At 38.7% G+C, this 56,591-nt stretch overlaps 3 protein-coding genes across 6 annotated transcripts; 2 read left to right on the plus strand and 1 right to left on the minus strand.

The window, feature by feature from the left end:
* The first annotated feature begins 673 nt into the window (after positions 1 to 673).
* atp1b1b (ATPase Na+/K+ transporting subunit beta 1b) lies at positions 674 to 9,538 on the plus strand. Its single transcript, XM_051427303.1, has 6 exons — positions 674 to 881; positions 4,133 to 4,261; positions 6,261 to 6,416; positions 6,743 to 6,927; positions 7,691 to 7,774; positions 7,887 to 9,538. Exons 1-6 carry the CDS (start codon positions 791 to 793, stop codon positions 8,145 to 8,147), a joined length of 906 nt encoding a protein of 301 aa, XP_051283263.1. The 5' UTR covers positions 674 to 790; the 3' UTR covers positions 8,148 to 9,538.
* A 20,905-nt stretch (positions 9,539 to 30,443) lies between these two features.
* On the plus strand, positions 30,444 to 37,856 carry LOC127378440 (cyclic nucleotide-gated channel cone photoreceptor subunit alpha-like). Its single transcript, XM_051427269.1, has 8 exons — positions 30,444 to 30,598; positions 32,665 to 32,718; positions 32,945 to 33,040; positions 34,156 to 34,212; positions 34,742 to 34,864; positions 35,623 to 35,724; positions 35,808 to 35,914; positions 35,994 to 37,856. The coding sequence occupies exons 2-8, from the start codon at positions 32,669 to 32,671 to the stop codon at positions 37,349 to 37,351; spliced, it is 1,893 nt and encodes a 630-aa protein (XP_051283229.1). The 5' UTR covers positions 30,444 to 30,598; positions 32,665 to 32,668; the 3' UTR covers positions 37,352 to 37,856.
* A 1,397-nt stretch (positions 37,857 to 39,253) lies between these two features.
* On the minus strand, positions 39,254 to 56,266 carry LOC127378432 (ubiquitin-protein ligase E3A). Of its 4 annotated transcripts, XR_007888049.1 has the most exons (12): positions 55,964 to 56,266; positions 55,250 to 55,294; positions 53,484 to 53,788; positions 52,115 to 53,367; positions 51,793 to 51,937; positions 49,087 to 49,292; positions 48,767 to 48,931; positions 47,791 to 47,946; positions 47,432 to 47,505; positions 47,002 to 47,145; positions 44,244 to 44,987; positions 39,254 to 40,505 (listed from the first exon to the last, which is right to left on the minus strand). XR_007888049.1 is itself a non-coding variant. In XM_051427249.1 (11 exons), the coding sequence occupies exons 1-11, from the start codon at positions 56,038 to 56,040 to the stop codon at positions 44,867 to 44,869; spliced, it is 2,691 nt and encodes an 896-aa protein (XP_051283209.1). In that variant the 5' UTR covers positions 56,041 to 56,266; the 3' UTR covers positions 39,254 to 44,866. The 4 variants fall into 4 exon arrangements, 3 of the variants coding, with proteins under 3 accessions (XP_051283209.1, XP_051283210.1, XP_051283211.1); XM_051427249.1 differs by having other exon boundaries at positions 39,254 to 44,987; XM_051427250.1 differs by lacking the exon at positions 55,964 to 56,266 and adding an exon at positions 55,909 to 55,943 and having other exon boundaries at positions 39,254 to 44,987.
* Positions 56,267 to 56,591: the final 325 nt, after the last annotated feature.

Raw genomic sequence — 56,591 nt, forward strand, 5'->3', positions numbered from 1 at the left:
AGTGAAAATCCCTCACGTCACACTCCCCTTCTGGAAGATACTGTAGTGGCTGAAAAACGTGTGAAAAACTGCAGCGCCCCATCTAATGCTAGTGTTTGTTTGATTTGTCCCTTCTGGAATACTGTAGAAACCTGGTGGTTTAACATGGCGGACCTGTGGTGTCAGTAGATAAAGGCACATTCTAAGGTAACACTAATGCAAACATACCTAGGAATATTATATTAAATTTCTGCAAATAGATCCCCCTAAATGTTACATACTGGACCTTTAAACCTGAGCTTTACATCGATTGATATATATTCATTGTACTTCAGGGTCGTCTGTTGTGTGCCTTTTTACAATACCCCACCCTTTGTGTATGTATACATGTATGCATAGGCCTATGTATACAAACACCTGTGTGTACATGCACTATGTTAAGCTATATGTAGGCTGTAGCAAAATACCTGAAGAAGATAAATCATTTTCTACCTGCACAGACACATCTGCATTAAGCTCAACCAGGACATGCTACAGTGCTGAATGTCTGCATCTATAGGCTCTCTGTCCGTCTTCTGGACGTCACAGTTACGCACGGCTTGTCCGCTCCCTAATTGGCCGGCGGTGCTCCGCCCTCCTACTAGGTAACTTGTTGAGAGTTTCGGGCGGAGTCGAGGAGGAACGGTTTATATTGGGGAGCCTTCCAGTAGACAGAGCTGGGTTCCTCTGCGACGGGTTGGGACTTGGTAAGCACACGGAGGGAGTCCGCTGAAGAACGAGTAACGGAACACCTTACGGGGAATAAAGCAAAATGCCTTCAGACAAAGATGATGGTGGATGGAAGAAGTTTCTATGGGACTCCGAGAAAGGAGAGGTGCTGGGTCGTACCGGAGGCAGTTGGCGTGAGTATTTGTGCAGAACGGACCGGGTGTTCGTGGTGAATTGGTAAGCGCGCGCTCACGGTTGTAGGAGATGGGAGCGCGCGCCGGTCGCCTCGTGTTTCTTTCCACCTGTTTGATTTGACTTTGCTGCATTCAGTAACAAACCGGCAACACCAGACAATAATGCGTCATTGTAACTAATACATCTACTAATTTCCACTTGTAATGTCCCAACTTTGACCTGGAAAACTAATAGTCCAGAAAAGCCCCAAACATGCTGGTTTTAGTTTTATTAAACAGCTTCGCGATGTTTAAGTCAGGGTTATGATATGTGTGATTTTGCCAGTTGGAGTAGCGGAATTCAGGTTGTACATTCAGAGAGCGTACACGCTGCGGAGCGGCGCAGACGATGCAAAGCTCGCTATTGATTGGACCTGAGTCTTGTCCACATTGGCTTGTTGTTAGGGAAACGTCAAGTTTGTCTTTTAGCAGTTTTGGGATCGGCAATCAAAGGGTTAAAAATGCATCATGGTCCAAGGTGAGTCAAGGTGATAGGGCCTGCTCAGAAATGGAGAGAGAGGACTATCGATCCGTGTCGGGTTCCTCTGATCAGATGTCACTGTAATCTAACGAACAATACAACTGATAAAGTTGTTCGACCTTTCTTCTCCTATTTCTCTAGTGGCAGCAGTGCGCATGTCCTTGTTCCTCCTCTCAATGTCACACAGCTCCTCAGTCCTGTCTGGACTCTAACACCTGGGTGAAAGCAGTGTGTCAGTGACATGATGTCTGCTTCGCTTAGATCAGAGCTCAGCCCGACTGCTGCAGCAGCTCCACCTGAGTGGAGCTGCTGTGTGGCGCTTAGGGGCTCATGTTTGTCCTTCTGAGGTCATCCGAAAATGCTGATGCATTTAGGAAGTATGCCATGCGCAGTGCTGTGTTGAAGGTTGTGATGAAAGGACATCCGGGCTGATATGGGACCACCTTAACAACTTTAAGTTTGAAGCACAGAATATCAAATATGTTTTTACTCATGTCTTTAGGCAGAATACCGTGAGTGGAATGTAAATTGTCTTCAGGCTGTGTCTCCTGTAGATAAGGTGAAGTAGATGTCTTTACAATGCCCAGAGGACACAAGCTTTGATTGTATGTCCTTGCGTTTATAAGTGATGTGTCATGTATTAACTGCTTCATGCCATTGTGACCTTTTGACATTGTCTGCCTGCAGCAAAAGGTCTGACTGGGTGAATGTATAGCTCGCTCAGCTGCCAGGTTAATTTAAGCAATGCTTTATTCGTTGCTTCGCAGCATAGATAATAGAATTGTGACGCTTTTACTGTAATTCTACAGCCTCTTCATGGTAAAAATGTTTTAGCCAACAGTTCTTTAAGTAATTACTACCTTGTATGTACAGGCTTCACAGTTGAATTCCTGTAAATCTTTGAAGACAATGACCGCCCTGTTGGATTGTTTTATTATGAATGCTGGCTTTGTAGTTCTTTACATCCATAGTGGAGACACAAGCTCTGTTAGCATGGTGGTGTCTGACAGATGTCCTTGAAGCTAGAGCTGCTCGATGAATGACTACTTCATGTTGAAGAGATTTAAACTAACATGGATGACTTAGAATTGTTGAACTGTATGAGGTATCAAAACTGTAAAGCCTTTGCTCCGATAAAATGCTAATGAGTTAAATATAATTTGTCGTATGTCACATCCTAAAAAAAATAATAATTAGTGAAAGTTCAGTGCACAAAAATTGCTTACATAAGTAATTACCCCCTACAAATGTTAGTATTCAGTAGGGGCCTCTCAGTAGGCTGCAGTTATAACCTTGAGTCTGTATCAGCTTTGCACGTCTATTCCATTTACTGCATTTTTTCCCCCTCCTTACACAGCTAGTCGAGCTCTGTCTTCAGGTTACATTTAGGCTGTGAATGAATGGATCGCAATTTCCTGCTACAATACAGTATTAAATTTAGGTCTGGACCCTGGTCACTCCTCGAGTTAACTTTGTAGCTGTTTCTGTGTAGCTTTATGTTTGCCAATGTTATCCTGCAGACTGCTGGAGGTTCTTCTATGTATTCCTCTACCTTCACCAGCCCTCATGTCCCCACACTATGTTGTCACCACCAGCAGGTTTAATGCTGGGGATGGTGTGTCTCCCCTCATGTGTGGTGTTTAGCATAAACCAATCCTAGTTCGAGCCAAATGGGCAAAAAGCTCTGTTGAATTATTTATGGTCTCATGAGACCATTAAACCCTCTGCCACTGCATGCCTTCTGGCTGAGATGTTGTAAGGCTTTTCTTTTCAGCAGTAGCTTTCTCTTTGCCAGTCAGCTGTACAGCGGTGGTGTGTGTGGGTGGGGTTGTGTTCCACCTCAGCCATGCAGCTGCTCAACAAGTTGGATGCATACACCTGGGGGACCTCCTCACTAGTGCTCTCCACACACAGGAGGATGTCTAGTCTAACTACAGTTTATTTGTGTATATAGAATCGCTGTCACACCTTAATCACACACAGTGGTGACTACACTAAAGGGGCTGTATATTGAGGTAATTATAGGCAGCCACTAATTTGTTTTATATTTGTTTTCACATAAAAACGGTGTGTTCATTGTAAAACAGCAGAAACAATAAAACATAATAGTTAGTCCAAGCTGTCAGTTTTCTCAGTGTTGCTCAATAGTAATGTAGGTCTATTACAGAATGCATACCTCAGTCTTTGTTCTTTTGATCCATGTAGTGTAAACTTTAGAGATTGTGGCTGGAGTTAGCCCCTGTTATAAACTTAGAGCTTATTGTCTTTTTAGTGGAATGCTATCTGATGGTATCATTACTGTTAAATAATGTATTAATTCCATGCTAACTGAAAAAAAATAAAAATGAACAAAATGAGTTAGAAATCTTTTAATTTACATTTTACACAAAAGTTTTGTATTGTGGCAATTCAAAATAAATCAGAAAAATAATATACGACTGTACGTTAGCGAGATGGATAGCTTTTTCAAGTCAAACCATGTGAGGATATTCATGATGATGGTAATTCACCATGATAAACTTATTAGTGTTTCTATTGTGATGATGTATATTGTCCCAACCCTAATCTAGTCATTGCAGTGAACATCACACTGATTATTTTATGTGCTTTTTTGCATACAATTTACTATTATACTTTTTTAATTTCCTTGATGAGGACATGCATGGCAGTATAAAACCTTGCTGTTTGACCTTCTGTACTGACTCTTTCTTTCTTTTTTTCTCCTCCACAGTGAAAATTCTGCTGTTTTACACAGTTTTCTATGGCTGTCTGGCGGGGGTCTTCATCGGAACCATCCAAGCCTTGCTGCTCACCCTGAGCGACTACAAGCCCACCTGGCAAGACAGAGTCGCACCCCCTGGTAAGAAGTGACACCTCCTTCCTGTCTGTCAGGATTCCAGCTTGCAGATCTGCCTCTGAGCCTAAAGGTCGTCTTTAGACACTCAGGAAGAAAAAACAGAATATACCCACTGCTCAGTACCAGGCAAATGAATAAAGTAGCAAATAGGGTTATGTTTAGTAGAGGATCTTGTCACAATAATTCCTAAATTTTAAAATTGCAGCTAAACCTTCCTGAATGGGTCTATGAGATGAGTTTGAACTATGCTGATTCATCAGAGGCTGCCATCTCAGTGGCTTTGTTGACATGACAAAATTGTTTTGTATGACAAATGCATGTGTAAGACCTTGTGGTCAAGAGACTGGGTGAAGTGAGTATTATGTATGATGCTGAGTTACAAACAAGGTTAGATATAATGTCATATCTGTATTTGGAGACAAATATCATACATTAATGATATCATTTATTTTGCCAGCCCACCTAAATAGAGTTGCCCTTACCCAAAAAATAATTGTACATATATCTTTGTAAGTCTTTTATGACTAAGTCTGCTTGAATGATGCATTCATGTAAAGTTGTATTGATTCTTTATTCATTCCTATATCTCTTCTGTTGTTGGCTCGTGAAAGGTTATGAGCAGGAGGCTGGAGTTATCTTATTTAACATGTTAGATCTAAAGACTGGCTATTGGAAATAATACAAATTCATCATTACTTGGGGTATAAGGAAATATCAATACACTTCATAATTTTACGAGTATCAAAATATTTTATTTTGATGCTATTGTATCGATTTTTGTGTTTAAACCCCCAACTCCTAGGTAGCAGCGTATTATGCATTGTGTTCTTTATACTATGACCTTCCTGAAATTTGATTTTAAAAAGGGAAACCTGTCGTTGCATATTATATGGCAATATATTGACTCATACCCCTGTATCATGATACATATGGTATTGCAAATACACAGCCCTAATGAACACATTGTTTATCATACTTTTTACTGACAAACTACAAGGTGACTGTACAGTCAATAACTCTTTAAGACTTATTTTAAGATTTCTTAAACTACATAAACAAACATGGTTCTTCAAATCTAATAACTGCAGTAGTGAAAGTTTTCAGCCTTGGTGGCTAATTTCTTTCTAAAAGTCAACATATGTGCTCACCCTGGCCACAGGTAACTTGGCTGCAAACTGTTTTGGAAATGAACTCTCCATATATCTTCACGTCATGGTCCCAGTGCAGTGCCTGCACCGACTGCAAGCCTCCCCTGTGTATGCACAGCAGCCTTGTTTCCATGGCAGAAAGGGCCAGCTGGGGTTTATCAGGTCAAACTGAGCATGTGCAGAATACAGTCAAATGAGCAAGTGTTGAGTGGACGGGATGAAGGTAAACCAGGAGAGGTTAAACAGGATGCTCATCAGTGAGCGTTGTGTTCATTTGAGGCCATACAAACACAGCTGTGTTACAGGGAAATCTACTGTCAATGACCCGATCTCTGCTCAGCTGATTAGAATTGACAGTGTTCTAAACATGCATTAATGGATTACGTTAAAACCACACAGATTAGGAGTTGAGCCCCATTATTGTGTGATGTTACTGAGATAAAAGGCCACTCATTTGAGTCACATGAGCTCTATCCGCTTCCTGAACAGAAACACTGCAGGCCCGGACCATATTTAGCCGATTCAGCTCCTGTTAGCAGAAAGACTGTAAATAAGGGGAAACAGTATCTGTGTCCTGGATGCACAGACATGACATTGATATTGATCATCTCATCTGAATCTGCAGAAGTTGGCAAAAACTTACATTTTCTCACAGTCAGTGTTTTACATGTTTCATGTTAACTCTGAAAATTAGAAATTGGAGTTTAGATGTCTCAGGGTTTTATACCTTATCTGCTCTAATTCAAGATATGAGGTTTCTATTGACTTTTTATTCATTTATTATCTGGGATCAGGACACACTCGTGTAATATGGTATTAGTTGATGACAAACGGCTGATCTGTCGTCCCCACAGGCCTTACCCACACCCCACGATCAGACAAAGCTGAAGTGGCCTTCAACCTCAATGACGTGGAGACTTACCTACCTTACACCAAGGCCTTGAAGGACTTCCTGGCCAAGTATGACGAAGAAATGCAGAGGGACCAGATGAAGTTTGAGGACTGCGGAGGTAGGCTTTACTCATGACATCTCATTGGCTTATCCTGCTTCTCTTTTGAAAGTTAATTCCAGAGAATAGAGCAGCTTCATCTCTTCACTGGGGCTTTGTGGTGACACATGGTCGTGTGTACAATACAGTGTGAATCTTCAAATCCAAGTGGTTTCATAAACATGCAGATATTCTAGATGACCTAGACCCCTTCCTCAAAACTCCTGACAATAAGGCTAAAGATTTCTGGCTAATCTAAACTTGAGAGAGGACAGAATGTAATGTTGTATTGTCAAGTACATGAATGTTGGCCCTGACCCAAGTTAACCCTTCACTCCCCCCTCCAGAGGATCCTGCAGACTACAAGAACCGGGGTGACTTGGAGAGCGAAGTGGGCATCAGGAAGGCCTGTCGTTTCCAGAGGTCGCTGCTGGGACCCTGCTCCGGCATCGAGGACCGCGATTTTGGTTTCAAGGATGGCAAGCCCTGCCTGATTGTAAAGCTCAACAGGATCGTCAACTTCCGTCCAAGGGTAATTTTAAGTCTGTGTCATGTTTTCTTGAAGACAAATAAGTCCAAATTTGTAAAATTGTAAATTATTTGAATCAGAATCAGAAATACTTTAATAATCCCAGGGGGAAATTATTTAAATAATTGTTGCTATAGTTTGGCATAAGACTGAAAATGTAATTTGGCTGTTATTGGTTCACCATTAGTGGTGCTGGTTAAACTGTATGTCATTAATAATGCCAGACTGAGGAGTGACCTAAGGATATCTTCTCAGTCTTCCAGTGTAATCTCATGACTGAGCCTCCTTCTCCATTTCCACCTGGTATTTACCTGCTATCTCTGGATACATTATCTCAATCATGTCATCTGATCACAGACCTCAATATGCAAATTAGCTAGGCAGTGCAGGTGACATGGTGCTTCTCAGGACAGGGATAGTTATCCAGAACACCCTTAAGGTAAGGGTTAAATGACAGACACAGCTGAAGGCGACCATAGGCTACATTTTATGTGACTTATACCTTAAGCAGGTCATCTGAGCCTGTGAAGAAGCTTGATAGTGTTAATTCAGCTCCCCTTGGCAGTCACATGACCCTTATCTTGCACATTGTAGCAGTGCTTGTAGTATGGGTGCCAGACCTTCATCTGTGGTCGCTCCACTCACATTATCTACCCCTCTACTAACATGTACAGAACCAGATCTAGATATCATGCTAGTAATAGGGAGAAATGTGATCTGTGCTTGGGGGGGGAAAAAAAGGTCCAACTTTTTTTTTCTTGTTTAGCCTCCTACCTCTAATGAAAGCATCCCTGAAGAGGCTCAACCCAAGGTGCAGCCCAACGTCATCCCTCTCTACTGCACTAACAAGGTACACATTCTTCTTTTGTCAGTTAAGACTTCAGAGCGTGTGTTCAAAATTAATTTAGCCTATAACAAATCTGCTCTATAGTATTGTCACTCCATACAATTGTCTCTTCCAGAAAGAGGAGGATGCTGGTAAAATCGGAGAGATTAAGTACCATGGTATCAGTGGCGGCTTCCCCCTGCAGTATTATCCCTACTATGGCAAACTGCTGCACCCTCAGTACTTGCAGCCACTGGTGGCACTGCAGTTCACCAACCTGACCCTGAACACTGAATTGCGCATCGAGTGCAAAGTGTTTGGAGACAACATTGACTACAGTGAAAAGGACCGCTACCAGGGACGCTTTGACATCAAGCTCCAGGTTAACAGTTTATGACCGTCATCAGGACCATAGCACTTTTCCCTGACTGCCCCACCATTCCTCCCTCTACCCCCATCCCCCCTAACCCCCCCCGTCCTTAACTAAATACCAATCTGATATAGGAGATGATAGGTGAGGAGTTAGGCTGTAGCGGTTAAGTCAATCACAACTAGTCTTAAATGAATAAATGAGAAAAAAAACCTGATAGGGGACAGATGTTTAATCTGTCTGCTTTCATCACTAGCTTCTACACTACTGTCTAGCGCTAGAATGTAATTTAGAGGAAAAGTAGCAATAGGCCTAATAAAGAAATATTTATTCTGCTGTAAATGAGACTTTTCCACAAGCCATGGGACATTGTTCATTGATGACTGTAAAGTTAAATTCCATCTCTGATGCGTAGCGAGCCGTGTTCGTCCCCTCTGCATATCGCTGCCTCGTGTGGTTCCAGTAGATATTTTTGGAGTGTGCAGTAGTTGCAAAATCTGGTCCTTCCAAAACCACGCTGTTCTCATTTTCTTCTGCGAGCAAGCTTTAGCAGTTCGAGGCGTGTGTGTCAGACTGGAGCACACACTCCCACTTACTTAATGAATGAAATGGTTTGACATGGTACACTCTTCTGATCTATGTAAAGTAAAGGCTGCACTCCAGGGAACTTTATTTGTCTTTTACATCTGATCACAGGAGATTTTTTTTAAACTTTTTTTTTTCTCTTTTTGTGCTTTGTTAAATCACTTAAATGTGTGGAGGGGTTTTATTACTTGGTTTCATGCCTTTTACTTTTTGATTTTGCCTTGAATGTAGTAGATATGTGTCCAGCCTGTTAGACACTGTAAGTGCTAACTGGAGTTTTTAAGAAGGATTTCTGTTTGTTTTTTTGCTGGATTCATCACAGCATTGTGGTGTGGCTCTCTGAATGTTTTAGCCATTAAACATGGTGTAAGAATTTTATATTTATGCGGTTGTACATTTTGTTTCTTTGCAGAATATTGTAATGTATAAATGCAATACCAAAGTGAAGAGTTGAAGAGAGTGTTTATCAGAAGCAATGCAGTACTAATTTTTAGGATCTCATCATGTTAAGTGCTAAAGTCAATGTCTCGCCTTGCAACCTTTTTCAATAGTTATTCTTGATTTGTATCATGGCCATGAATGTAGTTAGAATGATCAGGTAACACGCAGTTTAATTCCACACTGACCTGATGTTCATGCATTTCAAAAAAAGATTGAGTTCTTATAAAGCTGTGGCTTTAGATGACTAATGATGTTGGCTTTAATATAACATAGTGTCTCATGTTGATGTGGAACGCTCAACTTGAACTTTAACATCAGTCAACTTTCCATCAGTTCATCCACCTTTGTCATTTAATCAAAGATAGAAACAAATAAAATCATAATTGACCTTTCTCTTGTGTTTTCTTTGTTATATTAAGACATTTTCACAAATCTACACTCCTGATAGCAACATCAGATCATAAAGTGTATGTCCAAGTCTTTTCCCAACATACACTGGGTGGAAGACCAGAAGTAGACCAGACATTTACTGTCTACATTTTGTTTGGGAAGTAGTGGCCTAAAAGTTAGAGAAATGAGCTTGTGACCAGAAAGTAATCGGCTCAATCCCCCGGAGTGGCTGGATAAATCTGGGTGGGCAAAGTTAAAGGGCAGCACTTCCCTCCCTCTCTCGTTACCACCACTGAGGTGCCCTTGGGCCCTGTAATCAGGGTGAAAAAGTGAGTGTGTAAATATATAGCACCCTCCAAAATTCCTACAGAGGAACAAAGTTGTGTCCCTGACATGTACACTTACTTTCTACTAACAATGCCACAGAATGGGAAATCTATAAATCTCAATTTATCGCTAAACTGAGGTCTGTCTATTACACAGGAATGAGTGCATGAGTGATTGAGGGACAATGTTTCTGAACACTTCTACCCAGCCTGAAAGTACTCCTTTCATTCTGGCAGCTCCAGCAGTAACTACAGTTGTTGTGGCTGACTCAATATGCAACTTGTGCTGATCATTAATCCTTTCTTGGGTCAAATGACAATCATTTTACACTCTGGAGACTTATAGCTTTTGTAGTCAGATCTAAGGTGGCCAGAAATCATAGACCCAAGACCCAGATGGGGTCAGGTCAGAGAGAAAGAGACAAAGATTCACAGCAATAACAATAGCAAAAGTTACAACTGTAGTGGTATAAAGGACTACTTATAATGATGATGATGACAACAGCTGTTGGGTTGTTTGGCTGAATGATGAATAATAATAATATTAATAATGATAATATTAGCAGTGGAGGTCAAGCAGGACCACGGCAGCAGGCACAACCAGGATCCATGACAACCTGCAAGAGGAGAAAGCACAAAAGCTATGGGGAAGAAGTGAAGTTAGTAACATGCATTATTGGGACATGAATGCATACAGATAGAAAGGGAGAGGGAGAGAGGAGCTCAGTGCATCATGCGAAGTCCCCTTTCAGTCTAGGCCTATAGCAGCCTAACTATAAGTTTTATCAAAAAGGGACGTCTTAAACCCACTCTTACATGTAGAGAGGGTGTCTGCCTCCTGAGCTGAAACTGGGAGTTGGTTCCACAGGAGAGGAGCTTGTATCTTGTGTCTGTTTGCTGTTCTAGTGACTTAGTGGTCAGGGTCATTGGAGCCTATATCAGCATGCAGGTCCGTCATTAAACATGCTACAAGTTGAAATATTGTATAGCCACTGAGACACATCAGATACTAAATATATAACATAAACACTCAACTGAATTTACTGGTAAGCTGTTTGAACCTAAAGCTTGAAGTAGGCCTGCAGTTGAAATCTGCTGTGAATCTATTTTGTATTTCAGGCAGAAATGTGTTTTAACGTATTTATCCTTGGTGCCCCCCTACACCAGGTTGGCGATCACTGATCTGGATCATCTGCTTTTGATGGAAAGGTGCAGCCATTATAACCATGAAAACATAGCATTCTGAATTTGAATATTTCACTCAGTGTAGAGCTATGATGAAGGGTTAGAACATAAGGTACGCTATATGGGGATTAGGTGTGCAAGATTATATAAAAAAATAGATTGCAATATTTTATGTGATATTGTATGGGTTCTGAAAAACTGTTAAATTTTGTTGTAAAGGGCTTTGATGTTGGATATTACAAGGACTGTGATAAATACAAATGTAGATTTCACATTCTGGTTGCATTAAAAAGTCGACTTTTTTAAATTTTATGCATATTGTCGTTGTCAGGAGGAAACCTGATATGAAATACTTCCTTACCATACTCCAAAACCCTTTCAGGAAATGAAAAACACCCTGTGTTTTAAAAAAACAACAACACTGTGTCGTCAAAGTTGGTATTATTGGTTTTATTACTTAAAATGACTAAATATTTGTAAAACCAACAGACAGATATCAGCATTGATTTATGGAAAAAAATAGACAAAATAAGGAGATACAAGGTTTCCGCCCAACAGTGATAAAATGGTAGTATGTTCTTCATTTTCCTGAAATCAGATTTTTTTTAAAACCACAATATATATTGCCTTGCTTACAGTATCACAATTTATCACAATATATTAAATCGTAACTCCTATATCACAATACGTATCATATCTCCAGATTCTTGTCAATATACAGCCCTACTGGACATTGTTATTGACAATGTGAAAGCAATAGTTTCTGTAACTTTAAAGCTACTTAATGAGGGGGTTATTTATAGATACAACTCCACAGTTTCAAAGAAGCAATGAGCTGGGAAGAATTTATGGCACTGGGAGGAGCTGTTGGGAATGTCCGAGATCAAGAGGTTCAAGAGTAAAACTCTGGTCAACACGGTCCTGTATCTGTGTCAACTATACACAGTATTTTCTCTCATGCAGCAGCAATAATCCAAATAAATATGCATATACTATTTCCAAACTTTGTCCTTCTTTTCTCTGTCTGTGTGACAGACTCTAACTCCTAAACATCTTCTTGTTTGAAAGGAATGAATGAACTGTTGTTGGCTCAGGAGGAGGAGCAGAGTGACTGGACGATTTTTGTTACCATTCAGTCATTGAGGCCTCTGTGTGCAGGCAGGAGGAGGGTGCTGGATCAGTTGCAGACACATGGCTCTGTAATTACAGGAGGTAGGCACTGTGTACTAGCTAACAGAGGGATGTTGTTTCAGGCACCACCACAGAGCAGGTATTAAGTCACTAGGAACCACCAGGGCCAACACAGCCAACCAATCAGCAGCTGCTTAATAAAATAGATTCTTTCTATGACCTTAATTCAAGATGTGGGATCTGTCTTTCATTTTAAGTTTGTTTGTTAGCAGGAAATCTCAAAACAAAATCTTTTTAGCTTTTTTTAGCTTTCTACACTCCTTGGTCTTTATCAGAAGATAGAGTTTGAATGAATGAGAATTAACTTTCATACTCAGGTTAGACCATCACTTAAGAAACAAGTGATCAGATTAAATGAGTTTCAGGACTTTTTTTAAAGGATTTGTGAGGTGGGACATTTTTGATGAACTGTTATAGACAAAACAGATAAATAATGGAAAACAAAAGAGAAAAGAAAGTTAAGTTCTCCCTTTCCATAGCAAGTGAATACATTCTGAGTTAGGCATCAATATTAAAGACTGTTTATCACTGTTTAAGGTGAGAAGATGGTTTTTGCAGCAGCTGTACTGTACGGAACTTGCTGTAGTAGACTTGTAGCCGTTATGTAATTACTGATAATAGGTTTTATGATAACTACACAGAATGCAGAATTACAATATTTTCAGAACAGTGTCTTATTATGGTTTAGAACCAAGTTAACTAGCTGATGCATACAAGGAAATCAACCACTTGTCAGTTTTGTATTGTACGGCTGAGTCAACCAGAAAATGACACAAATCTGGACACCTGATATGACCATGCCTTTTTTACCTAATTTGCACTGATGTCACAGCAGCCCCCTTACCACCAAAAAACATGTCAAATTCAGTTATTTATATAATACAAAATCAATTCAATGTCAATTCAATTCAATTTTATTTATATAGCGCCAATTCATAATTATCGTTATCTCAGGACACTTTTCAAATAGAGCAGGTCTAGACCGAACTCTTTATAACATTATTTACAGAGACCCAACAGTACCACCATGAGCAAGCACTTGGCGACAAGGGCAAGGAAAAACTGCCTGTTAAAAGGCAGAAACCTAGGACAAATCCTCCGGCTCTAGGTGGGTTGTCGTCCGTCTCGACCAGTTGGAGTGAGAGACAGAGAGAGAGAGAGAGAGAGAGAGAGAGAGAGACAGAGAGACAGAGAGAGAGAGACAGACAGAGACGGAGAGAAAGACAGACAGACAGACAGACAGACAGGTGCACAGCAACAACAGTATTGGCAATGGCAATCTAGCAGGACCATGGCAGGAGGCTCCACCAGGATCGATGAGAACCTGCAAGACGAGAAAGCACAAGAACTCCGGGGAAGAAGTGAAGTTAGTAACATGCATTAATGGGACATGAATGAGTGCAGAAAGAGAGAGGAAGAGAGGAGCTCAGCGCACCATGGGAATCACATGACATATTTGCCACAAATCACATTTGTTGTACAGCAGGCTCAAATGTACAGATCTCCCCATCACATGCTGCTATCAGGTAAAAGACAAAGGCAGCATAAAAATATGTTTATAAGACTAAATACAATACAGGATAAGACCAGCATCACACATTGCAAAACAATATAACTCAAACCTTATACTGTGATATTCTGTCCACATCCGTGGAACAGGTTGCTAAATCTGTATTTGACTCCAAATAATTTAAAATGAATCTGGCCACATGTAACAACAGTTGTTTTGAGACTGAGGCATATATGTATGGTCACATTGTAAGGGTAAAAGGCTTACAATGCCTATCAAAGTTCACAATATCAATGACAGGATGAGAAAATTGATGGGTAAATAAAGTATATGTCTGGTTTAAGGGGCAGCTGTAAAGATGAAGACAGTGTGGACAGAGACAAGCACACAAGGCTTCAGATAACAGTAATGGAGCACTGAGATAGCATCACACTGTCAGGACACAGTTTCTCCAGTTAACATGAAGCCACCTCTGACCCCCTGGGAACCTGCTGGCTCCGTCTGTTGTTATGGATGTTCATCCTATCCTACAGAACACTGTGCTGTGTGATTGATTGATTGACTTCAGAGCTGTTTAGGTCAAACAGCAGCGGATTCGGTTTAAAGTCATAGCACATGTGGACTGTCACACTGAAAATTGGAAAAACATTGTTTCACATTCTATCATCACATTATTCTCCAGTTGACGGTACTATGTTTGAGTGTCTTGTATTATTATCATGAACACAAACAGTGTAGTTTGACTCAATCCCACATACACCGTCCTGCTTCCCCTTGTTTTTGAGTAGGGTTTAATAATTACTACAGTTCCCAGCTGTTTTAGAAAATTTGTTAATCCTTTTTTATTGTAAAGTACATGTAATGATAAATTCACAGCTCCAATTACAAATAACTTTCTCCTTTTCTGTACTTAGATATTCTATGCGCTAGACTTGTCTATGACAAACAAATGATGAAGATGGTTAAAAGATAAACGTGTCAAAGGAACATCTTAAGTTAGCTAATAGGTAGGAAAACGTTAACTAACAAGTGATTTAAGTTAGTTAGCTAGATAGCTAGCATTTTGCTCAAGATGCGAAGGGGAAGGGTTCCTCTCAGCGCTGCTGCACTGTTTAGCCTCTTTAAGCTCATTTTGATTTCACAGCCCACTAACACCACTCTCATTGACAAGCCCTGGGTTTCACCAGCTATGTGTAAATTAGGTAAGTAAGTAAAGGTGTAGAGTCCACACTAGAGGCTTGGTAAATACTAGTTATTTTGCAAGTAAATCAGCTGCTAAAACTGGTTTCACCACAGCTACTTGGGGCATAACCTAACTAGTTTGGACGTAAAGTTATAGCTATGGTAAGTGGCCAATCAACAATCAAAGATACAGTTTGTCATGGTTACCATGCGCATTAACTTTCTGGCTGGCATGAGGCATTTGGCATCGTAGCACAACCTAGTAGCCTAGATTGACATGAAATATCATATCAATAAATTAGGTCTGTACTGTATTACTACAAAAGTCATAGTCAAGTAATGTCATAATTATGTGACATTTTATGATTCACACCTACGCTAGGGCATGTGTAACTGTTAAGTTGTTACTTAGAGTTAAGTTGTAACTTAACTCAGTGAAGCAACCACCTTTATTTTCATGATGCAACAAGTCACAACACATTCTATCTTATAACTAGGCTAAGTCTGAACTTACACACAGCTGGTGCAACAGGCTGCTGGTTTCCTAAAAGGCGTCAGTTTTCAGTGAAAAAGTTCACTGTACTCTATCTGCTCAGCAGAAGACAACACACAGGCATAATTGAAGGCTATCTGCTGAACATTGTGGAGCATTTATCAGCTTAAGAGCCAGATACCAGACTAGAGCTAATATTGAACTTAGATTCATCAAGTGATGTGTAAACAGAGAACTGTTTGCTAACCGATTAGTTATATAAACTTATAAGCTGATAGTATATACTTACAGTGAAGACAGCTTTAATTAAAGTTATTTGTCTTTCACTACTAGATCAATGTTTTACACTTTATATTTCAGATTCTGAATGGTGTCCCACTACGGTGCAGTGTTTTGTTTTATAATGTTAAAAGTTTTTCTTCATAGCTAAGTGAGAACCCTATACTATTGAAATAACCACAAGACAGCCTGTCATCATAGAAGACCATTCTGACAAACAGCTGAAACTCTTTAGTTCTCCTGTTTGAGACACTATACTACAGGATATGCTAAATGGTAAATGGACCTGTACTTGTATAGCGCCTTTCTAGTCTTCCGACCACTCAAAGCGCTTTTACACTACATGGCACATTCGCCCTTTCACACACATTCACTCAGTGATGGCAAAGCCCATCAAACAGAAACTAACTCATTCATACACATTCACACACCAATGCACAGCATCGGGACAAATATGTACTCTGTGTTTATACAGACCCAGTTACCTCAGTAATATGAGAATGTACAATTATTTACATAATTATAATTGTTCTTTTTGGCCTAAAGCACACATGTTGAAGAGGAAGTGAGGGAGTTGCAGTCTGCAACTACACTACTAGATGTCACTATATCATACACACTGGACCTTTAAAGCCAAAATCTAATTAGTTGTTGTTCTGTCTGTGGGCAAAGCAATGGTCTTCCTGTGTGAGTTTGGTAGCTTTCATGTGTCATATTACAGCAATCCCTGAACAGTCTCTGGCAGGTAGGCTCTGCATTAACACACTGTGAAAAATCTCCCTCAAATGACACTAAGCAGGATAGAAAGCCAGCAAGAAGACAACAAATTATTCCCAAGAAGGAACATTTTACAGGACATTATCACTAATGAACACAGCAACAGAACATGTCCATCTTGAGCCTTATTGAGGTCACAATAAATCTATAGTATGTTCTCAGAAATAAATGGCATCTGTATGGGAAGTTAAGGTAAGGAAATATCTATTTGTAGACAGGGAAATTTACTGAGTTCCCAGAAGAATAAAGCTTTTAGATTTGAATGATTCTTCTCTGGTGACCTCCTCAGGAAAAACATTCTTTTAAAAATAATACAAATATCATATGTCATTTCACAGTATATACAGCATTTACATACATTAAACGAAGTTTGTTCTCTGCATTTGACCCATCCTATATACATTACTATATACATTAGTAGCAGTGGGCAGCCGTAGGCGCATGAGGAGCAGTTTGGGGTTAGGTGCTTTGCTCAAGGGCACCTCAGCAGTGCACAGGAGGTGGAACTTGCACCTCTACAGCTGCCAGTCCACACTCCATACTGTGGTCAATTAGTCTTCTCAATGCTCTGCCTATTGCTTATTTCTCTTTTGAAATAATGAGCTAGTCAGAATCCTGTGATCCGAGTGTGTGTGCAGGAGCGTCAGTACTGAGGAGTTTCTAGTAGGTAATCATTAGCAGCTGGAAGAAAGTTCCTACGTGAAACTGCTCACACCAAGGTCTGTGGATTATCTTGTGTAACCGGGTCATGATTTCTGGAAACACCAAGTGACCCGTCTGGTTCCGTTAGGCAGACATCTCTATTGCCAATATCTTCAAAACTCAGCAACTCACACCAAAACAATGTAGATAGACAAATAGCTCTACTAGTTTGAGGAAAAATATGTATCTATGATTTTGATGTGAACCGTCCCTTTAAAAGACTTAGGATTTGGTGGCATATAGCGTGTAGTAACAGAATGCAACTGCCTCAGAAGAGCTATTTGGCTGTCAAAAATATTTAAATTGTTTTACTAATTTCGATGCTTGACCCCTGCATGCTCACCCAACACCTATTCCATTCACCAGCCCACCTCAGCTCCCATCTGTCTAGCAAACACTAACAAACAAACTCCATGGCAACAAGCCTACCACAAATGTAACAGGAATAGACTGAGCACGAGTGAGCCCATCAACCACACTGTGGGGACAGCCTGGTGATGATGTCACAGCCTTAGTGCTGGGGGAGGAAGGGGACTGGAGCAGAGAGAAGAATACACTAATAGAAATGAAAAGCACTGAAGGAACTGTACTGTGTTGTGTTGTGAGGATGTGTCTAATGTCACCAGGGTCACAGTCACACTCTATAATCTGATGAGATGGAGGCAGGGAGTAGTCTGACCCGTATCTCATTCACACACTGTCAACCCTCACAAGGTTATCCTTACTGATTACACTTTATCATGTGACACACATGTGGTTGGCTGTCAGGTGGAGATGTCCCTCTGTCATCTCAGGTCTGACAGCTTTGCTCCTATCACACATATCATGCACATTATCATCTGCAGCTTGTGGGAACACACACTGCCACAATCACACAATCACTGACATGATTATTTACATTTACATTTATTTTTAAAAAACTATTTAAAAAAGGTATTTTCTACGGAATGTATTCATACATTTCCTCCGTTTTCCCATGATAACGAGTTAATTTTCTCGAGATCTCGAGATAACGAAACTTTGTTTTCCCGTGATAACGATACAATTAATTCGAGATCTCGAGATAATGACTGTGATATGGTAACTGCGGACAAGCCAGCCGTTACTCCAATATCCGTGGTCAAATCAGCCGCACTTAAATTTACAGCGTATTCACTTCCGGTTTTAAAAATAAAGGTATTAAGAACAGTAAGCTATAATTCAAACCTACATTTAAAATAAAATATGTTACATTAAAGTGTTTCATGCACCCATGATGAATAAAAAACATTATCAAGCATTTCTACTGCACCAATTTGGAGAAATGCCAAAACAAACGTTCCATATTTGTATCTCCAAGTGGCATATTTTCATATATTTGAGGTACAGTAAAAGCAGGTACAAATATGGACTTTTATTGTTGAATTTCTCCACATTGGTGCAGTAAAAATGCTTGATATTAAGTATGTTTTTTATTCATCATCGGCATGGATCATCCTGGAAGAAATTCCAATCACGATAGAATAACTAAAGCAACTTTGTATTGATTTGCAGTGACCCTTCCCTCTAAGGGGACAAGTGGACCCAAACCATGCCAGCAAAATTCCCCCCACAGATTAACAGAGCCACAAGATCCCCTCACTGTAGGGGTCAAACATTCAGGCCTGTACCATGTGCAGACCAGTGCCTATGTTTTTTTTTAATAATATCCCTCTGACAAAATCAGCATTTTATACTTACATGCCACAGTTGGACACAATAATTAATAACACAACAAACAATTGTGTTATTGTACCATGTAGTTCACTTGTGTGAATCTGCATGTTCCAGTGATAATGTCAGTGTAATAGTCCTTATCCTGTCATTGATGTGCGGACAGTCCATTTTTCCCACTTTTCTCGACTTTGTTCCTTATGAGTCCTTATCTTATGGGTCAACTGCTCCATGACATATATTTCATTCACAATTTTCAGCCAGTCATCTCATGTTGGTGGATCTGGTTTGTACCATTTTCTCGTAATTGCTTTTTTACAAGCTGCTAACAAGATTTTCAACAAGTATCTGTCCTCTTTTAACACAACATTCCCTGTCATATTGCCAAAGTAAAGTAATACACATGACATAGGTATATCATAATCCAGAATTCTGACAATAACCAGGTGAACATCCTCCCCAAATTTTATAATTTTAGGGCCATACATTTATTCTTGACACATTAATGTTTTATTTGAGTAGTTTCTCAGACTCTAAATGTGACATTTATAGTCTTAGAAACTACTCAAATCAAAATTTGAGATAGAAAACTAATATAAAGTTTGATGAAATGAAATGTGGTGTGTCAATACATTTTCTTCATAGTTTTCCATATATACATATTCTGAACGCACCTGAACACAAGAGGGCAGCAGTACTGCATCAGTCTGCAGAAAGAATCTCCCTGTGCATCTGGAAACAGTTAATATTGTGGTATGGAACATCATATGTGTCATGTCATTTTTAATTTTAAATTAGCAACAGTTAACATTAGGTGGTAATTATTTACTCATAAATATGGTTTAAAAGTCACTGCAGGATGTGAATAATTTAAAACTCAATACTTTATTTCCATGTGAATATGGTTAAAAGGAATTTGCTTTTGTGTGTTCACATGAAACCTCAGGACATCATTTGTTTGTTTGTTTGTTTGTTTATTAAGATCACCATTAGCTTCTGTATTCTTCCTGGGGTCCACACAGTTTATATGGTGACAATACTATACAAATATATACACTCACACCATTTATCACAATACACCGTCACAACACATCGCAATACACATATACTGTAGATAAGACAATAACAAAAACAGGCTTTGATCGAATTTATCATAAATTAACAAAAATATGCTCATGATCTAACAAATAAGTATCAACACTTCACTGGATGGTCCCTAAGACCTTCTCACACCAAAGAGTATTTATTATTTACTGAGTTTCGTTTTAAATAGTGCTCTTTTAGTATTTTTTTTAAAAATATATATTATTTTGTTGAATAATATGATTCTATTCTAGCGTTGCTCTGTATATTAGTGTACGCTGAACCGATGTGGTTTTGGATTTTGGTAAAGTAAAACAAACTCCAGCAGCATGCCTTGTAAAACAACTGTGTGTATCCGTGCTAAAGGATAGTCTAGATAGTAGAACATAAATGGAGTCTTTGTTGTTATGACATTCCTAATAAAAACCATCAGTGAATACAGTAATCTATTGTTCACTTCAAGCCAAGAGAGACATTCATGCATTCTAGAAATGTTTGTTCTCATCCCACAAAAAAAGTTACACGTGCTGCTTTATTCTGAACCAACTGTAATTTTCTGATATTACCCAGTGAAGTATTGGACAAAACTATTGAGCAATAATCTAGGTTACTCAAAACCAAGGCTTGTCGTGTCATATATCTTGCACATCTTTTAATAACAGATAAAATATTTCCCATTTTAGTTACTACTTTCTTTATGAGTTTGTCCCATAATATTTACTATGATAACTCCCAAAAGTTTGGTTCCTTCCACCTGCTTTATCAGTATGTCATCAATACTGAGATCAAGCTTTGGTTTTGAACATAAAGTATAGTTTGCTCCTATTACAACACTTGTTGTTTTCGACACATTCCAAATACGTTTATTACTGTTTATCCAATCTACTACTAGCTTTAAATCCTGATCTAGATTTGTCTTGAAATCACTTATTGTTGTTCCCGCTAAGTATATTGTGGAGTCATCTGCATACATTGAAATACGTGACTTTTTTAAAACTAAAGGAAGATCATTCGTAAAAATTGTGTATAGGAGTGGCCCAAGACAACTTTCTTTGAGGCACTTCATTTTTCCCTTCTTTAACATCTGAATAACAATTAAAGTACACAATTTGCATTCTGTCACTCAAGTAGTTTTTTATCCATAATAAAGACTGAGAAAAACCATAACATTTTAGTTTTTTCAACATTAACTCATTATCAATGATATCCAAAGCAGCAGAAAAATCAAGCAAAACTACTCCTATAATTTTTCTTTCCTATTTCCACAAGCCAGTCATCAACTATTTGAGTCAAGCAGTGGCTGTCGAATGTTTTTCTCTAAAGAAATTAATGAATAAATTATTATTAGAAAAATAAGATTGGATCTGCTCATATACAATTATTTCCATTATGTTACTCAAAATTGGTAATAAACGTAGGGGACCCACTCTCCCCTACGTTAATTATTATTAAGTTGAGCCAAAGGGTAAGTTGAGCCACCCCTTGTTGCTAGGAAATGGTAAAAAAAAAATGTATCATGTGACCAAATATTTAGGAGGAAGGCATCATTTCATGGAGTCTGAGAATGTAAGAACCACATGGGTAAAGTGGTTAGATATTTATTTCCAAAAAATCATTTTTCACTCTTGAAAGTGAATTTAGTCTATCATAAGTTTCATGAGAATTGTGTTTAGACCAAAATAGATCATTTTTGAGTAGGGATACGGCTCAACTTACCCTGCTCCTATGCTCAACTTACCCCATACATGGGGTAAGTTGAGCCACAAGATCACTTTTTTTGGACATGCTATATTATCGAAACAGTTATGTTTACACTCATTCTGTTTGTTTGAAGGGATGCACAACATCCTGAAATATATGCAGATATATTAGTTAGCGACAAAACTATGATTGCCTTGATGTAGTGATCCTAAATATGAAAAATGGCTCATCTTACCCCACTCTCCCCTATAGGTCGATTATTGGATTCTAAAAACTGCAACTTCTTATTTTTTGGTATCAGCACCACTTTGGAAATCTTCCATGCTTTTGGGCATACATTTTCACTATAACATTGATTAATAATATGCGTGACCATATGACCAATCAATGAAGCTATAGGCTTTAATTTGCTATCAAGATCGTCAATCCCAGGTGGTTAATTTTTGGATGTCATCAACATTGATTCAATTTGAGCAACACTAACGTCCCTGAACTCAAAGTAAAAAAATTTGCCCTGCATAATATGATCTATTATGTGTATGTATGTATGTGTATATCTGTATTCTTAGGCTGGATGGTACTTTTTAACTTAATAATAATAATACATTTTATTTGTAAAGCACTTTTCATAAAAGAATCTCAAAGTGCTAACTTATCTATCTTGTCTATGAAATAACTGTTTAGATGATTTGCTATATCTATAGGTTTAGTGGTTTCTAAATAAGAAGGGGTGGATTTAGTGTTTCCTCTCAATAGAAAGTTAAAAATATTCCATATTTGTTTACTATCTTGTTTAATTTCATTTATCAAAATACCATTTCTTTTTCTTCTTATTTAATTTAGTTACAAAATTCTGATTTAAAACTACATGAAATTGCTGCTAATTTAGCTTGATCCCTTTCCATCATATATTCTTTTTTCATCATATATTCTTTTAATTCCTTATAGATATGGAGTAAGAGCAAAACTCTGGTGTATTTATAAAAAATATGTTCAACTACCCGCATGCCATCACTCTTTAAAAATATTCTTGTTGGTCTATTAATGACCTGTGATAATCCACAAGCTGCAGACGCACACATTAATTTTATTTTCATTGGACAACAAAGGGAATTCCAGTTTATGTTTAAATCTCCCAAAAAATGTATTTCATGACTTGTACTACTCATATGATCCAACATGTCACATATTTTGTCTAAATACCAAGTATTAGCACTTGTCTATAACAACAACCTAAGTCAATAGATGTTTCAAACTAACTTGTAGCCAGAGTACTTCAATTTCTGGTGACATTAAATCCTGCCTTTAACTTTAACAGGTATGTGACTTTGAACATAGAATGCAACCCCTCCTCCATATGCATTCCTATCTTATCTTTCCTGAAAAAATTATATCCATGAGTGATGTATCCTCAAATGTAGAGTCTAAATGTGTCTTGGATACAGCCAATAGATTATTTAATAATAGCACATCTTCTACTTTAGTTAATTTATTCCTAATACTACATATGTTTATATGGGTAATTTTAAGACCTTTCTTGGGTCTTCTTAAAAGTCACGATGAGTGTTGCTGGATGGATCAGACCATGTCTTACTTCTGCCTGATGTAATATAATTCTGAGATTCTCGCTCTTCTTTTGGATACCTCCGCTGTTAAATCCGGGAAGATTTTCAATTTCATTCCCCTGAAATGCAGTACTCTCTCTTTCTTTGCTATTTGTAAAATAACGTCTTTGGCCAAGTATCTCTGCATTCTGACGATCATCAGTCTTGAACCAGATTTCGTTACAGGCCCCACTCTGTGCGTCATGTCCACTTCAGGCTGACAAGGAAGATTTCTATCTTTGAATACTTCTTTAAATAATGATGCCATGAATTCTGTAGGACATCCCTTTTCCACATCTTGTCAAGGCAAAATACTCTGATATTACATTTACGGCTGAAATTTTCCAACCTTACAGTTTTTTCTCTCAGTTCTCTGTTTTCTTTTTGGAGCGCGTTACACACTTTCTCCATTTCATTCATCCTCTCTTGCGTGCTAGAAATGACCACAGTGAAGACATGAAGCACAACATCAAATGACCAGTTGATCAGTAAAAAGCTTTGTTAACAAATGGTTAACTAAAACAAACAAGCCATCCCCTTGAGTTGATTTTAGTTGCCAAGTTTAAGTTGGAACAACTGCACAGAATTAAGTAAATACCACTAAATGTAGGTGAAGTATATATAAAGTCAACATAACTGTTAAGTATAACACTTCAGTGTGTAATATCTAGAAAAATCTCTTGGCAGAAATTAAATATAATATTCATAGGTATGTTTTCATTAGGATAAACCAAACACTCGCTGTGAATAGGGCTTCTTTTTTTTGCATATTTCTCCTACACGCTTGGATGGCTGAGATGGATTTACTTGGTTGCACTCTGCAGCTTTACCACTAAGATGCCACTGAATTCTACACACTTATATATTATATTGTATTATTACTTATATGTGCACATCTCACCCAAAGTGTATTTGCTTGAAAATAGAAAGCCAAAGTGTTTGGTCTTTTTTTAAATCACACTCAATGAACACAGGTGCTCTTTGAACTTTTTCATCTTGATATGGTATAGTAGGTCTTGACTGATGATTTATGAAAAGAAGAGCAGTTCTCCACCTGTTGAACTCTGTTCTTGGTAGCAGCCGGAACATGTTTATCAGATAACATTACTGAAAAAAGAACTTGTCAGCTGTTTGAGGACATTGCCCTGGTGATTTTTTTCAATTTACAAGCTGATGATGAGCACCCAAATGTGCCACTATAGTTTGGTCTGTGTGAGGCTAGACAGTCTCATTTGTGTAGATGAACTGAACTGACCTGGGGCACAGAAGGTGTCTGAGGCACAGGAGGAGGGAGAGGTGGATGATGCTGGAGCCACCATGACACACTGCTCCTGTGGGGAGGCACGCTGAGCTGCCACTGAGGTGTAATGAATTTAATTGGTGCGTCGGATCAGCGTTGGCTGTCAGCAGCTTGTTAACACATCATCAGCACTGAAACTGACAACACATTGATGTCACTGTTCGATCTACTGACATGAACATCCAGCATTTAGTCCTGATCCTGGCTTTACAAGACATGCTTGTCACTCAGCTCTTCCAGACTAACAGATTTTTAAATAATTCTCCATTTTAGTTTTGGTATTTAATTCACAGTGTTACTGGTACCCACACCAATGTTTTCTGAGAGGAAGAGCTTTAAGTCTCATAGTTCAAAGTAGTGACTCATTCTCTTATAATATCCTGACAGCAGTGTGATTGAATAAGCAGTGCAACCCAGGATACACTGGAGACAACAAGCTGAATCCATAACAGCTCAGCAATTAAAAATGCACATGGGGCCAGTGATTATGTATGGAAGACCTCCAGTACCATGAAATGAGTGTTGCAGCCTAGAGACCAGCTCCAACAGATCTGATCCTTGCAGGAGAGACTCACTGAGACAAGCAATCATTACATGTGTGAGAAAATGAATGAATCAAATACATGTCTTAGCTGACATTTATTGTTCATTTTCATTTAAAGAGCAAAACTAAATCCACTTTTTTGATTTAGGAGGGCAAGTACAATCCCATTATAACACTTAGTATCTATTGATCCTGGTCCCAGTTTATAGTTTTCATTACAACACAAGTTCAATTTCTGTTCTCTAGACCCCCCAAAAATCTAAGACTCTGCCTGAGACACCCAGAATCAGAATCAGAATCAGAATTGTTTATTGCCAACTATACCCCATGTGTAAAATGGCAAATGTGGCATGTAGTGTAAAATAAGCACTTTGAGTGGTCGGAAGACTAGAAAGGTGCTATACAAGTACAGGTTCATTTACATTTATTTCACCCTGACATAAATTACTGACTATTTATTTGAGATAAAATAATATTGTAATAATAATAATAATACAAGCTAAACTTATGCAGCTTTCAGTCCAATTACAAACTCCATCTGCCAATCATGCGATCAAAGTTTTATTTGTATATCACCAAATCATAAATTAAGTTATTTCAAGACACTTTTCCTATAGAGCAGGTGTAGAATGTACTCTATAAAATGATTTACAGTTCCCACTAAGAGCAAGCACTTGGTGACAGTGGCAAGGAAAAAGTTTCTTTTAAAAGGCAGAAACCCCCGGCTCTAGGTGGGTGGCAGCCTCGATCAATTTGTATGAAATTAAGACATGCATGAATTATGTCATGTGGCTTCTAAAACAGTATCTCTTGTCAGTTTACTATTATAGCAACTGCCTCAGAGGACCAGCAGGGTTTACAACACAACCTGTCAGACAAAGCTCATCCCTGTCCCATTACGCCTGAGAATTTCTGATGTAGGCTACTTTAAATTTCATTAAGCATATATTTGCTGACTGGGCTGTAACATATTTCCCTCCACACCAACCATATTAATAGTGTTCATCAGTGTGCACTGTGATCCATCACTTCTTTCCTGTCTGTTCACCAAGAAGCATCAACAGATTAACTCTAATCTCATTTCCAGCAGCTAATCTGACTGTACTGTGTGGCTGCAGTCCAACCTCACCAGCACACACTCAACATGAAAACGTGTTACTCATTAAACACACATAAAAACTAACTTAACTATACTTAACAATTTCATGTTAAGTTTAATATATTTCCTGTTGAAAAGGCTCAGAGTGGTCATTCTGTGTAAACTATTAGCCAACAATTTAGGGCTACAGTCTGGAAATATGAAAGTAGCAGCCTACAATGCAAGAAAAACAGTAAATGAGCCAAAAAAGGGACTATGGGGGAAAAGTGGAATTACAGTTCCAGGAGACCAATCTTAGAAGAATTTAGCAACGTCTAATCCACTACAGGTTGCCTACCCTACCCAACCAATCAACAGCGGACGCCACAGCACACATCGCCCACACTGCACTGTTCCACCTGGTCAAAAACGGTGCTACATGAAATTGCGATGAGATTGTTCATTGACTACAGTTCAGAGTTTAAAGGCATACTATGCAGTTTTCCAGTTTTGTCAAACAGCTACCCCTAGAGTCGCTGCGGAGTACTTGTATTTAACGCTAACTGCCTTAAATACCACTCACCAGAGCCGTCTCTATATACGTCTCTGCGTCTCTGCACTCACGGCCTGATCCCCTGCCCCCTGTATACCAGTACATGTTCAGTAGGATGGAAGCGTCGGACATGAAGATGTCTACTGACCAAGTAATGTCTGAGTGAATGCCTGCTAGTGTCTTCCATTGAGGCTTTTTTTTTTTTTTTTTTTTTACTTTATTTAAATATTCAATTTACAAATTATGTCAAACACTAACACATAACACAATACATATGAGCTGTTTCACAGATACAAAAAAAAAAGTCAATAAATAGAATAAATAACTTTACAAAATACATTCCTGAGATCTCAGATAAGGTAGAACCTAAATAATAAAAAACAAACTAAATAATACTAATAGCTAATACAATATCATTATGTCAACACATAAATGTATTTAACAATCTCTGCAATCATAAATTTCATTAAATGCAAGAGGGCACATCAAATATCTTTTCATAGTTATCTAAAAATTGTGTATTCTTTTTATTTTTAACCAGGGCTAAGGATTTATAAAGTGAGTTAAATTCAATCAAAAAATGAGGAAAGGTTGGCTTGGAGGCTGAAAATGTTTGCTTATGAATAAAATATTTTCCCAATAAAATGAAAAAATTAACTAAATACTGAAGACACTTGTTCTTCTTATTTTCATAATAACAAATAACATCTTTTAGGGAAAAACAGTACAGCATGTTAACATGGGTGAAGACATGAGAACACAAGTCTGACCAAAATTGCATTGTGACATTACATTCAAAAAACAAATGGTTTAAAGTTTCGTCAGCATGCCCACAAAAAACACAAGAGCTGTCCACATCCATGATTTTCGAAATGAAAGAATTAACAGGATATATTTTGTGAAGAATTTTGAAATGAGTCTTTTTTACTTTGTTATGAATACAGTATTTGTGAGGTAAAAGACATGCTTTTTCCCAGTCTATGTCCTCTAAATGAGAGCGCCAATAAAATTTTCCTCGTGGAGAAAACCTCTTTTTATCTTGAAAGACTTTCCTTATATGTTTATTGTTACATTTCTTGTCTTGTATGTTGATACCATTCAAAAGTAAAACAGATGTGCCCTCTGGTCTAATTCCATCACAGAAGGATAAGTGACTTTTCATTAAATTAAGTAAGCCAGAGGGGATTGCTTTTATCACCGAGTTGTATTCTTTGAAAGGTATAGGACAATTCTGACGAGATATAAAGCTCTCATAGCTTTGACCAACTGTTCTTTGTCTTTCAGGAAGAGGGTTGTATCGTCTGCCAGTTGAGAAATTCTTATTTCTCTATTGAATATAGAGGTACCTTTGAAATCTGTATCATGTACTATATTTAATGACAATAATTCAACAACTAAAATTAATAGAAAAGGTGAAATCGGACATCCTTGCCTAACACCACGCTTTATATCAAATCTATGAGAGGTGCTGTGGTTGATAATCACTGAGCTATTAATTCCTTTATAAAACATTTCAATAGCATCTATAAATTGATTCCCAAAACCAAACAATTTAAGACATTCTGTAAGAAACTTATGTTCAATAGTGTCGAAAGCTTTGTAAAAGTCTAAAAAGAGGATGAATGCTTCTGAGTGTACTGAATCTGCATTGTCTAATAAATCCACAATAAGTCTGATGTTATTACTTATGTGTCTATCTTTAATGAAACCTGATTGTGTTTCAGCAACAATATGAGGTAGACCCATTTTTAATCTTGTTACATAAACTGATGCCAGAATCTTGTAATCAATAGTAAGGAGAGTGATAGGTCACCAATTTTTTAACAATAAGTTGTCTTTATCTGGTTTTGGAATTAGCGATATAACGCCTTGTTTCATAGTTGTACTCATCTCTCTCTGACCCACACATTCACAGTACATACAAAATAAAGGTTCTTGAATGATGTCCCAAAAATGAATATAAAATTCAACTGAAAGCCCATCTATTCCTGGGGATTTACCCTTTTTCATTGAGAAAAGAGCAGTTTTGATTTCCTCTCTGGTCAGGTTAGAGTCCTCATCAATTGTGACTTTGTGTTTTTTAATCTTACCAATAAACATTACACAAGAAGGGTTGTTGAATTCTGATTTGTACAAGTTGCTATAAAAGGAAAAAACAGAATCAGATATTAATTTTTGATCCGTACATTTACTACCATTAATATTAAGCATACTTAGTGACTTTCTTTGACCGTTTATTTTCTCCAAAGCAAAAAAATAGCTGGAGTTTGTTTCCCCCTCTTCCAGCCACTTGGCTCTAGCTGGAGTTTGTTTCCCCCTCTTCCAAATAGCTGGAGTTTGTTTCCCCCTCTTCCAGCCACTTGGCTCTAGATCTCAAAAATTTCCAGTATCCTCGTAACTTAGTCGTATTCTGTGAGCCCCCTAATTTCAGAGTGATTTTCTTATGATCTGACTCTTCCATTGAGGCTGCTTCTTATGTCGCTGATGTATGTGACATCGGGATCCAACTACAGTATAACAGCCTTTTCTACCTGCTGTGGTTGGGGAAGAAGTATTGGATACACCAAGCCAGAGATGCAGGAAGATGTTCTACCCTCACCCCCGCCACTAGATCCTAAATGAGGTCACATTAGCGTGAATTTGACACACTACAAGATATTTTTATATTCTTTGGCTCATATTAGACAAAATGAGAAGAAGACTATAGGATAGACTGTGATGTATTGTTTGCCTGTGGCAAGTTTGCACCTCTAACTGATCTCTGCTGTCACTCTCACTGCAGTGAGGGTTCTCTGAGCTCCCAGCTGTCACACACTGAGCTCAGAGTCCAGGGGGCTCAGGGAAGCAGTGGAAGCAGAGCTGAGATTAGTTGAGGCTGCTGGGGGATTGTCCTGCTCCTATCTGAGAGATGGAGGTGGAGTCTGATGTCTCACTTTAGCTTTCCACACACAAAGAGGATTTGTTCAGGCTGGAAGGGATATAAATATAAAGGTGGCTCAGACCCCAATCAGTCTTGTTTATCTACCCAGTGATACTTATAACAAAAAATATATTATTATATTTATCAATAAAGGAACATGACATAAGATTATTCTTAATTTAAGATAATCATATCATAGAAATTATTTGTTTATCTGAAACAAACTGGCTTAAAGTAGATTTTATTAAAATTTTCCTCTGTTATTATCCTGCTGGACCTTTCAGTAGCGTTTTCACATGGTGAACCACCAGATCCTCCTCTCCACCCTTCAATAATTGGGAGTCTCTGCACTCTCCCTGTTAACATTCAACTTTAAAGACTTTAAGATTATCTGTGTCTAAATATTGAAGCCTCACTATTGGGATTCCTCAGAGTTCTGTTTTGGGTCCCATTCTCTTTACACCATGTCACTTGGCCCTGTTATTAACTTTCAGGTTTTTCTTACCACAGTTATGCAGGCAACACTAGTTCTGGATATCTGTCAGTGGATGTGTATACGGCACCTGAAGCTTAACCTCGACAAAACTGAGCTGCTCTTCCTTCCAGTAAGGTAAGGTAAGGCATAGACAATTATTCTTTCCTCCTCCTCTTCATCCTCCCCCTCCCTTATCCTGTGTTGGGAGGTGGTGCAGAGTGGATAAACAGAGAGAACTCCTCCACTGCAAGGGAAAATCTTGTCTATAGAAAAGCATGGGTGTTGTTTGCTCTTGACACTTGTGTTAGACTGATATTAACTACCGGATCTATATATATTAACATGAGTCTTCAGCTCTTCTGTCAGTCTAATCTTTGATGTGAAGGAGGAAGAAAAAACAAGGAGCAATATGGGATTTATTCAGAGCTCATCCTGAGTTTTCTTCACTGTCATTGTCAATCAGTCAGGTAAATAAGTTTACACAGTATATAGTGATTGTTAATGTTAATGTTACCGTGTGATTGCAGAAAACAACTACTCTAAAGTCCTGAGCTTAACAAGTCACACCAGGTTGAAAATCTAATTTTAGCCGATGTAATCTGGGAGAGAAGGATTTGAGTTAACAGTGCTAAAGAAGAAATGTGCTGAGCTAATGGGACCAAAAACAAACAGAAACTGTTGTACTGGCTGTATAGAAAATCAACAGAATTTATATTGAAACTACCTGATACAAATGTAGGCCTAAGTGAAGTCTGTATGTGATTACAGAGATTAAGATTCCATCTCATTTAGACTTGGCCAAGTCAGTACATTGAAATGTAAACAAAAATGTGTTTCTTCAAGACCAGAATATCAAACTGAAAAACATAAAAGCATTTAAGCAAAAAGGATTTGAAAATCAAAACCAGTTTGTCCAGTCAACTGGACTAATTATCAGTTTAGTTCTCTGTTCAGGGTCTGGGAATGGAACCACTAAACCTCTGGTTACAAGCTCAGTTCTCTAAATAAATAAATGTGTATCCCAAGAAGCCAGCATCTCTAATCTTTACCGCTTCTGCCTATAGCATCTATTTCTTCTGTTCTTTTAGCTTATGTATATACACGAGCTAAAAGAACACACATACATTGTGTGAATGTATGTCCACCAGGTTATCACTAATAAAGTGAAGATATAGACACTGAAATAAGGAGTAAGATGCATTTTAATACAATTGAGTGGGTGTTGGGTTAGGATGACAACATTAAATACTACTCACTGTAATTAGTTTACATTCGACAATGGATTTTACCTCAGCACATTTCTTCTTTTGAGCCTAAAAAAACATAAATAAATAACAATTTGAAAATGTATTTTTAGGACAGTAGTTTAAGGGACTTGGACTCTTAAATCTTGGCTGTAGCCCTGCCTGTGATAGTGCAACCAGCTGACTAACACTTTGAATTTGTTGGCCCAATCTGGGGAATGGACATACATTCTGGACACGTAATGACTGAGGCCTGGTTGTTCATATAAAATATGATTGTTAGAAATCCCCACTAATGTAAACCATCTCAGCCAACTTGTCTCAGTCAGAAGGCGTAGTAGTTAAACTTAAATGTGCTTCTTAACTACTGAAATAATCTCTCTTTAACTTAGAGCAGTGGTTTCCACAGTATTAGAAATTGTTTATAGACTTCTTATGGACAGTAATTAAAGGCATTATGAGTTTATGGCTGGTTTATTACAAACACATTAACGATTTATTAACCTTAATAAGCACTGCCCCCGCTTTAGAATATGTGTAACTATGTTTTCATTAGTGTATAATCACCTGAAAATAAGAATTGTTATGTTTTCGTTACCTTAGAATGAGCCCTTTTATCTACAGACACCATGGATTGTCTTCCATAGTCTCCGCCATGTTTCTACAGTAGCCTAGAATGGACAAACCAAACACTGGCTCTAGACAGGGCCATAGTGTTTTTTGTGCATTTTGTGGCCGTAGTTTCTACTTCACTTGGAAGGGGAGGGTGCAGCAAGGGGTTGAAATCGGCAACTACACCACTAGTTGCCATTTCTACACACTGGTATTTTAACTGTTAATATTTGTACAGTTAAGGATTTATTCACCTTAATAAGCATTGTCCCAACTTTAGAGCCAGAACCCCCAAAAAACAAATACAAACACTATGCAGCATTTAGAAAGAGCTCCATGGATCCCTGCCTCTACGTTTATTTAATCTAATCCAGAGCAAGCAGTGTTGGATGCTACTGACAGCATGACAACTCTGTCTGCTTACCATGGACTAGGTCTCCTCTGTGTACTACAATGCTTTAGCATTTTTCCGATTTTTTTTTTTTTTAAACAGCCACGTTTTCAATTGAAATCTATAATTTTCAAAACACTTTTGCCTCTTAGGAAAGGAGCAAATCCCTAAAAAAAAAAAACTGAAAAATGCTTAAGCATTGTAGTAGACAGAGGAGACCTAGGCCAATGCTTAACACCTATTTTTTGTGACTGTGAGCTCATTCTGTCCTACTCCTTGTCTCCAGGCTGATGGACAGCCAGCATCAGACGTCTTTTGTGGGGACAGGACTGCTGTCCAGGTGACTCTCACTAATGACTTACACTTCAATTCAAAGATACCAAGATGTTATCAGAGAAAGTCTCCATTCATGTACAGTGCAAAGTGATTGGTCCAGACTCAAATGTCCTTTTATTTAAACAAATCCCTGGCACATGATTTACTAGTATTATTATGTCCATCTTTTCCTAAACCAGCATGTGTATTTGCTGATAAATTAATATGGCCATTTTGATCTCTTTTGCAAGGCTGTCAAACATGATGCACTTTGGAAAGAGCAGTGTTTGCCCTGCAGAGTCCAGCAGCCAGAGCACAGAGGAGAACACAAGGAGCAACAGGAGCAGGTGAGCTAAAACTACATCCCAGCTCCTGGAGGACAATACTGCTGGTGGTGATAATAAAATGAGTGACTGTAGGTTAAATAAACACTCAGATCTTTTGGGGGAAATTAGGGTAAGATTGAAAGAAAGAAAGAAAGAAAGAAAGAAAGAAAGAAAGAAAGAAAAAAAAGAAAGAAAGAAGGTATAGACAATTTTGCATTGGTTTCACTTCATAGACCCGGAAGCTCTGTCCACTAATTACATACTGTCAATGGCTCTGACTATATATTTTGTTGTGGCAACCAATAAGATTTAGAGAAAAAATAACATTATTATACGTAGGACACTGAAATTTATATATATTAACATTTACATTTATTTATGTGGCAAACACCTCCAAAGCCACTTAAAATAAGGGACACCAAAGCCACCGAGCCAATATGTCAAGATTTAAGGAGTTATAAGTGATATTTTTTGGGGTAAAATAACAGTGAAATAGCTTTACATTCTGACAGCCTTCGCTGATATGGAGTGTTCAGTCAGTATCATGGGTCCCCCAGTTCCTCCCTTTTACAGTAAACAGAGAATACATTTTCTGGTATCCTGTTTCCACTTTATCCAATCAGGAGAAAGAATGCCACAGAGAGGCAGTCCTCAAAGGCAGGCAGCAGACTTTCAGTGTGGTGACGTGGGGAAGAGGGAGGAGACTGCTAACTGCAAGAGCAGACAGGAAGTTGGCCAAAATGCCAATTTCACTTATGGCTGCTTTAAGTTCTATGTTCTCCGTGCCAGAAGGTTGCAGGTGCATGAAGTAAAAATGACAATCCCAGTGATCGTTTGGTACACTGTGCCACTGAATTGATACACTTTAATTTTGGTGTTGATATGATCTCATGTAAGTTATGGAAATATAAAAGTATGAGAGAAGCCCCTCTTTTAATGGAAAGGAGTAGTTGGAACCATGAGTAGAAATTGGCAATTCACCAAAGGCAATGTGTAACATTTAGGACAAATATGAGAGTAGAAACACTTTAAGTCTCAGCCGCAGTTTTGGAAAGTTATAGACACTGACACACATATTCTGATATTCAGTTGTCTTGGTCACAAATGTATTTATGTATTTCTTTATTCCTTTCCAGTCATGCACAGTGGCCCCTGGCTGCACAAAACATGAACAACTGCAACAACAATGATGGGTAAGAAATGATGATGAGATTTTAAGATATTTTATGGACCAAAAGAGGTGGTCAAAGGGATATTTTGATTTCATGGTGGAAACAAAGTAATGGTCACAGGCTCACCGAAACTGTAAGGGTTCATGACCAGACAACATACAGCATATCAACAATAGGGCTGCAACTAATAATTATTTTCATGATTATGTAAGCCCACTTTCCTGTCACTCTACATTAAAGGCAATAAATAAATAAATAAAAATTAGAAACTTTAAATAATATGCATAAACTATGAGCCTTTACTGGCTACAGTAAAGCCTCTTTCCAGGTGATGTGACTATACTACAATCTGTTTCTTCATGCTCCTACTGATCACACAGGTAATGTTAGTTACAGTCAGTGATGATGTAGTACTTATATTAACACCTGCAAAATACAGTAACATGACTTTACTGTGTCACAGCGCCCCCATCAGACTCTTTGATACAACTGCATGACAACCAGATGAAACATATTTACCTCACCTGCCTCTGTTAATGGGTATTTACAGAAAAAAAGATGACAAGAAGGATGATAAAAAAGATGACAAGAAAGACGACAAGAAAGATGACAAAAAGGACCCTAAAAAGGATGAGAAGAAAGATGACAAAAAGGATGATAAAAAGGAGGAACCGTAAGTACCACACATATTTTCTATGACTGCAATTTTCCACTAAATGGAAATATTCTAGAAGTTGATCATTTTATACAGAGATACAGAGATAGAAAGGTTGAAATAATTTATTTTAATACATTTTGAAATTTTGAAAAATCTATATTTGAGTGTTGTTATCTAAAGTTCATAAACCAATATCGCAATGATTCCACCTACCAAAAATACTCAGGGATACATTTCTGAAGATTAGTGATAACTCAAATAATAATGATAGTTTTAGAAACAGCTGTAATTTCTCAAAAGGTTTTTAACATATTATTTTTATTTCAAACATGACGTTAGTATGTTAAGCAGTGGTAACAATGGCAGTAGCAGCACTAACTGTAAAAAGTGATTGTAGAGGAAGTATTCTTGCATCAAAAGCTTGTTCAGCTGTCTGAGGTGTACTTGATTTATCATTTTAAAATATACCATATTAAAAATTGACGTACCTAGTGCAAAAAAAGTAAAAACAAAGATCAAAATTTGCCAAATAAAAAATCACATTTTCATTTGGAAAGAGAAATCCCTCTAGAAGAAAGTCTTTGCAAGAAAGTCATATATCATATATCACATATAGACAGTAGTTTCCAGTACAAGGACTGGACTGGAAAAATTCTTCAATATAACACTTGAATCTCAGTACTGACACCAACAACCACTGTCAGTACACCTTACTTTCTTATATTTCTTGTATAAACATGCTTTTCAACAAAAAAACACTTTTTTTCATTCAGAAAAGAGGTGTGGATCATGGACCCTGCAACAGATACGTATTATTACTGGCTGTGCACAATATCCATACCGGTGTTCTACAACCTCATGTTACTGGTGGCCAGGTCAGAATTTATTGCATTTTGTATTTCCTCTTCACCTTATTGTTGTTTCAGAGGTCTTTGACATATTTCTTCCTTCCCTGTAGGTCTTGTTTCAATGAACTGCAATATAAAAATTTAACCCTGTGGCTGGTTTTGGACTACACTTCAGATGTCGTCTACTGCGTTGACACCTTTGTGAGAGCCAGGACGGGTCAGTGACTGGAACTTTGTGTGATTACAAGAAACTCTGAGTATATGAATATGCTAATTATATTCTAATGTGTCAACAGGTTTTCTGGAACAAGGACTGCTTGTTAGGGATGAAAAGATCCTGAAAGAAAAGTACATGAAGACACGGCAGTTCAGATTAGACGTCATATCAATAATTCCCACTGATATTGTATTCCTCAAATTTGGAGTCAACAACCCAGAGTGGAGGTTCAACCGTCTCTTTAGGTTAGCCCGACTCTTCGAGTTCTTTGACCGGACAGAAACTCGAACCAATTTTCCCAACATCTTCCGAATTGCTAATCTTGTTCTTTATATCATCATCATTATCCACTGGAATGCTTGCCTCTACTTTGCCATCTCCAAGACGCTCGGCATTGGCTCAGACACCTGGGTATATCCAGGTATGAAGGATCCTGAGTTTGCTCGCTTGGCCAGGCAGTACATCTACTGCTTTTACTGGTCCACTCTTACCCTGACCACAATTGGCGAGACACCACCCCCAGTCCGAGATATTGAATACTTTTTTGTGGTAGCTGACTTTCTCACTGGGGTACTGATCTTTGCTACGATTGTAGGCAATGTTGGTGCCATGATTTCCAACATGAGTGCTGCACGTGTAGAGTTCCAGGCAAAGATTGACTCTATTAAGCAATACATGCAATTTCGGAAGGTCACCAAAGACCTGGAGACAAGGGTGGTGAAATGGTTTGACTACCTGTGGACAGAGGAGAAGACCTGTGATGAGAAGCAGGTGCTAAAGAACCTGCCAGACAAGCTAAAGGCTGAGATAGCTATCAACGTACATTTGGAGACGCTAAGAAAAGTGCGCATCTTTCAAGACTGTGAGGCAGGTTTGCTAATTGAGTTGGTCCTTAAGCTTCAGCCTCAAGTTTTCAGTCCTGGTGACTACATCTGTAAGAAGGGTGACATTGGCAGGGAAATGTATATCATTAAAGCAGGAAAGCTTGCAGTAGTAGCAGATGATGGTGTTACCCAGTTTGTGGTCCTTAGTGATGGGGCATACTTTGGAGAAATCAGCATCCTTGGTATCAAGGGCAGCAAGGCAGGAAACCGAAGAACAGCCAACATCCGAAGTGTGGGCTACTCTGATCTGTTTGCCCTGTCCAAAGACGACCTAATGGAGGCACTCACTGAGTATCCTGATGCGAAATATATGTTGGAGGAGAAGGGAAGGGCCATTCTCATGAAAGATAATCTCATAGATGAGTCACTGGTTTCTGCTACTGATGCCAAAGACTTGGAGGACAAAGTCAACAAGATTGAAGCCAGTTTGGAAGTCATGATGGCCAAATTTCGAAAGCTATCAGACCAGTATGAATCCTCCCAGCGTAAACTAAAACAACGGCTCAGTAATATGTCGAACGAAGTCAGAACCCTCAGAGTAGACGATGAGTAGAGCTTGGCACTACTACTGTCAGGCTTAGGCACTCCTCCATTTCAGGACATTCTTTGTGAGGTCATCCCAAGGTACTATAGCACTCTTTGGTCATATAAACAGCAGCTGGACAGTGGCTGTCTCCATTCATTATTCCCATATCAGGTGAAATAGTATGCTTGCCTTGAAAGTTGGCCATTGCCATAATCACAGATATGCTTAGAGTTTGGTACTTGAAGACTCTGAGTACCTGAGTATTGGAAAACTATAGAATACAGAATGCTTGGTCAGACCCATGCTGTGTCTTAATTTGAACACTTCTGTAAGCACACTTCTATGTAGTACACTATGCACACTACATAACTACTTAAGCTCGCCGTTGTGAACTTACCAGAAATGATGATCACAACATTTAACCGCGTCACCTTCTATGGCGAATTGCAACCAGACGGATCATTAGCACCAATACAGGCTTATTTTTCACTGTATTTCCCCATAATATTAATAAAAAATTAACCTGCTTCTACTTTGTATAGCCTGTGTGCCCCGTTTCATGCAAGGTGGAAATTACACAGTCAGTGTAATCCTCCTACTGATGAAGATGTACCAGTATGTTGCCCTTTCACCTATGTAGCAAAAATGCCGTCCACCGAGGGTAAGAAGTGTCCAAAACAGCATTTTGCCACACTCGACAGTGTGAACGTGTACGTGTTCTTTGATTTTCACTAACATTTACTTTATTTTGTACTGATTGTAGTTGTCGAAACAAAAGAGAAATTTGTCTTATTTTGTTACATTAGAAATTGTTTGTACTGAGTAACAAAAGAAAAAGGTATCATTTTGGTCTAAAATTGGTCTCATATTTGCACTTGTAATGACTCAAACTTGACTTGTAGTCATTTGAATGATGCTTAGCCCTACCAATGGATTTTTGTGATCGATTATAAAAGCATTTTTGTTTCTGACCAAAATACCTGCAAACTAATGACATTCGAGCCTCAGCTGCGCTTTGTGTTTAGTGCGAATTCCTAAATATTAGTATGCTAACATGTCAATGACCATGGTCAACAGACTCTTTAAGCCACTCGTTCCCAATCTAAGGCCCCAAACCCCACTAGGGGGTCACCAAAGCTTCACAGGAAGTTGCACTGGATTTTAAGGTGTTTTAAAAAAACATAAATAAAAATACACAGTTGGTCTATATCTCAGTATTTTATTCATTTCTGTGAAGAAAACTAAATTCAATTGTTCAAAGTTTAGATTAGATTATTTAAGATATACATTTTGAAGACAAGCTATATACACTGAGCCTTTACTCTCAGCTAAACCTTGTCCTTCATTAGAAAAGTATGAAGTTAAAACAATCAAAAGATCTAATAGAACTATCAGAAGAAAACACTGAATTTGTATATGAATTAAGGATGTATAACTGTTAAGAATTAAAGTTACACAATACAAAGAATTGTATAAAAAGTACCTAAAAACATCAGGAATGCTAAACTTTGATGAAATACTCACGAGAAATAACCTGCTCAAAATTCATTGAAATTGCTTGATTTACACAAACTTTGTGCAGAAATTGCATTCACTATTTTGATTCAATGTACAATTTATCAGTTTTTCTCTATTATTGTTATGTATGGAATAGAATATGAAAAATCCATAAAATAATAGAAAAGGTTGGGACCCACTGCTGTAAGCCATTAACAACTGAAAGTAGTCCAAAGGGGTTTGCTTTTTAGCATGTCATACGGTTTAAAGTTCCAGATGTGCATATTTGAGTTGAGCAGAAATAATTTAATGACAGAAGTAATGTGAGATTGTGTATCAAAGCTACATTGACTTGGATCAGTTAGAAAAATGTGGGTGAGATTCATTAACACCAAAGGACCTGTGGACTCAAATCAGGATTATAAGTCAATACAAGTTGGAAAAAAGCAGTCATCTTTATTTAGCATGTTTTCACAACACTGAATACTTTTAGCCTTTCATCAGTTTGTATCTTTTAGAATGTAACTGTGGAGACAAACCAATTGAAAACTGCTTCCCTTTCCAAGATCAGGTTGACTTTTCACCTTTTACCTTCACTAGGCTCTAATGCACTTTCACATGTCCAGGTGAGCAGCATCTTCAGCATTACAAAACAGAGGTACAGAGTAATGTTAAACAGCTGAAACCAGACCTGGGCTCAATAACAGTTGTAATTCATCCATCCATAACCTTTGCTTTAACCTACAGAGTTCCACGTGATGGAGGTTTACTGCAGTATAACAATGATATATACTGTATGCTATAGTGACTGTCAAACACGGTCCAGTGTTAGTTTACATTTTTTAGGCACTCTTTGTACAGTCCAAAGTGACTCCAATTAAGGCTAAACCAAGGAGTCAAAGGTATACTAGTAAATCATTTTGCCCAGGTCTGGATGAAACCAATAAAATGACAAAGTAAGACTAATGGAAGGGAAAGAATGGCTCAGAGTTGTTGTGTACTGCTGTGGTCTGAGCACCGCGCTTTAGTGGCATTTTGTGGGTACCATCATGCTCACAGGCTGAGCAAAAAAAATAATCAGATAGTCCTCTTGCAGACACATCACAAGAACAACAAGAACCTTAAAGTTAGACACACCAGTGTCTGAGGGAGAAGAGACAGATTCAACCTCCTACAACAACCACCACCACCACCACTGAAGTGCCCATGACGATACATAGAACATCCATCTGCTACCATGCAGCTTTAAATGTATTAATGCAGATAAAGCTTCGTTGCTGTATCACTACTCACCAAAAAAAGTCTGTAATGGTTTAATATTAATAACAAAAGAAATTCCCCAGATGATTATTATCTCAAGGTCAACTTAATAGTTTTCAGGAACCTTTAAACACATCTTTTCTTATTTTTGTTCCATCATCAGTGAATGAAACTGGTTCTGGTGTTATTACATGGTGACCAAAGAAAAAAATATGGGGCAAGATGGTAATAACCCCTATCTTTGTTCGAAGATGGTCTCTGGTGTCAGATGTGAATGTCCTCCTTGATCTTTCTGCGCTTGTCCACTGAATCCTAGTCCATGACCTTTGACCTATTCCCAGTGGTTGCTGTGAGTGGTTTTGGTCTTGTGTTCTCAGACACTTAACGTTGTCCGTTTCTGATCCTCGACATTAAACCGCAAAACCTGGATGAAGATCAAGGAGGACATTCATATTCAACGGCAAAGACCATTTGAACATTTGAACAGAGACAGGAGTCACTATCTACGCCCAGTTGCAACAGGTAGTCCATTCATCAATTATAATTGTTTAATTTGTTTGTTTTAGTCCTCTGTGATAATAAATTGAATAGGTCTAGGTTGTGTACAAAACAAGACATTTGAGGAAATCAACTGGGCTTTGGAAAATACTTATCAGTGATCATTCACCATTATGGACCTAACAACTAATCGATTAATAGAAGAAAAGTAACAGATTGACAAAGAAAATAAATGATGACACCTGAGCCTGCTCCATTTACTGATTAAGACTATGATATGTGGTTAAAAGTTTCAAAAAGCTAGTAATCAGACCTTGAAATAAATGGTATAGCGTATCATTTAATGCCAATGTTGAAGATAAGAGGAAACTGTTTCACAGCAGTCTGCATGGTTTACTTATCAGTGGTCAAACCTGTCCAGTTTACCCGATCACTAATCTGGAGGTAAAACAAAAAAGTAAATGTTAAAGGAGCAGTGTCTTTGTTGTACTGTTTACATTTTTGATGACCTTGTTCAAATTTATGCAATAGTTTTTGAATTTTAGTGTATTTTTCACACTGTTAACAGCAGGCATTGGCTTCCATTAGAGCTGCAACTATCAGTCAATAAATGGATTAGTTGTCAACTATTAATCAGCAACTATTGTGATAATCACTAAATCAATGAGTCGTTTTTAACAAACAAAAAAGTCAAAATTCTCTGATTTCAGCAAAATATGAATTTCTTTAGTCTTCTTTTAAGGTAAACTGAATATTCGAGGACTTCATCTTGGGATTTAGGAAACATGTTTTACCATTTTCTGACATATTGGACCAACCAACTAATCTACTAATCGAGAAAATGATAGCTAAATAAATCAATAATGAAAATAATCGTTAGATGCAGCTCTAGCTTCCATTCCTTCCTATCTAGTATGGAAAATCAGCAGATTCTTGAAATATGCTTCAGTTGCACAATCCATCACAAGGATGTGTGGATTTTTGTCAGTGTTGTTTTTGTCTGGTAGTAAAGGTAAAACTCAGCAGTCCACACTGCAATTTGCAATCTCAGAATGATACATTTCAAGAGTCTGCCATTGATTTTCATATTGTCCTGACATGAATGGAAGCCAATTGGAATGGTAGAAATAATTCAAATTTCTAGCAAAGCATATTGTTTGCAAAAGGGTTGGCTCTAACGTGTATTTATGATTCTTAGTCAACAGCAAAAACTTTAACAAATTAAACAAATGTAATAATTTGGTTAAACTGTAAATGCTTTAAAACCTGTGAGGGTGTATGATGACTTGTGCTGCTCTCCTTAATGCACTCATATTGACAGTGGCAGAGTATAAAATTGTTGAGTTCTAAAATGAAAAGAATCATGGCCACAACTACAAAACAAGACCCAGGTTGTTTAAAACAAACAAACATTTAAACCAGTGAATTGAGTCCGTGTGCAAGATCATCATGCCAGTTCTTTACAAGTACACCCTATTCAACTGAACAAAAACTGAAAAAATCATCAAAAAATACAGAAAATCTGCCTCTTCTGTAGGGAGATGATTCACAGTTGATATTCCAATTAATGTCGAAAAGAAAAAGTCCACACTTTTCATTAGACCTTTCCATAGACAGTGGTTACACCTGCTTCCATCTCATTGAATGTGACAGATCCAAATATAAATCTGATCACAGTGATGTGTCCACATCTTTCTACATACTTTAAACTCAAAATATACAATATGGAGTTTTTTTAAAAGTGGATTATTTTTGTTCTCCAGAGCTAGGTTAATTGTTTCTGCCTGCTTCCAATCTTTGGATGCAGTCTAGGTGACATTTAAATTCAACCTCTCTCAAAATCTTATATTCCTTTAAATCAGAGATACTCAACTTTAGAACCATGATAGGGTGCCTTCTGGCCTGCAGACCATTTTCTAATTCACAATGAAAATAAACTGATTTACACAGGGATTGTTTTGCCTGTATCAATTCGTAAATGCTCAATAATGTCCATTGGCTGTTGCCTAGGAAGTTGCAAATCAGCGTTTCAGCAATCTGTGCAGCTTGCAGAAGCAGTGACACTTGATTTCTGACCTGCATGGGACTGCTGCGACTGGACTTGAAAAAACATTGAAAGGTTGACAATGGAAACAGGCAATTAAATTAATTTGCCAAATCACAATTGCTGTATGCAAGGTTGCTAATATCAGGCGCCATCATGAGTCAAAACATGCTAGCTTCAGTGCAGTTGCCATCTGGTAGCTAGGGACGAGAATCGAGAAGCAGTTTCTGTTGAGAACCTGTTCCTAATTGTCCAATCCATTGGAATCGTATGCCACTGAGCTTATAAATTCCCTTTATCAATGCCTGCATATTTTTCTGACAGTTGCGCATTGCAAAACAATGACGTCAAACTCGTGTCTACACTGCTGGTCGTCAAGGCAAAGAGGAAGAAGCAGTCCAAAGTGTGGCTTCATTTATTAAGAAACTCAAACTACTATAACTCTACTCTTGTTTCTACACTGGGTTCAGTCTCAGAGATAATAAAACAGTTGCGTTGATGCTAAAAACTTGTAAAGGCCTACTTTCTTTAACACAAATTTGATCAGGAATGAATAAGGGAATTGACAAACCAGACAGATAAGCAATCAAATCTTATCACTTTCAATCCCTACTGGTAACACTGCAAGAAAAGCGAAGATTACCACATAAATAAACGTATTTGTTTATTAACTGGCCCCCGGGACAAGCAAGTTGAGTATCCCTGCTTTAAATCAGATCAAACCCACAGATTTGCCTATATGCTGATATTATTTTCCATTCTGGGTCTAACAGCAAAGGAGGGACTGACAGGAACAGATATGGGACTTCTTTGGAGACTATGTGGCTTCAGGATTGAAGCTTTGATATAAAAAAGTTATAGTTGTTTGTTTAGATTGTGTTTAAGACTGCTTTCCTCACTTGCCCTGTGTGTGATCACAGTGCCAGATGGCTCACATTCAGAGATCTGGCATGGCACTGTCAATTCAAACACTTAGACCTGTGTTGTCAGAGGATACATTTTGTATTAAAATGACAGGCATAACCACAATCAGAGACTTCAGTGACAATGATCTACAGTGACAATGAAAATGTCTGAACACACTGCCTTCTTGACTACATGTGGAGGTTCCACATAAACTGGAGCTATATTCAACAGAGACCCTGCAGTGTGAGCTGTCTATTCATACAAGACTAAGCCAGAAAAAGACAACACAAAGTGCTTACTGGGGTTTCAACTGACTGTATAGGTTGGCACAAGAAGAGCTCTGTGTCTGTATCTGAGAAACTTCATCAGTGACTGGTCTACAGGTGTACATCCTCCAAAAATGTGAACAATACGGTATTGTAGTTTCAACCGCACTGATATATAAATACTGTTTTTATTTAGAATCGTCAACACAGGAAGACATGGAAATAAAATGCTTCAAACAATCATGGCAACCTGTGGCCAAAAAACAAACATTCTGAAAATGTCTAAGTGCACTTACACAGCTCTGACAAGATTTTAGTCTAACCTGTGGTGTGTCGTCCCCCCATTCCCCCCACCATAAGGAGAAAAGGCCCAAAATCAAAAGAGAAAAACAGCTATTTGATAATGTGCCATTTTGGACCAAATGACAGTAACTTTCCAAATGCTTACCTTGATCAAAAATGGACTTGACAGAAACAATAACCGATGGCTGTGAGTGGAATGGTCAGCAAGAGGTCTTTCTTCTGTGGAGAATACAATATTTTGTAGTAAAGACTACTCTAATGCTAGATTTCCTCTGTCAACAGTTTGTGAACAAGTTTTCAGGGGTAACATGTTTTTGTTCAATAAATGGGGTTTATATTGGCTGTTAATATGTTGTCCCAAATGTACATGGTTTAATATTAACCCTCCCCCTTTCCCCAAGAAGGGAAGCTATCACAACAGGCAGGCATGAAAAATAACCCATTTTAACCTTAAAATAAATAATAAGGAAAATGATCCTCTGTACATAGAAAAAAAGATGGGGAGGCTGCGGCACATTCACATAATGTGGATGTGGGGTGGATACTTTGATCAGGAGGTCTCTGTGCTTACACTGACTGATGTGGGATGATGCAGGCACAGTAGAACTACTAGAGCGCTCTATTGGAACCATTGACTTGCTTTCCTCGAAACATACTCTGGTCTGTCTTTTGTCAGCTTTTAGATTGTGTCTGATAAAGGAAGGGCAGGGCAGGGTTTGATGGGCTTTCTGAGAAGGAGTCCGTTTGCTATGTGTTTGGAGCAGGGGCTCAGAGCATGCCAAACCCTTTGGCATAGGTGATGGCTTTCAGCAGTCTCTCCCTCAGCTTCTCCTTGCTGCTGTACTCAGGCAGCAGCAGCACATTAAAGCAAGTGTGGGACGTTGGTAACCTGACAAGACAAAACAACACACGGCTGGTCAGTTTCATCCTGACTGATGCACGTATCAGCATCAAACAGAAAGCCTTTAAAAAACATGTATGGACAAAGACTTGTGCAATCACAGGGCTGTACATTAAATAACGTGAACTACCAAGTGAACGTTTTGTAGCAGAGGCCACAAAATTGTTACCATCACTGAAAATAACAATGAGTAGTGCAGCTCATCACTTGAACAGAAATATGACTGGCAAAGGACAAATAAAGGGCATGCAAAATACAAACCTTAAAAAGGAATGTTTTTAGACAAAGATTTTCTTTATTTGCCCATAACGGTAAATTGCGGGGATATAAATAATAGGAAATAAATTCAGAATAGTATAATAATTTCAATATATTGTTTCTGGAGCAGCAACATTTACAACAGCATAATCTCAAGTGGCAACCTCTCAAATGAAGCCAACATGGAAGTATAAAAAAAAAAAAAAAAAACTGTTGAAACCTTGAACGGCCACTTGAGGCTGGCTCCAGAAGGGAGTCAACCCCCATGAGGCCCTGTATTAAAATGCCCAACTTTAAAGCAGAAATAAACACGTTAACAGCCTGGTAGAAAAAACTGTTTTGGTCTCTATAGCTAATTTCCCCATTCATGACAACTGTACAGGGAGTTAATTTTTACATAACTTGCTTGTTTAAATTATATTACGGCTTAAAGTTATGCATAATTAAAAACGTGGCTGCTTTGAGTGACAGGTGAGTGCCAGCAACTGGCGGCTGTTTTTAGTAAACAGGCTTCATTTGGCCCACGTCAGCTTTACCTCTTTCCCTATTTTTGGATTAGCCAGGAGCTGAAAGAGTTCGAACTGCCAAGATGGCAATGGCCAGAGCCCACCAAAGCTTCACAACAGCTCTTCAGAAACCTAAGGATGACGTCACAGAGACTACGTCCATTTTCATTTAAACAGTCTTTTATATTCACTCAATAATATGTCACTGGGAACATCTCAGCCATTATCGCAGGTTCTTGTCGATCCTGGTGGAGCCTCCTGCCGTGGTCCCGCTAGATTGCGTCTGTCTCTCTCTCTCTCTCTGTCTCTCTCTCTCTGTCTCTCTCAACAGGCAGTTTTTCCTTGCCCTTGTCGCCAAGTGTTTGCTCATGGTGGTACTGTTGGGTCTCTGTAAATAATGTTATAAAGAGTTCGGGCTAGACCTGCTCTATTTGAAAAGTGTCCTGAGATAACTTCTGTTATGAATTGGTGCTATACAAATAAATTGAATTGAATTGAAATTGAATTAAAGTTTACAAGAATTTTCTGAATTTTAAGATTAGTGGCACATACAGGCTGCTTCTGTTTTAACCTGTCCGTAACAATTTGCTGTTAGCTTAACAAGCGTGCTGCGGCTGTATACAACAACAACAATAACAACAACAACAACAATTTTTTCCTCTTACCTGGAGACCTTTTTATCCATCTAGATTGTTTTGGTGGAATTTTGAGTTTTGGAAATATCGGCTATAGAGATGGCTGCCTTCTCTACAATATAATGATGCCAGATGGCACTTTGGCTTGTGGTACTCAAAGTGCCAAAAAATACATGTTGAAAAACTCAACAGCAATGTCTCTTTCCAGAAATAGTTCCAACATGATACCGTTCACACCAAGTTCTGTGGATTATCTTGAGTAATCGGGTCATGATTTCTGAAAGCACCACAAGTGTGCCATCTGGTTCCATTATATTGAAGAGAAGAGACATCGGCCGATATCACCAAGACTCAGCAACTCATACAAAAACATTCTTGTTGGATAAATAGGACTACAAGTAAGAGGAAAATACGTATATTTGATTCTGGGGTGAAATGTCCCTTTAAATCATTCAATAAATCTTCAGTTAACAAAATGAAAATGTTTGTACAAACTAGGTGTCTCTTAAAACGAGGGAGCATGTCACACAAACTGTGCATAAACACTAGATGAGTACATCACAGCAGAGCCAAGGAACAGCATTATGTATGGAGGTGGTTCACCTGTCCGTGTCAGGGCCGTTCTTGGCAATGATCATCTTCAGCTTGCCCAGCCCACCCACAGGTGCTCTGTCAGTGCCAGTGGTGAACTGCAGAAAGAGGCGTTTCTGCTCCTCACCAAACGAGTGCAACGTCTCCCAAAACTCCCTACGATGCAAACGAACATCTCTGACAGTCAGAATGTTTACAGTGCTAACAAAATACAAAGTATCCAGTGGAAATAACACCAATCCTCTCATCAAACTATGTTTGTATGTGTTATACATTTTTACTTAACAACATGTGTTAAAGGTTAGTCTTCAACAGCACTAGTAAACTGCAAATTCTTTACACCAGTATCTTGACCATTTTGGTAAGGTCTTTGCACATTGGGTTTGAAATTCATAACTCGTATACACATACTGTACCTACAAACACATATACACACACTTACTTGATGATTCGAGAATCTCTGTTGTAACCTCCATCATATTCTGTTGTTTCTTCAAGTGCTAGGAAATCCAGGTTCTGCAGTGTGTGACAAAGACAAATCATGGATGGAAATTAAGCATTTACTCTAATTCAAATTACTTACTCACATATTGATGCCATCAGGCAAAACCCTCTTATGACCAAAACTGTTACTTTCAGAAAATTAAAAAAAACCTGTCAAAGTTAGTATTGTTGTTTTTTATACTTTTCATGGGGTAAATATTTGTAAAAACCCACAGATTTATGAAAATGACAAAATGTGGAGAGATTAGGTTTCCGCCCCACAAGGACAATGTTTATATGTGTGGTAACAAATCTTACTCTGCTTCCACAGATGAGGAGCTCGATCTCCTCTGGTCTGAACAGGTATTTGAGCGGCGACTCGTTGGTGACCATGTGGAAGCCTCTCCTGAACGCTTTGAACTGCTTCTCCACACTTTTGTTCAGCATGTACTCTGCATACTGGGCCACAAACTCCTGCACAAAAACACATCAACAGCACACAATAATCTTTCAAGGGAACTTATCCTCGTGATATGTAAAGATAGCTTATTTGGCATAGTTTGTACTTCCATCACTGAGACATCTGCTGCAACCCCAAAACAATGTAGGTGAATGGAATAAAAAATGTCTCAGCATCAAAAAAATCTAACAGCAACATGCCATACTGCAAATATATCCCTGTGACTGAGGATAGTCTACATATCTCACAGCAATCATTTGAATGATAAAAATACTGAGCACCTTAATTAAGTCCGTGATTCATTTTCAGGTAATTGCTCCAAACCCATAAAACTGGGCATTGTGGAATAATATAAAGTCTGTCAAAAAATAATTGATTATGAGAATTATTAGTCCAGATTGTTACTGGTTGTAATCTATCAGAAATAATGACAAGCAGCTAGAATCTGGAGAGAAAAGCTGTGTATGGAAATTCAGCAAAAGCTATATGCTGTATGGTAGCAGAGGATAGCTACTGTGTAGTCACTTTACTGCTAAAATACACAGCACACCTCTTTATTACTTCCTTTTCCATATCTGATGCACCCACACTCATATACTGAGACCCACCTATGTCTTACCAAAAGATCACTTAAGAGGATTACCTTCTTGATAGAGAATAGATTTAGTAGTATAGCTTTTAAATTACTACACACCTGTCTATTCTGTCACACAGTCCTGTGATTGGTTTGTTTTACTTTCACACAAGAAACAAACCACACCAGAGTTCAGTTGAATGCAGACCTCAAGAATAAGATTTAACACAGTTTAGTTTTAATGTTTTCTGTTGGCTCACCTTTCTGTTTTCATTTGTGACTGGAATCTTGTCCCCATTTTCCCTTAAATCATACATAAGAGGATTCCCGAACAGGTCTGTCTGGGAAATTTGGAAAGTAATCATCATGTCCTCCTCCACACTGCCCTCATACTCCAGCAGCTCCTTCAGGCTCTGGTACAGAACCTTTACAACACAGTCAAATTATCACAGTCACAAACATGGCTGTTCAAAAACGTTCCAGCACTTTCAGCAGCACAATCTGGTTGCAAAACTGCATTTGTTCCATAACTATCAGCTAAAAAACAATCACAGCATTTTTGTCGCAGTATAGTTCTTACCGGGTTGGCATCAGCCAAGTCCCTGAAAGTTCCTTTCTTGCCCATCAGCTTCCTGTAGACCACCATAGGAAAGTGGACATCCAGGATACAGTTGTTATAGATGGCCAGACCGAGAACGATGCCGATCAGAGTGTACTGTCCCTCATTTTCAAACGATGATGGGTTGAACCAAAACATTTTGGTGCGCTCGTCATATGTGAACATGCCTGAAAAGAAAAAGTGTAAATTAATACTTTGCATGATTGGCATAATGGATTCTTTTAACCTTGGTAATCATTGGACTTTCCAAGACAATGATGCTAAGCATAAATCCAAGTCATAAATTTAAAGAAAATACAAAATATTGACTTTGGGGATGAATAATTTAGCTTAGGAGTTTCATCTGTTGTACTATTTGCAGCCCCATTACTCTGACATCTCTCCAATCAATTGCATGTCTATGGGTCCTGTTTGAGCATATCTGTATAAACTGCCATATGGAGTTGGGAAAAAAATTATTTCCACTTTGGGGATTAATAAAGTGATTCTTTCTCTTCTTCATTCTGTTTCACTGTCACAATGTCATATAGCCTGTATTTAATGTAACTCACCACCCTTGCCATCTTAACTAGCACACAATAACACTGACAGCCCTAATTTTATAACGTAATACTACACTGCACTACAACACACTACACCACACTAATATTATTCCAGGAGGGTTAAATCTCCTGTAACCTGTAAATGTAACCTGCCTTATAGTTACACCATTTAAATGGTCTATATTAGTTACTTTAGCTGCTGGTGACCTCTGTTTCATTTTAGCCCACTCTTTTTAGCTGAAACTGTCACTGCACTACTTGCAAACATTAGTTCACACGCAATTATGTAGCACTCAAACTGAAAATGAAAGAAACATGTTGAAGGCGAACACTGTTATCCTAACTGCACATTTTAAATTCCCATTACATTTTGAGAGCAGGGCTCCAGACTAACTTTTTGCATTGGTTGCACTGGTGCACCTAACTTTTTTTTTTAGGTGCACCAGCACAAAATTTTGGTGCACCCAAATTTTTCATTGCGTCGCCTTTAACGCCATAAGGTCACCTTTTTATCGCTCTCCATAACTTTCATATAATGTGAATGATTTTTAAACAAGAATAAGGTGTAGAGAAATGCTTGTCTTTATTTGAAGCACAATTATATATAAAAAAAAAAATAAAAGTTTTTAAAGTGTTTCACTGAGCTGAAATTGAACATTTCAAACTAAAACACTAAGCAAAATAAAACATTTCCAAATAAAAGTTTGATACGAAACGTTGACGCTCACGAATGCACTATTTCTGGCCATATTCTGACCGCACTCCTGACAGTACAAGCAGTGCATTGCGTTACGTCCTTTGTTGTACCTCAGCCAGGGAAATTGTTTCAGCCAGTCCTGTCTGAAGGAATATATTTTGACCTTTTTAATTTGGGTCACGGAGCCGGGCTCTATCCCAGACTCAGTTGTCTCCTCCTCTGGTTCCGAGTCTGATGCTGTCGCCGAAGGACCGGGGCTCGGCAATTTTTAAAACACACACAACTTAGCGCGGTGAACAGGACCACAGCCAATCAGAGGCAAAGACCCGCCTGAGCTCTGTCTCTTATTGGTTAAGAACACAATATGATCCTACCATGAGTGTGTGAGTTCGGTCACAGGGGAACACAGAGAGGTGATGAGCTTGCGTGTTATGTTTTCACCCGGGCAGCATCAGGTGCACCAGTGCGACCTAGAAAAATTATTAGTCGCACTTTTAAAAATTTTGGTCGCACTCTGGAGCCCTGGAGAGTGTTACTTCCTGTTCAACTTTGACATATAAAAACACTGTAGTTGTTCACACGCAGTTTTACAGTGCGATGGAATAATTGTACAGGACATTTCAGGTGTAATCAGCTTCCTGTTAACTTTTTAATAAGGACCTCCTTTGATTAAAGTAGCCTTGCAATGTCACACAGAATCTTTTGAAAAGGTGTGTCCTTACTGCCCCACCTCTCAGTAATTAAGTCAGTCAGTAAAACATTATCATACCTGATAGGGAAATCTACCAACATAAAACCCACACAGTTTTCTTCAACCTGCAGAATGACCATAGCCCACAAGCTATGTATAAGCTGCCTCTAGTGGATATGATGTGCTTACTCAAACGAAAACGGGCTTTCCAACTATATGCATTACTTCCTGTTTATGTCAAATATTGTGGAATTCAAAAAACCTATGTGGAGAGTGACAAGAACAGAGTGTATCAAGCTTGTTCCAGTGCTCCACGTGTACAGAAATTGTATAATGGGTGAATTTTTAGATGATGGCAGTCTACAAAGCTAAAACAGAAAGATTCCGATAGGCAAAATCTTAAAACGACTTTCAACAACCTCTTTATTGCTCTTTCAAGGTCTTGATTTGTTTTTATTAAATCCAAGCACTTTCAAGTACTTTCCAGATCTGTGGCAACTGTTAAAAACAGGTCTATATAGCATCTAAGGGTATATTCATACCTATAGTTTGTCTTGAATAATCATAAAGAAAATAAATATACACATCAGAAGCATAAAAGTGCTGTATAACCGTTTACTTTTTTGTAACAGTGTGAACAGGAACCGGACGAGAACTCAAATGCAACAATGCATAATTTTTTTCCTTTTGTCTGGAACAAATTAACCAAACTACTACCCTTAACATACAGTTCTTACCAATATCTGGGTTGAAGATTTCCTCCACCACCAGCTGAAAGAACTCTTTGGAAACGCCTCCTTCATCAACACCTTGCTCTCCTTCAAACTCCACATACAGCTGCTTCTTCAAGTCTGCAGGATTCTCCATTGCTATCATCTCCAGCTATAGAGATACAAGAGAAAGGAAATAATTTTTATTAATTGTATTTTTATTTCATTTATGCTTTGGCAATACACATTTATGTCATTAAAGCATATTAAATTAAAATAGATCAATGCAATGTGTCCAAGACCAGAATTGTATAATCAAATTGTATGTATTGAATTGGCACACACATACCCTGACCAAAGCATCATCAATGATGTGGTCTCTGCGCACTTTGAGCCTCAGGTAGGGGTTGAGCTGCTGACCCTGCACCAAGCTGTAGAGCACAGTAATACGCCGCTCGCTGTACATTCGGATACGGTTGTCATAGTACAGACCCAGGTTCTTGGTGACCGCGTTCAGGATGAAGGGGCAGGTCATAAAGGAGAACTTGTTTTCAGTTTCAACCTTAAAGAAAGTGTAGTCCTTGTCCATCTCCAGCACCTCGTTAAGAGGCTCATTGACAAATTCCTCAAACGGAACGAGCGGCCGCCGGCAATCATTGGTTCGGATCCCCAACTCCGTCTCCAGCGGGTCCACCCGAGGGCCCTTCTTGTTCCGTCGTTCCTCACCCAGTAGCTCCTGCAGGGTGAGCTCGCTGGACTCTGGGATGGGCTCCTCGTCCTCTTCCTCGTTGTGCTCCATGTCGAGGTCCCCGCCCAGCACATTTGCATAGTAGACGATCTTCAAGCACTTGGTGGCTGCCACCACTGCGTCATCATCGTTTACCAGGTTGCGGCTGTTGAACTCGTTACTGATCACCTTGTAGGTAATGAGCTGCTGGAAGGTCTCCACCATGCGCCGGATCTGCTCAGCACTGTAGTGCGACCACAAGCGCGCCAGCTTGGCCTGAGCTGCCAGTGGGAGTTTGCTCATGGCCTTGCAGAACTGCGGGAGAGCGATCTCCAGGTACTCTGGGCTGTGGAGGTTACTGTTTTCCATCACTATAACAAACAGATTCAGGTAGTTTGGGTCTCGTGAATAAACATTGTGGTACGTCAGGTCGCACTCTACATTGGGTGAGAGGTAGACCAGTGCATTCAGGAAGGCAGCTTCTATCTTCTCATTGGACAGCAGGCGCTCATAGACCCGCCGTACAGCTTCGATGTCTACCGACACCTCATCAGGGGCCAGCTTTTGGACATCATTTTCCCCTGAGGAGCCCTCTCCGAGCCTTGACGATGAAGAGGAGGCAGGGGAGTCCTCCTCCATAGCTGTTGCAGAGCAGGCAGCTGCCTCCTTCTCGTCCTCATCCTTGTCCTCATCCTTACCTTGAAGGGACTTGAGCTCTTCCTTGGTGTGAGGTTTGGACCTCCGGAAGCTCTGCACCAGGCCCTCAGCACTAGAGAACACCCGACCTATTACCCTGATCAGAGGTGAGTAATCTTCCTTCTCTCCACAGATGTCCAAGATCTCATAAATCTTCTCTTCTGTCAGGTAATTTACATCTACAAAAAGAATCAAACATTAAAAGGTTAGACATAAGACTACACAATCATGTGACTTTAACAGTATGTTCGGCTCAATTTCATTCATCCATAGCGTGTAAATCCTGAAAGCTCACCTTTGAAATTGTCCCGTACAGAGTGGACATCTTTATGGTTCATCTTCCTGTTGCTGCAGGCTGAGTTGCTGTGAGCACTACTCTCTAGGTAGGCTGAGGCAGTGCCTTTCTTCGAGGGATGGGGGTCACATAGCTTAGCGTTGACCTTGTAGAGCTCCAGGGCTTTGACCGCTGCTGCATTGTTGTCCATGCGGTTGAAGCCGACCGATGAGGCACACCATGAGTTGGAGCACGACTCATTCCCACAGCCCTCCGTTAACTGGTGGTAATAGCGCTCTATTAGATGTTTGGCAGCTGCTCGCTTCCTGCATTCAGAGGTAAGGGACAACAGGTTATAAGCACTGCAACAATCCAATTTAACAATGCAAAATGGGATGAAGTGACAATATACTGCCACATCCATTTTGGTTTAAGATTTTTTGAATGAAGCACTTTGGCTGCCAAAGTATGTTGGTAAAGTTTTTCTATGCTTTTTGCTAGAAAAAACGACTTTGTTGGGGATGTCAGTTAGATTTATCATCCATCTTGCCCATTTTATACCCACCCTCTGGTGTACATAAACTACAGGTTATTTTGACTCATTTTTTAATCGGTTGTCTTATTTATATCGACCATGAGAAGCAGATTGGTTATCGTATTGCCTGAACAAAAATTTATAGCCTGTATCCGATACCAGTATCAGTTTTTGAGAGTTAAATAAATCCGGTATCAATGTCAGGCAGTATGAATTTATTAACATAAACATTAGGATGTTCCAATCCGATCTCAAAGATCGTTGTCAGGCTGATCAAAGCATTTTTAACTGATCGTGTCTGTTGAGCTGTATTAAGCCCAATCCGATCCTTTGTTTTACATCACCTGTCACATGTGTTTTTACTTGTGAAGCTTTTATGCACAGTGCAACCATCGTTAACTTTCTCTGCTGTCTATCGCTCCTCCATGTCCTGCTCGGAGGAGAGACAGAAAGCAGTAGAGAGCCATACATTCACCACAAAGCTGAAAGTGCAACAAAAGCCCTGCACAAAATCTGTACAGATGCCGAAAATAAAAACATCTCATTAAGGTAACTCAGGCAAAGGCTGCATAAGGGGACAGCAAAAAAAAAACAAAAAAAAAAAAACATTAAGGAACAGCTTAGATGCATGCATTTTTTCATGCAATGAAGAGTGATTGTCCTGTATGTAGGAAAACACATGTATCGGATTGGGATACTGAATATTAAATGACTCAGATTGGGATCGGGGCAAAAAACAAAGCTTACACAAGCATAGCATAATAACATTGATATGGCCCTTTTAAACTTAATTTAATTCATTCTTGACATTGTGCAGACTAGTCTGACATAACAATTTTAACTCAAGGTCTAATTAAAGCACTAGCTTTTATCAGAGCTTTCAACTCGATCAGTCTACTTTATTGCTGATGATGACCATTTGTTTTTAAAGAAACTGAACTGTGCTCCTTAAATAATTACATTAATCTTCAGACTGTGTAAAAACAAGCAATGCCCTGTGCTCAGCACTGCAACAGTTTGGAATAACATATTAGCATGATATTGTCACTTTTTTGTTGCAAAGTTCTGTAACTGTGGCTCAATGTGTACATATCATAACATGATTATAAAGAAACACAATCAACAAGGCTTTAACTGGAAGAAAAGAAAAGAAGAAGTGAGAACAGACAAGAACAAACTGAGGTAGAAGGGCAGTTTTAAATACATGCTCATAGACACACCAATGTACTAGTGTAAAATGAGTTTTACTTACATTCGGCTTGCTTCTGGGTTTTCTATTTCAGGCTCCTCGTATTCTCTAATTGAATAATAAACAATAAGGATAAGAACTACAGCAGAGGTCACGATGTGCTGCATTAACATTATAATTACACCGCATACTGTTGGCTCTCCATTGGATGCATTAGGGACTCTAGGCAATATTAGATGATATTTTGATTTAGAAATCGCACATGTCTTAGGGATGATATGAAAGTGATGTTCTAGCTAAGAGACAACACTGGAGTCGGTGTAGCTAAAAGCAACCAGGTTAGCCTTACAGTGATTAGGGTCACAGTGTATTCTGCAAAATGTTAACAAGCCTACGCTGTTACTAACTGTCAAAATAATTGTTAAACAAAAATTACACACACTCAAATATTAGGGGGGCAATAGTGCTAGTCAAGCAGAAACGTCAGGGACCTGGACACCCTGACGCTGACTTAGCAACCTAATGTAGCAAATTCAAGCTAGCCCGCTGGCCTTGTATAAAACTTACGTTCCTATTCATGCAAAATGACATTTCCAAAGTACAAACAATTTTCATTTCAAAACAACCGACGCTTGTGATAAACTTTGCCTAAATATATTCATAAAAACAACTAAGCAATAGCATCCACAGCTAACAGCAACAGCTAGCTAGCTATCACTTTCCGTGTTTCTCCTAGCATCCCCGGCATCCCCGACGCTTTCCTCTTGGCTTCCCCACCTATATGGTCCTCCTGCGGGGCTAGTCTCGGCCTGTGGTGGCGCACACTCACAGTCCTCCTTCTCGTCGGAATTCATACGAGACTTTATCCTCAGTTGTTTGTTATTCTGTTGCTGTTTGTAAATGTATCAAGTCCTCCACAGGTTGATTACAACTTCAACAGCACGATAGTTGAGGTGTAAGCGGGCAGCGACAAAGGATTTTCTATTCAAAACTTCATTCACGGCCTTCCTACTGCAGGCTCTTTCCTCTGCCTGACGTTCACAGCCATCTTGACTTCACCATCAGCCTACGTCCCACAATGCACTGCGTTCTTGCTACAAAACCTGCTGGAATGGATTATACTGCTGCAAGGAACTGGACTCAATCATACTATGGTTGTACCCAGGTTGTACCATGGCTAACGGATCAGTACAAACAAACAAACAAGTAATAAACACATAAAAATGAAAATAAATTTTCATTATTCACATAGTTATATACAGGTGATTGTACAGAATTTGTTGAAAAAAATGATATACACTATAGTCAAAACTTTCTAGTGAGAAACTTACTCTGGGCCAATGGGTACAAGGAGAGGATGATGAGAATCCCAGACTATTGTGCCCTCCAAGCTTCTCATCAAACT

Source organism: Dicentrarchus labrax, unplaced genomic scaffold (genome assembly GCF_905237075.1).
Source record: "Dicentrarchus labrax unplaced genomic scaffold, dlabrax2021, whole genome shotgun sequence".
NCBI lineage: Eukaryota > Metazoa > Chordata > Actinopteri > Moronidae > Dicentrarchus > Dicentrarchus labrax.

Bases quoted from the DNA above. Each gene is read 5' to 3' on its own strand.
- atp1b1b (XM_051427303.1), top strand. From the start codon at position 791: ATGCCTTCAGACAAAGATGATGGTGGATGGAAGAAGTTTCTATGGGAC. The intron at 6,417-6,742 runs GTAGGCTTTACT...TCCCCCCTCCAG, and splicing joins GAAGTTTGAGGACTGCGGAG to AGGATCCTGCAGACTACAAG. The intron at 7,775-7,886 runs GTACACATTCTT...TGTCTCTTCCAG, and splicing joins CTCTCTACTGCACTAACAAG to AAAGAGGAGGATGCTGGTAA.
- LOC127378440 (XM_051427269.1), top strand. From the start codon at position 32,669: ATGGACAGCCAGCATCAGACGTCTTTTGTGGGGACAGGACTGCTGTCC. The intron at 32,719-32,944 runs GTGACTCTCACT...CTCTTTTGCAAG, and splicing joins GGGACAGGACTGCTGTCCAG to GCTGTCAAACATGATGCACT. The intron at 34,865-35,622 runs GTAAGTACCACA...TTTTTCATTCAG, and splicing joins GATGATAAAAAGGAGGAACC to AAAAGAGGTGTGGATCATGG.
- LOC127378432 (XM_051427249.1), bottom strand. From the start codon at position 56,040: ATGAATTCCGACGAGAAGGAGGACTGTGAGTGTGCGCCACCACAGGCC. The intron at 48,932-49,086 runs GTAAGAACTATA...TGTGTTGTAAAG, and splicing joins ACTTGGCTGATGCCAACCCG to GTTCTGTACCAGAGCCTGAA. The intron at 47,506-47,790 runs GTAAGATTTGTT...CACACACTGCAG, and splicing joins TCCTCATCTGTGGAAGCAGA to AACCTGGATTTCCTAGCACT.